Raw genomic sequence first — 72089 nt, forward strand, 5'->3', positions numbered from 1 at the left:
CGGGTACCCTTCAGCTAGCTTCATCAATGATTAACCCATTGTTCTAGTTATACCCTCCCCCCATCCACATTATCTTGAAGCCAGTTCCAGCTGCTAACATTTCTTGTGTAAATATTACAATACGCATCTCTAAAAGATAAAGAATCATAAAAACATAAACACAATACCTACAGTACAACTAGAGCATTAATAATAATTCCTTGTGTGTTTGTGTGAGTGCGTGTCTGTTAGTCGCTCAGTTGTGCTCAACTCTTTGTGGCCCCATGGACTGTAGCCCACCAGGCTCCTCTGTCCATAGAATCCTCCAGACAAGAATACTGGAGTGGATTGTCATTCCCTTCTCCAGGGTTAGTGCATCACGTATCAGTCACTATTCAAATTTCCTACCATCTAATAAAATTATTTTAGTTTCTTAGAATCAGGATGCAACTAAAGGCCTACACATTGAGATTGCTTGGTATATCTTTTCTTTTTTAAAGGTAGCTCTTGTTTAATGGAAGTATATTACAGCACAATGATCCCTTACAAAGAACACAGATTTCTGAAGTCATAAATTTAATTTCAGTTTTCAAATAAAGGAAGCTTTATATAGCTCTAGAATTTTGTCTTCTTCCTTGATACCACAGACATTTTAAATGAAATCTGTTCAAAGCTAAAAATAATTAACGTGTTCCTCTATTGCATTTCGTATTTCTGATAATGACTCCACCCCTCCACCAATTTGTCTGAACGTGAACCCATGTAATAGTTGATGTATCTTTTCATCTCTAGGTTTCTCCTTCAGTTCTTCCATTACTGGAAAATGAGTTATTTATCTTGTAGAACCTTGATTCTCAAAAATATGGTTACAGGTCAAGAGCATCAGAATTACCTAGGACCTTGTTAGAAAAGTAGCCAAACTACTGGCTTAGAATCTGCATTTTAACATGATCTCCTGGTATTTTATGGACACATTTAAGTTTGAGAAACATTGCTGTAGTTCTCTGCAGTCTAGATACTGCTGATTATATCTCTGTAATGTTCCCAGTCCAGGGATTGAATCTTATCTTCTGCCTTGCAGGCAGATTCTTTACCATCTGAGCCACCAGGGAAGCCCAATGTTCATTTGACAAGGTCCTCTATCTTCTGTATTTCCTGTACATTGGTAGCTGGGTCTGTAAGTTTCTACATCAGGTTTAGGTCTGATTTTTTTTTTTTTTTTGGCATGACTGCTTTGTAAGTGATCATGTGCTTGTCCACCAGGAGGCACCTAATGTCTGGTTTTCTCTTGTTTTGTGATGTTGGCTGCTGTATGAATAACGCCTGCACGTATGACTTCATTTTTTGTTGTTTAGTTGCTAAGTTATATCTGACTCTTTTGCAACCCCATGGACTGTAGCCCTTGCCAGGTTCCTTTGTCCATGGCATTTCCCAGGCAAGAACACTGGAGTGGGTTGCCATTTCCTCCTTTAGGGGATCTTCCTGACCCAGGGATTGAACCCACCTCTCCTGTATAGCAGGTGGATTCTTTACTACTTAGCCACCAGGGAAGTCCATGAATTCATTAGGGAGTTACAAAACAGGGAAGGATTTCAACTTAAACAGACTTGGTTTGTTTTGGAAGAGGTTAATTTCTCTCTCTTTCTCTTTTTTGGTGATTTCTATACCACTAATAATATATAACACTGATCGTGTTAGGCACGGTTCTAAGGACTTTATACAAATTAGCTCATTTGTTAATTTTCACAAAACCCTCTGAAGTAGTGTTTAATTTCTTATTGCTGCTGTAACAATCTTCTACAAATTTCATGACTTAAAGCAACACACATGTATGATGGTACAGTTCTGGAGGCCAGAAATCCAAAATATGTCTCACTTGGCTAACATTGAGGTAGTCATGAAGATTTCTCTTTCTGGAGCTTCTAGAAGAGAATCTTGCCTTTTCCAAACTTTAGAGACCATGTGTATTCCTTGACTTGCGGCCTCTTCTTCCATCTTCAAAGTTAGCATCATCACATCTTTAACTTCCTCCCTCTGATGTTCTTCTTCTTCCCTCTTCCACATTTAAATACCTTTATGGTTACATTTGGAGAAGGAAATGACAACCCACTCCAGTGTTCTTGCCTGGAGAATCCCAGGGACGGGGGAGCCTGGTGGGATGCTGTCTATGGGGTCGCACAGAGTCGGACACGACTGAAGCGACTTAGCAGCAACAGCAGCAGCAGCATGGTTACCCTGAGTCCATCCAGGTACTTCAGAACAATCTCCCTATTTTAAGGTCAGCTGACTTGAAGCTTAATTCCGTCTGTCACCTTAATTCTCCTTTGCCATAGACCCTAACATATACACAGGTCCAGGAACTAGGACCTGCGCATCATTAAAGGGCCATTTTCCTGCCAACCACAACCAGGTTTGGTGATTTACAGACGAGGAGACTGAGATACACCCAGGTTAGAAATAACTTACCCAACGTTGCACAGATCCTAACTATTTGAGCTTGGATACAAATACAGGGAGTCCAGCTCTTAAGTCTCCATTTTGAACCCTACAGATATAAGATCTCTTTACTTGTTCTTGTTCAATACCAAATTTCCTAAGAAAGACCTTGATCTTGCCCACCAGCCTACATTTTAAGAACTTTAAATCCAACGGTTATCAGAGGATTCCTGTACACAACTGGTAGCTGGTGAATTCACTGCCCCCTGGGATGATGAGTTGGTGTTCGTCTCCCCAGAGTGGCAAAAATGGTTTTGCTCTTTGTTCAGTCTGTTACTCTTTAGACCCAGTTGGTTGTCAGTTACACTGGGGAAACTGAGTCAATCCAACAGTGGTTGCTAATGTTTCTGTGTGTGTGTCCCACAGACACCTATGGCTTCTGGTGACATCTATGGATTTCTTCCTACAGCAATGCAGAAAGTAATAAATGCAGAAAGTAAGGTGTGTGTGGGTTTCCCGGGTGGCTGTAGAGGTAAAGAATCCACCTGCAATCCAGGAGACATAAGAGATGCAGGTTGGTTCCCTAGGTCAGGAAGGTTCCCTGGAGTGGAGGAAGATTCCCACTCCTGTGTGCTTGCCTGGAGAATCCCCATGGACAGAGGAATCTGGCAGACTACAGCCCACAGGGTTGCAAAGAGTTGGACACAACTAAAATGACTGAGCAGGCATGCACAAGGTGTATAGAATTACAAAGGGAACAAATTATACTAAAATATAATGATCAAAATAGAAAAACCCCACCTTATTTGTGTCATCCTCTATGTGCTTCTTTATTAACAAGATTGAGTGGTGGGTCTGAGACTCCAGTACTTTGGCCACCTCATGCAAAGAGTTGACTCGTTGGAAAATGAATTGACTCTGATGCTGGGAGGGATTGGGGTCAGGAGGAGAAGGGGACGACAGAGGATGAGATGGCTGGATGGCATCACAGACTCGATGGACGTGAGTCTGAGTGAACTCTGGGAGATGGTGATGGACAGGGAGGCCTGGCGTGCTGCGATTCATGGGGTCGCAAAGAGTCGGACACGACTGAGCAAATGAACTGACTGACTGACTGATAACTATATGTAATTTTGATTAGCGATGCATGTCAGTAATACTGAGATGTCTCAGCAAGTGTCATGAGACATGAAAATACCTGTGGTTTATATTGGGGACAAAGTTACAGACACTGTGAGTCCTGTGGTTGTTGGTTCCTCCCATTTATAGTGGAAGCAAATGTTCAAGTTCAGTTAGAAGTTAAGGAAAAATGGGGATGTACTATTTTCTCATTCAAGTTCTCAGACCATCTGAAGTCTGTCCACAAAGTCTATGTTAGGAACCTTGGCCTAGTACCTCATTAACCTGTGCTGGTTGGTTGCTGTTTAATTGGCTGGAATCCATCAAGTATCAGTTGAGACTCCGTGATGGACAAGCACATGCTGGACTCTTGGTGTTGAGCACGGAACAAAACCCACCTAGCCTAGCACTGGACCTATAGATGACTTAAGGCAATGCAGTCTTGACAAAACAGACAGATTTCTTTTCAGCTTTTTGTGAAACCTTCCCGTGATGTGTCAGTTCACTCTGACATAGCAAGCCATTCCTTTTGGTCATCCTCAGATGCTGTGCATGGAGGAAGCAGGACAATCAGTATCTCCCAAAGTGTGGCAAGTGCTTAACTGGTGGGACACAAAATAATTTCCTGTGGTATACGGGGAAAACATTTTCTTATTTCATCAATTGTGAATTTATTTTAATGTGTATAAGGAAAACATTTGTACAACTAGCCACTAGCCACCTCAACACATAATATGGGTTATTATTGCTTGGGATGAGGGGTTTTTTTTCTTCTTAAAAATGTTATGGTAAAAAAGCACACAAAATTGAAATTCACCATCTTCACCATGTTTTTAAAATAAAAAAATTTTTTTGGATGGCTCTGTGTCATGTGAGATCTTAGTTCCTTGACTGGGGATCAAATCTATGCCCCTGCAGTGGAAATGTCAAATCTTAACCACTGGAACTCCAGGGAAGTCCTCATTGTCACTATCTTAACGCCAACTGTTCAATATATTAAGTATATTCACATTGTTGTGCAGCAGATCTCTAGAACTTTTAAATCTTGCAAAACTGAAACACTATGCAAGGAGAAATATCAAAAACCTCAGATTTGCAGATGACACCACACTTAGAGCAGAAAGTGAAGAAGAACTAAAGAGCCTCTTGATGAAAGTGAAAGAGGAGAGTGAGAAAGTTGGCTTAAAACTCAACATTCAAAAAAAGAAGATCATGGCATCTGGTTCCCATCACTCCATGGCAAATAGATGGGGAAACAGTAGAAACACTGAGAGACTTTATTGTGGGGGGCTCCAAAATCACTGCAGATGGTGACTGCAGTCATGAAATGAAAAGCCACTTGCTCCTTGGAAGAAAAGCTATGACCAACCTAGATAGCATATTAAAACACAGAGACATTACTTTGCTGACAAAGGTCTGTCTGGTCAAAGCTATGGCTTTTCCAGTAGTCATGGATGTGAGAGTTGGACTATAAAGAAAGCTGAGTGCTGAAAAATTGATGCTTTTGAACTGTGGTGTTGGAGAAGACTCTTGAGAGTCCCTTGGACTGCAAGGAGATCAGTCCTAAATATTCATTGGAAGGACTGATGCTGAAGCTGAAACTCCAATACTTTGGCCACCCGATGCAAAGAACTGACTCGTTTGAAAAGACCCTGATGATGGGAAAGATTGATGACAGAAAGGGAAAGGGACGACAGAGGATGAGCTGGTTGGATGGCATCACCGACTCAATGGACATGAGTTTGAGTAAACTCCAGGAGTTGGTGGTGGACAGGGAGGCCTTGCGTGCTGCAGTCCATGGGGCTGCAAAGAGTCAGACATGACAGAGCAAATAAACTGAACTGAACTGATACCCATTAGACACCAAGTTCCCCTTTTGCCTTTCCTCGGCCCATGGAAACCACTTTTTTCCCTCCTGTTTCTGTGATTTTGACTATTTCATATAAATGGAATCATAGAATATTTGTCCTTTTGGGACTAACTTGTCATTTGGCATAATGTCTTTGAGGTTAATCTATGTTGTAGCATGTGACAAGATTCATTTCTTTTTTAGGGGCACATGATATTCATTGTATGTATAGACCACATTCTATTTATCTATTCATCTGTTGATGGACATTTGGGTTGTTTCCACCTCTTAGCTATCGTGAATAGCTACCGTGAACATGGGTGTGCAAATATCTCTTTGCGATCCTCTTTCTATTCTTCGGAGTCCATGAGGCTGCAAAAGAGTCAGACATGGCTTAGTGACTAAACAACAACAAGAGTGTATACCCAGAGGTGGGATTGCTGGATCCTTCTGTAATTCTACTTTTAGCTTTTTGAGGAAACTTTATATTGTTTTCCATAATGGTTGCACCATTTTACACTCCCACAAACAGTGCACAGGATTTCCATCTTCTTCCTGCATTTTCACCAATACTTGTTATTTTCTGTTCTTTTAATGGTGGCCCTCCTAATGGGTATGAGGTGACAGAGGGCGAGGATATTTAAAGCTAACATTAAGTGACTTTTAGGAGAAGTGCCACACAGTTATGGCAAAAATAAAGATGCACTAATACATGAAATTTGAGAAATTCTCAATCAGATTATCTCTAAAGCTGTTTAAAGTGTATGATGCAGACAGTGTTGACCTGAGAACCACTTGCTACTTGTCAGTAGCCAGATTGCAGACGTTGAGAGGAAATGTTTACAAAACTTACTAGCAATTTAATGTCGATGCACTATCAAGTGCATGCTCATTATTCTAGTAATTCATCAATATTGTATGATAATGAAACTGCTGGCCCACAGTGGATTGGAAAAAGAAAGAAAATGGCTCAGGTTGAGCAGCTCTAAAAAGTCCCTTTCAGCCTTGACATTTTAAATTTTTGACTTATTTTGGCTCAGATTTTCGACTGTAAAATGGGCGTGGGAAAGGGAGAATGCAGGGGTGACCGCATCAGTTGTAGCTGGCCTGGTGTTAGCAGGTTGGCTGTGGTCTTTCCTACTGAAGTGATTTCACAGGACAGCCACGTGGGAAGACTTCACAATGACTGTGATGAAATGAGACAGAAATAAGGGCACTAGATAAATATGTCTGAGTGCAAAAGTAAGAATGCCATGCAAACCACAGACATGACCAAACATTCTGTCCTTTCAACTAACATGAGCTGCTGCTGCTTTTTTTTTTTTTTTTTTTACCATCAACAGATTTGGTCCCACTCTGTTTCTCCTGCTTCCTGGATTAAAATGGTTAAGACATTCAATCCAGTTGTTTTTATTGTTGTTCAGTCACAAAGTTGTGTCTGACTCTTTGTGACACCATGGACTGCAGCACATCAGGCCTTCCTGTCCCTTACCACCTCCCAGAGTTTGCCCAGGTTTGTGTCCATTGAGTCAGTGATGCTATCTAACCATCTCATTTTCTGCTGCCCCCTTCTCGTTTTGCCTTCAGTCTTTTCCAGCATCAGCACTTTTTCCAATGAGTCAGCTCTTTGCATCAGGTGGCCAAAGTATTGGAGCTTCAGCTTCAGGATCAGTCCTTCCAATGAATATTCAGGACTGATTTCCTTTAGGATTGACTGGTTTGATCTCCTTGCAGTCCAAGGGACTCTCAGGAGTCTTCTCCAACTCCACAATTCGAAAGCATCAATTCTTCAGTGGTCAGGCTTCTTTATGATTCAATTCTCACATTCGTACATGACTATTGGAAAAACCATGGCTTTGACTATATGGACTTTGGTTGGAAAAGTGTTGTCTCTGCTTTTGAAAATGCTCTCTAGGTTTCTCATAGCTTTCCTTCCAAGAAGCAAGCATCTTTTAATTCCATCACTGCAGTCACTGTCCACAGTGATTTTGGAGCCCAAGAAAATAAAATCTGTAACCACGGCCACTTTTTCCTCTTCTATTTACCATGAAGTGATGAGACCAGAAGTTTTTTGAATGTTAAGTTTCAAGCCAGCTTTTTCACTCTCCTCTTTCATGCTCATCAAGAAACCCTTTAGTTCCTCTTCACTTTCTGCCATTAGACTAGTATCATCTATATATCTGAGCTTGTTGATATTTCTGCCAGCTATCTTGATTCCAGCTTGGGATTCATCCAGCCTGGCTCACTTGTACTCAGCATAGAAGTTAAATAAACAGGGTGACAATATACAGCCTTGTCATACTTTTCCCAATTTTGAACCATTTTTGAGTCTGCTGTTCTACATCTGGTTCTAACTGTTACTTCTTGACCCACATACAGGGAAGGTGGTCTGGGATTCTATTTTCTTTAAGAATTTTCCAGTTTGTTGTAATCTGTACAGTCAGAGGCTTTCCCATAGTTAATGAAGCAGAAGTAGATGTTTTCCTGGAGTTTTCTTGCTTTCTCCATGATACAGTGAATGTTGGCAATTTGCTTTGGTTCCTTTGCCTTTTCTAAACCCAGCTTGTACATCTGGAAGTTCTTGCTTTACGTAATTCTGAAGCCTAGCTTGAAGGATTTTGAACATAACCTTACTAGCATGTGAAATGAGCATAACCGTAAGGTAGTCGAAACATCCTTTGGCATTGCTCTTCTCTGGGACTGAAATAAAAACTGACCTTCTCCAGTCCTATGGCCACTGCTGAGTTTTCCAGATTTTCTGACGTATTGAGTACAGGTTATTAACAGCATATCCTTTAGGCTTTTAAATAGCTCAGCTGGAATTCTATCGCTTCCACTAACTTTGTTCATAGTAATGCTTCCTAAGGCCCACTTGACTTCACCCTCCAGGATGTCCGGCTCTAGGTGAATGACACACCATCCTGGTTATCCAGGTCATTAAGGCCTTTCTTGTATAGTTCTTTTGTTTATTCTTGCCAGCTCTTATTAATCTCTTCTACTTCTGTTAGGTCCATACTGTTTCTGTCCTTTATTGTGCCTATCCTTGCATGAAATATTCCCTTGATAGCTCCAATTTTCTTAAAGCGATCTCTAGTCTTTCCCATTCTGTTTTCCCCTCTTTTTCCTTGCATTGTTCATTTAAGAAGGCCTTCTTATCTCTCCCTGTTATTCTCTGGAAGTCTGCATTCAGTTGGCTATACCTTTCCCTTTCTCCCTTGCTTTTCACTTCTCTTCTTTCTTCAGCTATTTGTAAAACCCCCTCAGACAACTGCTTTGCCTTCTTGTATTTCTTTTTCTTTGGGATGTACAATGTTATGAACTTCTGTTCATAGTTCGTCTTGGACTCTGTCTATCAGATCTAGTCCCTTGAATCTGCTTGGTACCTCCACTGTATAATCACAAGGGATATGACTTAGATCATACCTGAAGACTTAGTGATTTTCCCTACTTTCTTCAGTTTGAGCCTGAATTTTGCAATAAGGAGCTCATGATCTCAGCCACAGTCAGCTCCAGGCCTTGTTTTTGCCGACTGTACAGTGCTTCTTCATCTTCGGCTGTGCTGTTGTGCTGTGCTGTGCTTAGTCACTCAATCAAGTCCAACTCTTTGCAACCCCATGGACTGTAGCTCACCAGGCTCCTCTGCCCATGGGGATTCTCCAGGCAAGAATACTGAAGTGGGTTGCCATGACCTCCTCCAGGACATCTTCCCAACCCAGGGATCAAACCCAGGTCTCTTGCATTGCAGGCAGATTCTTTACCATCAGAGCCACCAGGGAAGCCCAATCTGTGGCTACAAAGAACATAATCAATCTGATTTTCATATTGACCATCTGGTGATGTCCATGTGTACTCGTCTCTCAGCTTGTTGGAAGAGGGTGTTTGCTATGACCAGTGTGTTCTCTTGACAAAACTCTGTTAGCCTTTGCCCTGTTTAATTTTGAATTCCAAGTTCAAATTTATCTGTTATTCTGGGTATCTCTTGACTTCTAACTTTTGCATTCCAATCCCCTATGATGAAAGGGACATTTTTTTTTTTTTTGGTCTTAGTTCTAAAAGGTGTTGTAGGTCTTCATAGAGCCGATAAACTTCAGCTTGTATGACATCAGTGGTTGGGGCATACACTTCGATTACTATGATGTTGAATGGTTTGCCTTAGAAAGCAACCAAGATCACCCTGTTGTTTTTGATATCACACCCAAGTACCGGATTTTGAATTCTTTTGCTGACTATGAGGTCTACTCCATTTCTTCTAAGGGATTCTTGTCCACAGTAGTAGATATAATGGTCATCTGAATTAAATTCACCCATTCCATCCATTTTAATTCACTGAATCCTAAAATGTCAATGTCTACTCTTGTCATCTCCTGCTTGACCACGTGCAGTTGCATAGCTCAATGAAGCCTTGGGCTGTGCCATGCAGGGCCACCCTAGGTGGATGTGTCATCGTGGAGAGTTCTGACCAAACTTGGTTCACTGGAGAAGGAAATGGCAACTCACTCCAGTATTCTTGCTTGGAGAATTCCATGGACAGAATGAAAAGGCAAAATTTTTAACACTGGAATATGAGCCCCTCAGGTTGGAAGGTGTCCAGTGTGCTACTAGGGGAGAGCAGAGGTCAATTATGAATAGCTCCAGAAAGAATGAAACAGCTGAGCCAAAGTGGAAAAGATGCTCAGTTGTGGATGTGTCTGGCTGTGAAAATAAAGTCCGATGCTGTGAAGAATAATATTTTGATTGGCACCACATCTTGCCATAGAAGGAACCCAGGCTATCATTTGTACTTTGATTGGAGATGGATGCTGTATTAGTCATCTATTGCTCTGCAACAAATCATCCCAAATTGAGCAGGTTACAGCAACAAATATTGATTATCTTTTAGCTTCTGTGTGTCAGGAATCTGGGAGCAACTTAGCTGGGTGACTCTGCCTCAGAGCTTCTCAGCAGGTGCCAGTCAAGCTGTTGACGAGGCTGAAGCCCTGTCAAGGCTCCACTGGGGCAGAATCTGCTTCCAATTTCATTCCTGTGGCTGCTGGAGGCCTCAGTTCCTCCCCACGTGGACCTCTCCCAATGTGGCAACTGGATGCTCTAGAGTGAGTGATTCAAGAGGGACTGTGGGAATGCACCCATATTCTGTTTATTACACGGACCAACGCTGGGGAGACATTTCACAAAGGTGTGACTACCTGGGGGTGGGAATCCTTGGGGACCATCTTCAAGGCTGGCTACCACTGATGCCTCATTTTTTCTCCAAATGTCCTCCAACTTTTCCCTCATGGCTTCAGCTTAATTCAGTTCAAGAAGATGTCTCCACTCACAGACTTAGAGAATGAGCTTATGGTTGTCGGGGGTCGGGATGGGGGGAAGGGATGGGAAGGGCTTGTACACACTGCTGTGTCTTAAATGGATAACCAACAAGGGCCTACCATATAGCACACGGCACTTGACTCGGTGTTGTGTAGCAGCCTGGTTGGGAGGGGAGTTTGGGGGAGAATGGATATGAATCCCTTCACTGTGCACCTAAACTATCACAATGTTAATCGACTATACTCCAATACAAAATAAAACAGAGATGCTTTCAGAAAGTAGATTTGTAGTTGCTAAGGGATAGAGAAAGGGAGATTGGAGAATGACTGCTTATGGATAGGGCTGTTTTTGTTCTCTTTCGGAGTGATGAAAAAGTTCTGAAATTAGATGGTGCTTGTTGTTCAGTTGCCCAGTCGTGTCCGACTCTTTGCGACCCCATGGACTGCAGCACATCAGGCCTCTCTGTCCCTCACCATCTACCAAAGTTTGCCCAAGTTGATATCTGTTGCATCGCCGATGCCATCCAGCCATCTCTTCCTCTGACACCCTCTTCTCCTTCTGCCCTCAATCTTTTCCAGCATCAGGGACTTTTCCAATGAGTCATCTGTTCACATCAGATGACCAAAATACTAGAGTTGGTGCTTATGATTGCCTAATTTTGAATATAATAAAACCATGAATTTTACACTGTACAAAAAATAAAAAAAAGGAAGACATATCTCCACTTTCTCTGAATGGCGCTTGAGAGAGACAAACAAGAAATGGGTGTGTGTGTGAAGCAGGGCCGGGGCGGGGCCTACAGGTGTTTGAGAAGGAGCAGGTTTCATTCTGTCTGTTGACATTTGTCTAGGCCTCTCTGGGGCTGCTTCTGGGAGATTCGGCCTCAGCTGCACTTCTGTCCCCCACCCCCTCCAAGCAGCAAGAGCCTCAGGTCTCTTTGACTGACAGTGACAGATTATCTTATCAAAACAGGGGCCCAGGACTATACTGTGATTGGCTAGGCAGGAACATCGCAGGGCTGGGGCTGGAGAATTCTTCTCAGAGAGAAACGATTATGAGGCATTTTAAGAAAAGCGAGCTGAATGCTACTCACAGCTGGCAGTTCTTGTTTATGACAAGTAATAATTGCTTCAGGTGCAAAGAAAAGGGGGGCAGGCTCAGCGAGTTTATTTTGCGAGGATGTTCCATGCACAAGGGTTGGGCTCTTGACAGAAAGGGGTGAATGGGAATCACTGGGCTTGGGAGGGCCTCAGACTCACTGGATCTGTGGCTGGGGGAGTTTGTGGGTGGCCCAGAGTGAGAGTCTGCTTCTTTATATGCCCCTCGTAATACCTTTTGCCATCCAGCTGGGCGGAAGTGATGACCTGCAGTTGTGGGCCGGCCCAGATGCTGAACAAATGAACCTAAAGCAGTGGGCATCATGTATTTGGACCCAACCCCTGTGAGGGTGATGGCCAAGGGTCCCTCATATGAGGTGTTTCTTCAGGGGGCACCTTGAGGCTCCCACTGTTTTCACTGTGCTCCCCTAAAGCCTGGTTCTTGGACCAGCAGCATCTGTGCCATAGGGAGCTTGTGAGAAAAGCAGAGTCTCAGATCCTACCCCAGACCTACTGAACTACAATCTGCATTTGACGTGACGATTCACAGAGGCACACTGAAGTTCAAGCGCCTTGCTCTAAAGATGTGGTGAGTATTGGAGGGGTGGCCTTTTGGCTCTCTCCTCCCAGATGGAGGTTCTCAATCCTGGCAGCACCGTCGAATCTCCCAAGGAGCTCCAGTCAGTGAAGTCAGGCTCTGGGGCTGGATTCGGGCACATGGATCTCTGCAGCAGCTCAGGTGACTCCAGCAGGACTGGAGGCCCTGCTGTAACGGTACTTCCTCCAGAGCCCAGAAACATGCCTGGACTGGTATGCACAAGACACGGTCTACCCAAGGTTAGCATGGACCCCAAAGGCTAATGCCCATACTTCAGGCACCGGTCCAGGCTACCCACACTTCTGCTAGAGTGATCACAGATTTGGGGGTTCCCAAGATCCCCCCTTTTGGGTTCAATAGTTTCCTAGAAAGACTCAGCAGAACTCAGGAAAACAGTATCCTGACTCTTACAGTTTATTATAGAGGCTACAGATGAAGTATATAGAGCAAGGTCTGGGGGGAGGGGATGCCCAGGGTCAGGAACTCAGTTTCTGTGGAACAAGTTCACCACCCTCCCCACCTGTGGATGTGTTCACCAACTTGGAAGCCCTTGAACTCCATTATTTAGGGGTTTTAATTAAGATTTTGTTGCAGAGGCATCACTGATAAATCACCAGCCATTGGGGGTTGAGCTCAGCCTCTGGCTCCTCTTCCCTCCCAGGGTCAGAGGGGCTGTGAAAGTTACAACTCTTTATTCAGGTCCTTGGTCTTCCTGGGGACCAGCCCTTATCCTGAAGCTATCAGGGACCCTACCCAGAAGCACTCCATAGCATAAGTTAAGTTGTGGTCAAAGGAGATACTTACAAATAACAGAAAACACTCCTGTCACTCATGGGTTTTAGGAGCTGTGAGCCAGGAAGCAGGGACAAAGATCAAATAGGTGTTTTTTTATGCTACTGTGTGAAGGGTGAACAGGACATAGCAGGGCTGGTCAGGGGTTCTAGGTAGGAGAGCTGAGCACTTTCCTCATCTCAGTGCTGAAAAGAGAGAAGCCCATGGTTTCCAGTTTCCACATCTGCCTGAACTTCAGATCCAGGGGGACACAGGTCCCTCCTTTTGCTTTCCTTTTATTGATGACAGACCCAACAAGTGGGCTCCAACGGGGAGAAGCAGAAATAGGATCTCCAAAAGGGCAGTATGGGGGTGGGGGATAGGTCTGTCTTGATCATGCAGGTGAACACCTGGAGAACTAACTGGCCACTCCCAAGAGTGAATTTTCTGGATGCAAACTAAAACATTTAAAAAAGACCTCAAAAAAGACATGGGTGCTGCTATCAAAAAAAAGATGCTGGAATGGATGCTGTGCAGTGAAAAAACCAACGAGTGCTGGTTATAGAGGGAGCTTCTTTACATGAGTCTGTGTATGTTTGGTGATTTTCAACCAAAATCTGGAAGTTCCTTTCGACTTTGTATTGTCCCTCACTTTTTAAAATTATGGAAGTTGGCTGAATTACAATACTGTGTTAACTGCTGCATAGCAAAGTGACTCAGTTTATATATATATATATCCCTTTGCTATACAGTAGGACCTTGCTGTTTATCCATTTTGCATATACTGTTTGCTAATCCCAAATTCTCAATCCAACCCTCCCCCCCTGCCTTGGCAATCACTAGTCTATTCTCGAATGTCCCTGATTCTGTTTCATTCAGGTTCTGCTTCATTTGTGTCATATTTTAGTTTCTACATATAAGTGATATCATATGATATTTGTTCTCTTTCTGATGTACTTAGTACAGTAATCTCTAGCTGCATCCATATTGCTGCAAATGTATTGCTGCCTTTTAATTCATAGTTCGATGCTTGTTCTGTTAGGGCCTCTTGGCTCATGAAGACAGGGTGTTGTGGATGGTGGTGACCTTCTAGATCACTCCCTTGACTGAAGGGATCATTCTGTCCGAGACCTGGACTGGTCCCATCAGAGTGATGTGATGTGATGGAGAGTCCATTTGAATCCAGGCTCCGAAATAAGAATCAGGCAGGGAGCCTGAATCCCATCCTAATAAGGGTGGTATTAGAAGCCCCAGTTTCATTTAAGAAAACTTGTGACCTAGACCTGAGGAAGCTATGATGTCTTAGTTGCTCAAGAATACCCTCTTGCTCAAGTTCGATGCACGAAGCAGGTCACTCAAAGCTGGTGCTCTGGGACAACCCAGAGGGATGAGGTTTGGAGGAAGGTGGGAGGGGGGTTCAGGATGGGAGGACACAAGTACACCGTGGCTGACCCATGTCGATGTATGGCCCAAACCAGCACAATATTGTGAAATAATTAGCAATAATTAACAATTAAAATAAATAAATTAATTAGAAAAAAAGAAATTCCAGAAATTGGCCCGAAGGACTTCAGAAATTTCTACCCTGCAGTTAAAGATAAACCCTACTTTCTATGCACAAGAAGATAATGCTAACCAGACCAAGGCCCGACCAATTTCAGGATGATTATTGGAGCCAAACGTGCTGTTCTACACAAAGACCCACCTGCATATTCCTGAGACTTCCCAGTTTCCCCTATAAAACCCTTTTCTCTCTAACCAACAACTCAGAGATGATTTTAGGGATGCTAGTCCACCATCTTCTCAGGTTGATGGTTTCCTGAACAAGCATCTTCCTGAAAAAGCATCTTTCTTTTTCCACCAACATTTGCTTCTTGAACATTGACTTTTGAGCAATAAGCAGCAGAAAATGAGTTTGGTTCAGTCTCTGGCCAGTAACACATGGACTTTCGAGGAAGATCAAACCAGGTATAAAATTGGACTCCTGCACTCTGCAGTTGTGAGGCATTGGCAAGAGAATGACAGCTTCTGCCCAGCCTGCCTTGTAGAGTTGTTGCAAAGAAGCAAGAGGATTAAGATGCGTAATGTGCTTAGCATGAGGCTTGGCGCATTACAGTAAGTGCTGAACATGGACTGGGTATCACTGTTACATCGATCAGTCATTTTATTTTATTATTTAAAGGATATGCTTTGAGGTGGTGTCATGAGGAAGGATGGGAAATTTGATGATTTGGGGAGTTCCAAAAGGAATTCCCAGGAGAGGTGGTGATGACAGCCAGATCTGTATATCCTTGACGAGGTTTCCATATGGTTCTTTATTCAGTTCTACTCTTCCCTGGTCTGCAATCAACCTGAAAGACAGCAATCTCTAGAGCTAAGGTGAGGGTAACACAAGATGTGTGCAAAAGGCTTGAATATTTCAGGAGAAAACAGCCAACACCACTTTGAAAAACCGTCCAACCAACCAAACAACCGTGGGACCTCAGATATTGTTTCTTCCTGAGCCTCAGTCTCCCATTCTCCAAAATAAGAAGGTGGATCCCTTTCCCCTCTGAGCCAAGAATGAAATTGAAAAAAGAGACATAGACATTTGCTAGTCATCAAAACAAGAACTTTCTTTTGGTGTCTGCATTTGGAGAATATGAAATTAGAGCAACAAACCATGATGTGCTATGAAGAAGAAGCACTGTGACAGCCTGGAGCAAAATATGGAGGAGACAGGGAAGCCAGGGAAAGAACATTTGTGCTTTGATCTGGATGAGTAGTTAGACATGAAAACATTCCAGCAGTGGGATCTCCATGTGCAAAGGCCCTGTGGCAGGGTGGAGAGCTGTGTGTTTGAGAAACTGAAAGAAAGCCAGTGTTGCTGGAAGATAGTGAGTGGCCACCTCAATAAGCCCTATTAAAGACTGTTCATTTTGTCCTTGGGTTGAAGGGCTTTCGGTTTTACAGAAGCTCGCTCTGGCTGCAGTGAGAGAGAATGGATTGGATCTCTCCTTTCGGAAAGAACTCCATCGTAACCCATCCCCCTGCGATTCTTCCCTCCCACTGAGGGCCATTTTTGTTTGTGGGATGGAGAAGAGAAAGAACAGCCTGGTTGTGGGAGGAGGCAGGGAGCAGCTCTAACTGGAATGGCAGGGCATTTGAGAGCCTAGTGGAAAATGGGTGTAATTAAAAGAAAAAAGGTAGAAAGAGTTGGCTTGGTTCCTCCTACCAGATATGATTATACCACACTTTTCTGCTTTACTACTGACCTGGTATGAAAGGTATATTGGTCCCCAGTTTGAGTTCTCAGGTCAGGAGCAGTAGAGAATGTAAGAAGTAAATACCCTCTTTGGGAAATAAAATTCTAGTTTCTATGGGAGTTTCATAGCACTTTCTGTGTTATGTCTCTGTTCCCTTGACGTGAATTGGCTTTATCCAGCTGTCAAACAAAATCCCAGTGCAACCGTTAATTTGTAGTGGCCTTGGCTGATGGGTGAAGGTCTTATTTCATAGCTTAAAGCCTCAACAGCTATGTTCTTCCTCCTCCAAAATGGCAAGACAACCTGGTCCAATGTGACCTTTGCCAGCTGAGCTGTGCTTGATACTACTGAGTTGTGCTGGGGAAGGTTCTTAAATTAGAGACGATGATTGTGAAATTTTGTACGGCAAAAGTTCTGCCTTATGTATAGAGAAAGCACAGAGAGAGAGTAGAATTGTGTTCTAGTTATGAGTCATTCATCCAATAAATATTTATTGAGCATTTTCCCCAGACACTACTGGCTTTCCACCCAGCTCCCACTAAAGAGGCCAAGTCACTCATCCTCCAGCGGCTGTGAGTGTGCTCAGCTGATGATGCTCAGAAATGCCCAGAACATTATGCCTTGAACCCCTCCCACCCGAGGGTGGCCCACTGCCAAAGGAGAGGGCGTACAAAAGGCTGTCTCCAGAGGCAGGTTGGAAAACCATGACGTCATTCATGCTCTAGAGCTCCCCAAGGGATCAGAATGAGGCTAGGTTTCCAATGAATCCATTTCTTCCTCTTTCGCTCTCCATGCTGTTGCTGCTGCTGCTAAGTCGCTGCAGTCGTGTCCGACTCTGTGCCACCCCATAGATGGCAGCCCACTAGGCTCCCCTGTCCCTGGGATTCTCCAGGCAAGAACACTGGAGTGGGTTGCCATTTCCTTCTCCAATGCATGAAAGTGAAAAGTGAACTCCATACCCACCCTCTTTTGCTCTCTTCTCTCATCTCCCTCACTCCCTTTCCCTTGAGAGCACTCCATTAATAATGCACGGTATGAGAATCTCTGTTTGAGGCTTGGCTTCTTGGGAAACTGATCTAGCTCAAGCGCTGGCTCTATGCCCTAGAGATAGGCATTAAACGAGATGGGCAAAAGTCTCTGCCCTAATGCAGCTCAGTACCTTGTAGTGAGTCTGATTTTCCATATGTAAGTCTTGTAATTTTGAGAAGTCACTTAGGCTCTGCCAACTTCAAATTTCTCTTCTGTCAAATGATGGTAACAGCGCTTGCCTCGTCTGAAAGAACTGAGTAACAGCGGCAGAAGGGTGGCTTTAGACCCCTCCAGAGTCCACCAGCTGCCCCTTCCATAACTGTTTCCAGACAGGAGTCCCACCTTCTTCTTCCAGCTCCACTGCTCACATTCATAGAAATTCTGGATCCTCCACTGCGTCTTTAGAACTGTAGTTGGACGGAATATTGGAGTTGATTTTGCTGTGTTCTACTTAGGTGCTTGTTGAATGAATGAATGCGAATATTAATATGGATGGCACCAGTTCTATCATTCAAGTGCTGCATAGCTAGCCCTGATTATGTACCAGATACTGGGATACACACTTTGTTGCCTCCTTTTTTATAGAGAAGGAAATGGAGGAATTGAAATACCAAGAAATATTGAAGATGAAAGCAACTGGGAAATGATGTAAAACACATAAACAGAAGTAAAATGTTAAAAGAGAAGGCTTTGGGTGGACAGATTAAGTCACAGCACTGACTTTTCCCAAGAAAATTTCTGGAAGGAATTTTTGTTTGAATGTTTTTCTATAATTTGTTCCTTTGTTCATTTCATCTGTGGGCAATTCTTTTAACCCATTGTTCAAAGTCACGGATGTTGTTTTTGAACTTTTAAACCAAACACTAACAGACAATTCCCTTCAGAATGGAAAAAAGAAAACAGGAAAGAAAAAAGAAAATCATGACCACCTACTATTATAAAAGGAGTCTTAACGCTGGTTTCTTTTTATCATAGAAACTAGTGTTCAGGCCTTAGAGAAGGGAAAATACTGCCCCTGGTTGATAATTTGCTTGGTCATTAAACTTTGAAAGAACTTCAGTATAAAGAATGATATAAATTTACATACACCAGAGTGTCTGAGTTACAGGAGAGGAATGTGTTAGTTTGGTTTAGTGATTTTTCATGCTGTTTCTGGAGTCAAAGATCCTTGGTGGGATTCTTGGCTCTACCATTTACTGTGTGAAATTGGACAAGTTACAAACCTTTTCAAGATTAGTTTCTTCATCTCTAAAATGGAAATAATCACTACCATCCACAGTTGCTGTGAAGATTGAGATAATGCACTTAAACACGCCACAACTGCGCCGATGGATTAAGTGCGCAATAAAAGGCATACTCTTAACGTTCACACCATCTTCTCCAGAAAAGGGCTTGATGACTGTCAAAACTGAATATTTTTCCCCGGGATGGGGCTGTATGATGATTCCCCCAACACCTCTGTGTGGCTGGCTATCTGTCTCTTAATTTGCCTTTTCTGTTGCCTAGTCTTTGTATAGTGGTGGAATTTCTCATTGTGAGCCTTAATTCCACCCCACCCCCCTTTGAAAGGGTAAAGAAGAAGGCGGAATTTTTGTAAACATGTGAATGAAATTTCTGAAAGAGGTCCAGTTTAGCTGTATTCCCAGTCTCAGATACCACCAGGCAGAGGCCATTAAGTCTTGTGTAGCTGGAAACCTGGAATGAGATGATGTTGGTTTAAGTTGGGAAAACGAAATAGAATGAGGTCAAACTGAAAGTGATTTCACGTGGTGGGCAGGACTTACCTGGGATTTTTACTCAAACCTGTGGTACACCCTGAATGTGCTCAGTCGCTCAGTCATGTCCAACTCTTTGCAGCCCCATGGACTGTAACCCACCAGGCTCCTCTGTCCATGGACTTTTCCAGGCAAGAACACTGCGATGGGTTGCCATTTCCCATTCCAGGGAATCTTTCCAACCCAGGGATTGAAGCTGTATCTTTTGTGTCTGCTGCATTGACAGGTGGATTCTTTATTACTAATGCCACCTACTCTGCTTTATTAACTATGCTAAAGCCTTTGACTATGTGGATCACAACAAACTGTGGAAAATTCTTAAAGAGAAGGGAATACCAGACCATCTTACCTGCCTCCTGAGAAAACTGTATGCAGGTCAAGAAGCAACAGTTAGAACTGGACACGGAACAGCAGACTGGTTTCAAATTGGGAAAGGAGTACATCAAGGCTGTATATTGTCACCTTGTTTATTTAAATTACATGCAGAGTACATCATGAGAAGTGCTGGGCTGGATGAAGCACAAGCTGGAATCAAGATTGCCGGGAGAAATATGAATAAGCTCAGATATGCAGGTGACATCACCCTTTTGGCAGAAAGCAAAAGGAACTAAAAAGCCTCTTGATGAAAGTGAAAGAGGAAAAACTAAGATCATGGCATCTGGTCCCATCACTTCATGGCAAAAAGATGGGGAAACAAAGGAAACAGTGACAGACTTTCTTTTCTTGGGCTCCAAAATCACTGAAGATGGTGACTGCAGCCATGAAATTAAAAGACACTTGCTCCTTGAAAGAAAGCTATGAACAACCTAAACCACATATTAAAAAGCATAGACATTACTTTACCAACAAAGGTCCATCTAGTTAAAGCTATTGTTTTTCCAGTAGTCATGTATGGATGTGAGAGCTGGACCATAAAGAAAGCTGAGCTCTGAAGAATTGATGCTTTTGAACTCTTAAGAGTCCCTTGTACAGCAAGAAGATCAAACCAGGCAATCTTAAAGGAAATTAGTCCTGAATATTCATTGGAAGGACTGATGCTGAAGCTCCAATACTTTGGCCACTTGATGCGAAGAACTGACTCACTGGAAAAGACCCTGATGCTGGGAAAGACTGAAGGCAGGAGGAGGAGAAGACAAAGGATGAGATGGTTGAGTCCATCACCTTCTTGATGGACATGAGTTTGCACAAGCTCAGAGTTGGGGATTGACAGGGAAGCTTGGTGTGCTGCAGTCCACGGGGTCGCAAAGAGTGGGACGCAACTGAACTGAACTGAGTGTCACCTGGGAAGCCCCGCAGGCTGAATATGTACATATAAATGAAACTAGGTAAGCTAAAAAATGTTAAATTTTTAGAAAGAGTTATGTGCAAATTTGAGATTTGACTGGGGACAAATTCCCAGTCTATTGATGTCATCTTCCGGAATTGCTTTTTGACAATGTGTTCTTAATTCCTGGGTAAGAGTGTTCTGACCCAATAAAAACCATCCTTCCTGTAACAATGGACATGTTCGATTAATATATACTCACTTTCAGATTGGTAACCACACAGACACACGTGACTACTGAGCACTATGAATGTGTCTAGTTCAACTGGCAGTTAAAGTTTTATTTTATTTCAACTTAAATAGCTGCATATGGCCAGTGGCTATTGCACTGAACAGCACAGTTCTGAATCTCTGGTCCACTCTCCTGTAGCTTTTCTGATGTTTGAAGTTTGGACACTACAGCTATTTAGCGAATCTAAAGATATTTTTAAAAGAATAGGAATAGGCATAACAGAAGTAATGACAATAGCTCTTTTTGCACAGTATTTTGTACCGGGGACTTCCAAATAGCTGGTCTTATTTGTGAGGCATTATGGCAATCCTATTCTGCAGGTACAAATATGTAACTATTTTTATTGCTATCTTTTCAAGGCTCTGATAGTGTCAAAGTAGCTTAAGAACCAAGGGAAATTTCTATGAAAACGTGGCCATCTCATGGAACTCACAGGCACTAGAGCTCAGATTGGCAGGCAGGGGCCAAGGCAGATGCTCGTTTCTTTCTCTAGGTGAGGTGTTTGCCATCTCTGATTCTGTTTTGCACACTTACTCCATTCTCTCTTGGCAACTTTTTAGATGCATGTGGTTGAAGATGCTAAACTGAGTGGTGATTCCAGATTGTCTGGTCTACCTGGCTACACAGCATATTAAAGAGCAGAGATATTACTTTACTGACAAAGGTCCATCCAGTCAAAGCTATGGCTTTTTCAGTAGTCATGTGTGGGTGTAAGAGCTGGACCATAAAGAAGGCTGAGTGCCAAAGAATTGATGCTTTTGAACTGTGGCACTGGAGAAAACTCTTGAGAGTCCTTTGAACAGCAAGGAGATCAAACCAGTCAATCTTAAAGGAAATCAGTCCTGAATATTCATTTTAAGGACTGATGGCTAAAGCGGAAGATCTGATACTTTGGCCACCTGATTCGAAAAGCTGACTCATTCGAAAAGGCCCTGATGCTGGGAAAGATTGAAGGCAGGAGGAGAAAGGGACATCAGAGGATGAGATGGTTGGATGGCATCACCAATTCAATGGACATGAATTTGAACAAGCTCTGGGAGATAGTGAAGGACCGGGAAGCCTGGCGTGCTGCAGTCCATGGGGTCACAAAGAGTTGGACATGACTGAGTGACTGAATAGTAACAACCTGGCTAGGGGTTAGGCTCACCTCAGTTCTGGAAAGCGTTCCTGAAAACAGAGGGGATGGGCTATTGGAAGGCCTTTTCTAACTGACAGAAAAGAGAACTGAGGCTTAGTGAACAGAGAGGCACTCCGTTTTCTCTGAACTCTAGGCTTGCATAGCTGACTGCTCTTGTCTTACAGGCAAACTAAGGTGCCGAGAAGAGAATTATTTCATGTTCTATTTTTATTCCTCTCCATCTCAGCAAATGGCACCACCATTTACAGTTTCTGGATAGAATTCTAGTGTTCACACTGATTCCTCCCCATTTAATTCATCTCTAAAATCCATCATTTCAGCCTCCATAGTATACTTGAGACTTACTCATTTGTCTTCAACTTTATCGTCCTTATCCTGGTCTAAGTCACTGTATTAGTTTACTATTACTGCATAGCAAATCACCCCCAAATTTAGCAGCTTCAAATGACATAGCTTCTGTGGGTCAAGTTTCTGGGTGCAACTGAGCCTGTGAGAGATGCCTGGACTGAGTCTCCCACAGGCTGCAGTCAGGAGTCTGCTAGGCTACAGCTGTCACCAGGAAGGACTTGGGGTGGGGCTTCGCGATCCCGTGATTGTTGGCAGGATTCAGCTCCTTGAGAGTTGTTGGGCTGAGGGCTTCAGTGCCTAGTTGGCTGCTGGTCAGAGGCTGCTCTCAGCTCCTTGCTGGGTGGCTGTCCCCACAGAGCAGCAGACAATATGGCAACTGTTTCATTAAACTAACCTCATGAGTAGGGGTGGTGGTGGTGGAGAGACAGAGAGAATAATGTTGAAACTTAGATGGGCACCATCCACAGATTTAAAACCAGTAATTTCCCTGTTTTCTTTCAGCTGACTCGATCGGATTTACGTGTAGCCAAGTACACCCCCCCCAACCCCCTGCAGCGGCTCCCCACTTTTCCTAAAGTCTATTGTCCTCACATTGGTGTATAAGAGCCTACACATCCTAGCCCCTTTATATCAATGACCTCCCCTCCTGTCCTTCCCACCATCACTCACTATGCTCCCACCACCCTCGTCTCCTTGCTTTCCCTCAAACATGCCAGTCCCGGATTAATTAGACCTTTTGATTGGGTCCTGATATTTTTAAAAAGTACTCAGTGACTTTAAGTTTCAGCCAGGGCTGAGAACCACCCCTTCAATTTAATAAAGACCATTGAATATTAAGGTAGCTACCATAAAGAATTTAGTAAATCTATATACAATTTTGTCTCTTGTCAACATAAAGTTAAGTCCCTTTCTGATTTTTAAAAAATTGAAGTTAGTTGACTTACAGTGTTGTGTCAATTTCTGCTGTACAGCAAAGTGACTCAGTTATACACACTGTTACATACATTCATTTTCTTTTTAATCTTATTTATAAAACAGGAAAGTACGTCTCCATAATGAGTAAAAATTTGTTCTAAGAGTTCTTAGGTTTGTTAACTGACAACCTTGAGATTTAAAAAAATGTGTTATAAGAAACTATATCTGCTCATTGTAGAAGAGTCCATTTGTCCTCCAAGGTTATAAACTAAATTTGTCACAGGAGGGTGATTTTGTTGCTCCAAGCTTGTGATCCTTAACTACCTTTCAACTCTTCCAGTTAAGATACTGAGCCCTTTCTTATTTGGTATTCGAATTGTCTCCTTTACAAAAATGTTATTTTGCAATAACTAAGTGACTTTAATGGATTACCTTTAAAATATGATGCAAAATCTCAATTTTCTACAAATCAACAATTTTAATGAAATTCCCCTACTCATTACATATATGCCAGAAAGAATCTCAGTGTTGATGTTTGATAGCTTTAAAATTTCTGGTTCAAGCTTCTTATGAGGCCAAGTTCTCCTTCGTGACCTGGGCTCCTACGAGATGTCCTTGATTCCTTTAATAAAATTCTTAGTTCAGTTGATGCTGCTTGAGCGGGTTTCTGTTTCTGTTAGAGTCTTTGACCAGGCGTTGTTTTAATCTTGACAACAGTCCTGCAAAGTGAGTCTTCTTTTTCCCATTTTACAGATGCATAATCCCAGCCCCTGAAGGATCAAGAAACCTGTCCAAGTTACGCAATTAGAAACTGGAAATCCCTGGGTGGCAACACAGGTTTACTTGACCCCAAGGCTTATAGAATTCCATGGACTATGGGGTTGCAAAGAGTCAGATACGACTGAGTGACTTTCACTCACTCACAAGTCTTATCAGCCCACACTCTTGCAGAGGTCCCTGCTGCTGCTGCTGCTGCTAAGTCACTTCAGTCGTGTCCGACTCTGTGCCACCCTATAGATGGCAGCCCACCAGGCTCCCTCATCCCTGGGATTCTCCAGGCAAGAACACTGGAGTGGGTTGCCACTTCCTTCTCTGATGGATGAAAGTGAAAAGTGAAAGTGAAGTCGCTCAGTCATGTTCGACTCTTGGCGACCCCATGGACTGCAGCCCACCAGGCTCTTTCGTCCCTAGTGCATTGCTTTAAAAAAAAAATTTAATATAATTCATAGCCCATAAAATTCACCATTAAAGAACACGAAATTCAGTGGCTTTAGTGTACTTACAAGATTTTTCTACTCTCACCACTGTCTAATTCTAACATATTTAATCACTCCACAAAGAAGGGCTTTACCCATTAAAGTCACTCCTCATTTGCCCCTCCCCCATCCTCTGGTAACCACTGATCTACTTCCTATCTCTATGGATTTGCCCACTCTGAATGTAAATGGAATTATATAATGTGTGACCTTTTGTGTTTGCTTCTCTCTCTCTTTTTTTGGAAAAAAACAAAACAAAAAAAAATAAACATGTTTATTTGACTGCATTGGGTCTTAGTTGCAACAGGAGGGATCGTCATGGTGACACACAGGATCTATAGTTGCAGCATATGGGATCTAGTTCCTTGACCAGGGCTCGAACTCAAGGCCCCTGCCTTGGGAGCGTGAAGTCTTAGCCGCTGGACCACCAGGAGAGTCCCTAGCTTCTCTCTTTAACATAATGTTTTCCAGGTTCATTCATGTTGTAGCAGGTATCAGAACGTTCTTCCTTTTTATTGCTGAGTGATATTCCATTGTATGGCTCCACCCCATTTTGGTTTTCCACTGTGCGTTGGCTGATGGATATCTGGATTATTTTCACATTTTGGCTATTATGAGGCACATTGTCTTTTATTAAGTTTCATTTTTAACACAATTTTCAAAGGTTACAAAATATTTACAGTTATTACAAAATATTGCCTATACTCCCCCTATTGTACCCACTCCAGTACTCTTGCCTGGAAAATCCCATGGACGGAGGAGCCTGATAGTCTATGGGGTCGCAAAGAGTTGGACAGGACTGAGCGACTTCACTTTCACTTTCACTTTCCCCATATTGTACAATACATCCCTGTAGCATATCTTGCACCCAATAACTTGTACTTCTTACTCCCTGACATCTATATTGCTTCTTCCCCCTCTCCCTACTGGTAATTACTAACTTGTTCTCTATACCTTTGAGTTAGCTTTTTTTTGTTGTTGTTATTGTATTCACTGCTGCTGCTGCTGCTAAGTTGCTTCAGTCGAGTCAGACACTGTGCGACCCCATAGACAGCAGCTCACCAGGCTCCGCCGTCCCTGGGATTCTCCAGGCAAGGACACTGGAGTGGGTTGCCATTTCCTTCTCCAATGCATGAAAGTGAAAAGTGAAAGTGAAGTCGCTCAGTCGTTTGCGACTCTTAGCGACCCCATGGACTGCAGCGTACCAGGCTCCTCCATCCATGGGATTTTCCAGGCAAGAGTCCTGGAGTGGGGTGCCGTTGCCTTCTCTGGTTGTACTCACTCAGTTCAGTTCAGTTGCTCAGTCATGTCCGACTCTTTGCGACCCCATGAATCGCAGCACTCCAGGCCTCCCTGTCCATCACCAGCTCCCAGAGTTCACTCAGACTCACGTTCATCGAGTCCGTGATGCCATCCAGCCATCTCATCCTCTGTCGTGCCCTTCTCCTCCTGCCCCCAATCCCTCCCAGCATCAGACTCTTTTCCAATGAGTCAACTCTTCACATGAGGTGGCCAAAGTACTGGAGTTTCAGCTTTAGCATCATTCCTTCCAAAGAAATCCCAGGGCTGATCTCCTTCAGAATGGACTGGTTGCATCTCCTTGCAGTCCAAGGGGCTCTCAAGAGTCTTCTCCAACACCCCAGTTCAAAAGCATCAATTCTTCGGTGCTCAGCCTTCTTCACAGTCCAACTCTCACATCCATACATGACCACAGGAAAAACCATAGCCTTGACTAGACGGACCTTAGTCGGCAAAGTAATGTCTCTGCTTTTGAATATACTATCTAGGTTGGTCATAACTTTTCTTTCAAGGAGTAAGCGTCTTTTAATTTCATGGCTGCAGTCACCATCTGCAGTGATTTTGGAGCCCCCCCAAATAAAGTCTGACACTATTTTCACTGTCTTTCCCATCTATTTCCCATGAAGTGATGGGACTGGATGCCATGATCTTCGTTTTCTGAATGTTGAGCTTTAAGCCAACGTTTTTGCTCTCCTCTTTCACTTTCATCAAGGAGCTTTTTAGTTCCTCTTCACTTTCTGCCATAAGGGTGGTGTCATCTGCATATCTGAGGTTATTGATATTTCTCCTGGCAATCTTGATTCCAGCTTGTGTTTCTTCCAGCCCAGCGTTTCTCATGATGTACTCTGCATATAAGTTAAATAAGCAGGGTGACAATATACAGCCATGATGTACTCCTTTTCCTATTTGGAACCAGTCTGTTGTTCCATGTCCAGTTCTAACTGTTGCTTCCTGACCTGCATACAGATTTCTCAAGAGCCAGGTTAGGTGGTCTGGTATTCCCATCTTTTTCAGAATTTTCCGCAGCTTATTGTGACCCACACAGTCAAAGGCTTAAGCATAGTCAATAAAGCAGAAATAGATGTTTTTCTGGAACTCTCTTCCTTTTTCCATGATCCAGCGGATGTTGGCAATTTGATCTCTGGTTCCTTTACCTTTTCTAAAACCAGCTTGAACATCAGGGAGTTCACGGTTCACGTATTGCTGAAGGCTGGCTTGGAGAATTTTGAGCATTACTTTACTAGCATGTGAAATGAGTGCAATTGTGCGGTAGTTTGAGCATTCTTTGGCGTTGCCTTTCTTTGGAATTGGAATGAAAACTGACCTTTTCCATCCTGTGGTCACGGCTGAGTTTTCCAAATTTGCTGGCATATTGAGTGCAGCACTTTCACAGCACTAGTTAGTTGTATTTCCTGGATTCCACTTATAAGTGATATCATACAGTGTTTCTGTCTCTGTCTGACTTATCTCACTTAGTGTAAGGGTTCACTGTCTGTTGATTAAACTTGTGTCTTAAGAGTCTTGTTTTTCAAAGTAGACAGAAGGGCAGATGCTGTTTCATACACTTAAAAAATTACTCATGTCGGGGCTCTTCCAGTTACCATTTCTATGTAACAAAGAACACTGAGGTTTAGGGACAATGCCAACAATTTTTATTATTCTCCTGGATCCCCTGGGTCGAGAATTCTACTTCATGATGTCTAGAAACTCGACTGGGAAAGGTCAAAAGATGAGGGTGACTTGATGGCCAGGAGTTGGAGCCATCTGGGGGCACCTTTAGTCACATGTCTGTGTTTCACACTGACTATTAGCTGGGACTTCAGCTAGCCAGTTATTAAAAACATCTACATGTGGCCTCTCCATCTGCTGTTCCCTTGTGGGCTGGCTGACTTCCTTACAACATGGTGACTGGGATCCTAGAGTGAGCATCCTAAGAGAGGAAAGAGGACATGCATAGAGTTTTTATGCTCTATCTCTAGAAGTCAGATAATATCTTTTCTGCTATATCCTATTGACTGAGGTAGTTGAGCTTCAAGGTCCAAGGGAGAGGGATCATGGACTCCATCATTCATTCAGCACAAAGACTATTAAGTTCATCTTCTCAGATCATGTGGCACGGGAACTATTGTCTTGACCATCTTTGGAAAAAACAGTCTACACAGGAGATTTGCACTGTGTTGGATCCATGGTGGATATCCAGAGATCTTTATTAAACTGAATGGAATTCATGTATATCAATGAATCATACCTAGGTCTGTTCCTCTGATGTATTCTTCAATCTGCCTCTTCCCTCAGAAGTAACTCTTTTCTGGGGATTATTCTAAAGCTTTGCTTTCTTAACTCTAATTTAAAACCCCCCTTTGGTAATTTCTGGCTGTGTAATCTTGCACAAGTTACTCTACCTCTCTGAGACTCAATTGTCTTACTTGTAAAACAAGGGAACAATTTATTCCCACTCCACAAAATTATGTTGGGAAATCAGTGGGCTAAGACATCAAAGAGGTCTTAAGAGCCTGGCTGGAACCTATCACTGTGTGATAGCTATTTTTATTGCTGTTGTGATTACCCAAATGTAATCCTCATTTACTTATGCTTTCCAGGATCCAGTCTGAACCTTAAGGATTAGGGAACAAATCCTATTTGAGAAATTGGAACTCCTTTGCTTTTATTTCCCATTTCATTCTGTTTCTTTTATTAATATTTCCTGTCCTGCAAATGATTTCCTGTTGAGTTGCAGAGAACTCATACAAATCATAGTGGATGCTATTGGCTTAATAAAAATAATAAAGCTCCAATTTCAGGGAAGTGTCTATGGTCCTAAAGTCAAAACTTCCAGTCTTGCCCAGCCCTGGAATTATCCTCAATTAGGACTTTCAGTCTCCCTGCTGCTTTGCTTGTTGCTGTAATTATTCTGTCATCCTTAATTCAATGAAGCCTATTAACCCACATCAAATAGTATATTTATCTACAACGTGTGTTACCTTCTCCTCTAGACAAGACAGCAGTCATATTTCAGGCCTGCTGTCTTTTTGCTGAGGTCCAATATTTTCAGTTTGCAGGTGTTTTATAAATAGTATAGAATCTTCATTAACGGTGATCTTGTAACTTCCCAAAGACCAGGCAACTTGCTGGCCCAGCAAGGCCCCATGCTGGAGGGATGGTCAGATGCTCCATGCCACTGCTGTGAGGGAAACTTCTTCCCTCTTCCTTCTCTCACTCTCTCTATCTATCCTTCCCTCCAGGGGTTGAGCTCATGGGCTCTGGAACCAGACTGCCCGTGTTTGAATCTTGGCTCTTCCTGGTGACCGTGGGCAGGTCACTTTGTCTCTCCCCAGCCTCTCTTTCCTCATCCGTAAAATGTTGGTAATAACAGTACCCATTTGTTGTGAGGATTAGATGTGTTAGTATGTGTGAAGCACTTAGACTACTGTCTGCCATGATGTTTTTTGTTTAGTATTTCCTGTCCTGTCTTCCCTCCTGTCTTAGTCAGAATGCTATAAAAAATACTACAGAATAAGTACAGTGAGCAATTCACATTTATTTCTCACAGTTCTGGCGCCTGGAGGTCTGTCCTCAGGGTGCCAGCATGTTTGGGTCCTGTGGGGCCTCCTCCAGGCTGCAGATGGCCATTCTCTCCTGTGTCCTCACATGGTGGAGAGAGAGCAAGCTAGCTCTCTGGGGCCTCATTTACATAAGGGCACTAATCCCATTCATGAGGGCTGCACCCTCATGACCTGCTCATCTTCCAAGGCCCCACCTCTTTGTACCATCACAGGATTTCAACATGCAAATTTTGGGGGGACACAGACATTCCGTTCATAACAATTCCCTACTCAGAGGAAAAAGCCCTCTGATACACTCATATCTCATGTGGCATATGTTTAGCTTGGTGCTGGGGACCCACTAGTAAACCAGCCCCTTGTGGCACCTCTGGTGAGGGAGACAGACATTAAACAGTGACAAAGGGACATTAATTGTGATAAATGCCGCAAGGTACTGGGAATGGGTATAACAAAGAGAGCTCCCATTCTGTGGTGGAGGTGGGGCTGGTCAGGAACAACTTCCTGGAAGAAGTCACATCTGAAACAGAGTTCTTGAAGAAAAACAAGGTATTTCCAGGAGGAAGATTTTGCAGGTATATGTGAATGTGCATATAAGTTAAAGGTAAAGCATCTCTTTCTAAAAACGGAAAGAAGACTATATAGAAAGTTCTGAAGTAGAAAAGAGGCTCCATTAGGTTTTGAGTGGGTTGGTGATGGACAGGGAGGCCTGGCGTGCTGCGATTCATGGGGTCGCAAAGAGTTGGACACGACTGAGCGACTGAACTGAACTGAACTGAACTGAATGTTTTCTCATGGTTAAAACTTCAAAACACACAAAGGGATAAACAGTGAAAAGTCTCCCACTCTTCCATTTACTGTGCCCCCTGCCCTCAGGGCAACAGACGAACCATTCTAGAAACACATATACATTACCAAACTCTGTGTGTGTACATATGTTCTCTCTTTTTTTTTTTTTACTATAAAAGATGCCCACTTTTCTGCTATTTGCTTCCCTCCTACTTTCTCTTAAATATATATCTTAGAGCTGTTTCCATCCTCAGTATATGGAGAATTTTCTGATTTCTTTTCTTGCAACTGCAGAGTACACAGCACAGGAGGCTATAGCTCGGGTTGTCTCCACTCTCTTGCTATTAAAAACAAGCTGCAGTCAATAATCTGATACTTGTGCAATTTGGTCATGGGTGGCTACATTGTGGAATAAATTTATGAAAGTGGAATAGGTGGGCAAATGATGTACTTTTTAAAAATAGGTTTGTCAAATTGTCTTCCACAGAGGCTGTACCAATTTACACCCCATCTCCAGTGATGACTGAGAGTGTCTATTTCCCTACAGTTGCATCAACCAATGTTGATTATCAGGTTCTTTTTAATTTGGGGAATCTGATAGGTGAAAATTGACATCTCAACACAGTTTTAATTTGAGTTTCTTTTATTATGAAAACATAGAGCATTTTTTCATTTGTATGAGAATCATTTGTATTTCTTTTCTTACAAATTATCCTTATCTTTTGCCCATTTTTCTATTGGTCTGCATTTTTTCTTACTGATTTTATACATTATACATACATTTTTCTATGCTAAGCTTCACAAACATTATTTCCTGATTCGTTATGTGTATTTTGATTTTTCATGGTGATCTGCAGCCTGTAGACTTCGTGAAAGTGAAAGTTAATTGCTCTATGGTGTCCGACTCTTTGCAATCCCACAGACAGTACTGGACAGTGCCAGCTCCTCTGTCCATGGAATTCTCCAGGTAAGAATACTGGAGTGGGTTGCCATTTCCTCCTCCAGGAGATCTTCCCTACCCAGGGATTGAACCTGGGTCCCCTGCATTGCAGGCAGATTCTTTACCAACTGAGCCACTGGGGAAGCCGCAGACTGACTTCTCAGAAAAACTTTAAACTGGAAATGTAACTGCCATACTACACAGCAGTCCCCCTGCTGGGCATACACACCAAGGAAACCAGAATTGAGAGAGACACGTGTACCCCAATGTTCATCGCAGCTCTGTTTACAATAGCCAGGACATGGAAGCAACCTAGATGTCCATCAGCAGATGAATGGATAAGAAAGCTGTGGTACACATACGCAATGGAGTATTACTCAGCCATTAAAAAGAATACATTTGAATCAGTTCTAATGAGGTGGATGAAACTGGAGCCTATTATACAGAGTGAAGCAAGCCAGAAAGAAAAACACCAATACAGTATACTAACACATATATATGGAATTTAGAGAGATGGTAATAATAACCCTGTATGCGAGACAGCAAAAGAGACACAGATATATAGAACAGTCTTTTGGACTCTGTGGGAGAGGGTGAGAGTGGGATGATCTGGGAGAATGGCATTGAAACATGCATATTATCATATGTGAAATGAATCACCAGTCCAGGCTTGATGCATGAGACAGGGTGCTTGGGGCTGGTGCACTGGGATGACCCAGAGGGATGATATGGGGAGGGAGGTGGGAGGGGGGTTCAGGATGGGGAACACATGTACACCTGTGGTAGATTCATGTCAATGTATGGCAAAACCAATACAATATTGTGAAGTAGTTATCCTCCTATTAAAATAAATAAATTTATATTTAAAAAAAAGAAAAAAGAAAAACTTTAATGTAATCAAATATATGTATGTATTTTTTTGACAGCTCCTGGATTTGTGACATATTAAAGAAAATCTTGATCATAAGATGACTCCACTCTTAAAAAAAATATCTTCAGGAAAGGTGATTCCAGATGCTCTTCTAATTATACTTGCCTGTGTTTAGTGCCCATTATGGTAGAAACACTTTCCTTATATCCAAATGAAGCCCCTCATGCTGTAGCTTAAACACATACTAGAAATATTTTTTCACCTCCTCAACAAAATATTTTCTAAGCATCTTGTACGCATTAGTGTAGAACTGAGTGGCACTGGAACTACAAAGATTAATAAAGAAGCCAGTTAAAAACAGTTAAAATTCCACTACCCAGAAATAACCACCATAAATACTTGGTATTTATCATTAAAGATTAAAAAAAAGTCTATTGTATTAGTCATGGCTTGCTAGAGAAATAGAACCATTAAGATTATACCAGAGGAAATTTATTATAGTTACTGGCTCATGTGGTTATGGAGTCTGAGAAGTCCCATAATCTGCAGTCAGCCAGGTAGAGAAGCAGAAATTATGACTGAGTAATGAACCAGAAGTTCTGAGAATCAGAGGGCCGATGGTGTAAGTTCAAATGCCCAAGAATCAGGTGTGCCAATGTCCAAAGGCAGGAGAAGATGTTTGATTTAACTCAAGCGGGGAGAATGAATTCTCTCTTCCTCTACCTTTTGGTTCTGTTCAGGCTTTCAAATATTGGATGATGCCCACCTGAGCTGGTGAGAATGTTCTTCTTTATTCATTCAGTCTACTGATTCAAATGCTAATCTCTTCTGGCAACACCTTTACAGACACACACGGAAATAACATTTTATCAGGAATCTGGGAAATTCTTTAGCCCACTCAAGTTGACACAGAAAATTAACCATCCCATTTATGTACATATATTTTTAAAACAAAAATAAGATTGTTATATGCATAATATTTTATGACTTGATTTTCAAATATATCTTAGATTTCTTTCCATGTCATTAGCTATAAATCTACATTGTAACATTTAACGTCTGTGGCAATGATTCATATTTAGTGGGATTTGTTGAACAACTCCTTATTGATACACTATTTTCCCTGTTTCACCATTGTAAACAATGCTGCAAAGAACCCCTTGATATCTTTATCTTTGCCCTCTTGTTCTAAGCCAGAATTGCTGGGTTATATTGCTGACATGATTTCCAGAATGATTATACTGATTTACCCTTTCATCAGCTGTGTAAGGGTAAGAGCGAGTGAGTGAGAGTGTGAGAGAGAGCAGTCACTAAGGGGAAAGATGAAGGCTGCTGCTGCTTAGCTGCTTCAGTCATGTCCAACTCTTTGTGACCCCATTGACTGTAGCCTGCCAGACTCCCCTGTCCAACAGATTCTCTGGGCAGGAACAATGGAGTGGGTTGCCATGTTCTCCTCCAGGGGATCTTCCCAACCCAGGGATTGAAGCTGGGTCTCCTGCATTGCAGGTGGATTCTTTACTGCTAAGCCACCAGTGAAGCCCAAGATGAAGGCTATTGTGGGAATTTTAAAGCTTTATTTCAGGGGGCAGCAAGTTATGGCTCCAGGGGCAACTCTCATCACTGCTTGTTATTGTAAATAAAGTTTTATTGGAACACAGCCACACCCATAAATTATGTATCAGTTGTGGCTGCTTTCACCCTACTAAGGCAGAGTTGAGCAGTTGCAACAGGGACCATATGGCCTGCAAAGCCTGAAATATTTACTGACTGACTCTTTTTGGAAAAAGTTTGCTGACCCCTGCTTTATTTCATTACAGAAGTTATTTAACTTTTTTGGGTGTCCTCATTCACTTCACTAAGGCTGTAAAAGATGCTTTTGATGTGGAATGTGGAAAGAACATCAAACATCTTGTCCCAAAGCCTACAGGCTTTGAAGTGATACAGATCCGAATTTCAATCCATCGTTTAATGACTTTGTAACCCTGGTCAAAATTTTAATTTCCCAGACACTCAGTCTGCTCATGTTAAGATGAGAATGATGACACCAACCTAGCAGGGTTACACATGCAAGGCTCACAGCCCAGTGCTTGGCTTCTGGTGCTTATAAAACTGACATTAGGTCACTTTCTGCTTCCCCAGAATTTCTGCTTCTAGAAAGCACAAACAAGATGTTTTGTGGGGAAGAGGGACTGGGTTTGGTAATATTATAGCTTCCTGTTTTCTGTCCCAAAGTTTGGAGGAGTTCAATTCCTTTGCCATGAGTAACTTCCAAACATTTGAAGTCCCAAACCTCTAAGTTATAGGAATTATGTTAAGGCTAAGGAATAACTATCTTCTTTTGCTTTCTCCAGGCAAGAATACTGGAGTGGGTAGCCTTTCCCTTAACCAGGGGATCTTCCCATCCCAGGGTTTGAACCCAGGTCTCCCATGCAGGTGGATTCTTTGCCATCTGAGCCACCAGGGAAGCCCTTTAAATTTTTTAGGAAAACAAAATTTCCTACTTACTTGGACTGAGCAGTCTTCACAACTATTGCAAAAGTTAGGCAGTGTTATGAGATGATGAGATCAAGGAATAGTCTGTGTGTAATTCATATTAAAAAGTAACACTAAGTTAAGGCATGTGGGAGACTTACCTCCAGCGATATAAGAGCATGCCGGTTTCTTGTGTGCTATTTACGTTTTAAACCAGATGACTGTCGTGGGGGCTGTAGGATGTCTAGCAGGATCCATGGTGTAGGAGATAGAGTAATACCCTCCCCTCCAAAGATATTCATGTCTTATTTCCCAGATTCTGTGTCTATGTTACCTTTACATGGTAAAACAACAACAAACCACACTCTTGCAGATATGATTTAAACTGAGAATCTTGAGGTGGGGGAGATTATCCTAGTTGGTCCAGGTGGGCCTGATATAATCATAAGGGTCCTTGTAAGAGAGGAGGTGATATGATAGGGGAAGCAGAGAAGGAGATGATGTTAAACTGCTGTCCTTGAAGATGGAGGAAGAGGTCATGAACCTAGGAATGGAGGCAATCTCTAGAAGCTGAAACACGCAAGGAAACAAATTCTTCCCTAGAGTCAGAAGCAAAGCAGGCCCCTGGACTCGGGTTAGTCTTCTGACCTCTGGAACTGTAGGATAATAAATTTGTTGTTTTAAACACATAAATGAATCTGTTGCTTTAAGCCACTAATTTTGTTATTGTTGTTTAGTTGCTAAGTTGTATCTGACTCTTTTGCAACCCCATGGACTATAGCTCCCCAGGTTCCTCTGTCCATGAAGTTTCCCAGGCAAGAAAACTGGAGTGGGTTGTCATTTCCTTCTCCAGGGAATCCCCCTGCCAATGCAGGAGATGTGAGTTCAGTCTCTGGGTTGAGAAGATCCCCTGGGGTAGGAAATGGCAATCCACTTCAGTATTCTTGCCTGGGAATTCTCATGGACAACAGAGCCTGGCAGGCTTCAGTCTGTGGGGTCACAAAAAAAATTGAACACAACTTAGTGACTAAACAAACGAGTTTGTAGGAACTTGTTAAAGCAGCGGTAGAGAACAGATAGTTCTGGTATCTCCCCTCTAGATGCCAGAAACACCCCACCCCTTCATTTGTGGTTGTGATAACCAAAAATGTCTGCAGACATGATTGTCATATGTCCCCTGGGGAGCAATCTGCTCCAATTGAGAACCACTGTGTAAAGAAGAGTCCAACAGTGGTTGTGCAAAGTCACAGAGGAAAGAAGTCAGTGCCCTGGGTGTGGCTGGCACACAGCCAGCCAGGTGTGGGGGCCTGGAAGATGTAGACTACACTCATATTCATTGTCACTCCTCCTGCTCCCTCCCCCTGGAGGTTCACGCCTGGGTACTCAGAGAGCCTGGCTGGGCTCACCGAGAATCTTTATTGAATGTGACAGCTTACCCTGCTGGGTCCCTGCCTCTTAGCACAAGGATGACAGCTGCTCTCTGTGGCAGTCTTTCCCTGTGGGTCAGACTCCTTTGCCTGACTGACCAATTCCCTTCATGCTGGGCAGGAAAGGCTTCTTTCCATCTGAGCCACAGTAGTAAAGTCTTAGCTGGTTCTAAGCAACAGAAACAGACTCTAGTTACTACAAGGAAAATCAATCATTGATTGTTAGGATGGTAGGGCTGAAGAATGAAGGAAGGGTTTGTTAGGAAAGGGAAATACCAGCCAAGTTCTGGAGAACTCACTCACATATGAAATTCGTGGTTGACTTGAGTTCTGCCATTAATGTGTCTCAGTTTCCAAGTTTCAAATTCCTGGGGGAAGAAAATCTTAGGGCTTGGATCCAGTAGATCAGCCAGCTGAGACCTGGGGATGGACTCACCCAAGGTCACACAGCCCTAACCGCAGAGCTGGGCCACCCCTCCTGACTTCTGGACCTGTTCATTTTCCGTGGCTCACTGCGAGAGTCTTTGGGAGATGAAATTGTCCAAAGAGAGCTAGACAAGAGCTCTCCACTAAGGAAAGTTCTTTGCAAGGCTGCTGAAATGACATCTAACTGGAAGATGTGGGCAAACACTGGCTGTTGTTCTACTGGGCACCAGTCATCTAGATGTTTTTAGATATCTCTGAGTGACACATGTTTCATTGATGTGTTTGAAATGTGTTATAATAGCATTTTGGGGGGAATTATTATGACTCAGAGTAGACTAGAATTTTAAAAATTCCTCCACCATTTTTTGTTTGTTTGTTTTATTATTTATTTATTTATTTCCTCCACCATTTTTAACAATTCCTGATCCCACCCAAGTTCTCCTGGATCCTTGGGCAGTTGACACAGCCTCGCTGAATATTCAGTTTCAGGTATCTTTTCTGGGGTCTGCTTTGGGTTATGACTGAATTCTTCTCTTTAGGGATCTATTTAAATAAACATGATCAAATCAACAGGTTTAATTTAGTTTTAGCCCCACAATCAGTGCATATTTACTATATAAAAATTAAAAACATATGCCAAATAAATATTAAAAATCACTCACAAGCTCAAGATACATAAAAACTTGTTCACATTTTATTATATGTCCTTCCAGATTCTTTTTCTTAAACTTTATACTTTATAAAAAACAGATTATACTGCATCTGTTTTCTTACTGACTTGGTTCATTTAATTATCAAAACATCTTTCAGGAATCACATAAGATGGCGGAGGAATAGGACGGGAAGACCACTTTCTCCCTCACAAATTCCTCAAAAGAACATTTCAACGCTGAGCAAACTCCACAAAACAACTTCTGTAGGCTGGCAGAGGACATCAGGCAACCAGAAAAGCAGACCATTGTCTTCAAAAACAGATTTTTAACCTTTGCTCTTAGGTTTTTGTTGTCAATTTTGTACATTTAAAAACCCAAACTTCACTACCCGAGTTTACCTGAGAGCGAGATTACTGGCTTGACCACTCTCTTCTCCTTTGGACTCTCCTTTTTCTCCACCAGGTGGCCTCTGTCTCTTTTCTCCCCCATCTCTATCCAACTCTGTGAATCTCTGTGTGTTCCAGACGGTGGAGAACACCTAAGGAACTGGTTACTGGCAAGATTTGTCTCTCTCCTTCTCATTCCTCTCTCTTATCCTCCTGGTCACCTCTGTCTACTTCCTCCCTCTCCTCTTCCCGTATAACTCCATAAATACCTCTGAGCGGTCCTGACTATAGAGCGCACATAAGGAAGTGACTACTGGCTAGCTTGCTCTCTCCTCTTTTGATCTCACCGCATCTCATTCCAGTTACCTCTAACTACCCCCTCCGTCTTCTCTTCTCCTTGTAACTCAGTGAACCTCTCTGAGTGTCCCTCAATGTGGAGAATCTTTTCATCTTTAACCTAGATGTTTTATCATCAGTGCTGTATAGATGGAGAAGTCTAGAGGCTACTGTAAAAATAAAACTGAAGACCAGAAGCAGGAGGCTTAAATCCAAAGCCTGAAAACATTAGAGAACTCTTGAATTCAGGGAACATTAAGCAATAGGAGCTCATCAAATGCCTTCATACCTACACTGAAACCAAGCTCCATCCAAGGGCCAACAAGTTCCAAAACAAGACATACCACTCAAATTCTCCAGCAACACAGGAACACTCCCCTGAGCTTCAATATACAGGCAGCTCAAAATTATTCCAAAACCTTTGATGTCTCATAACCCATCACTGGTCACTCCACTGCACTCCAGAGAGAAGAAACCCAGCTCCACCCACCAGAACTCCAACACAAGCCTCCTGAACCAGGAAACCTTGACAAGCCACTGATAGAACCCCACCCACAGTGAGGAAGCTCCATAATAAAGAGAACTCCACAAATTACCAGAATATAAAAAGACCACCCCAAATGCAGCAATATAACCAAAATGAAGAGACAGAGGAATACTCAGCAGGTAAAGGAACAGGAGAGTTGCCCACCAAACCAAACAAAAGAGGAAGAAGTAGGGAATCTACCTGAGAAGGAATTCCGAATATTGATAGTGAAAATGATCCAAAATCTTGAAATCAAAATGGAATCACAGATAAATAGCCTAGAGACAAGGATTGAGAAGATGCAAGAAAGGTTTAACAAGGACGTAGAAGAAATAAAAAAGAGTCAAAATATAATGAATAACGCAATAAATGAGATCAGAAACACTCTGGAGGCAACAAATAGTAGAATAACGGAGGCAGAAGATAGGATTAGTGAAATAGAAGATAGAATGGTAGAAATAAATGAATCAGAGAGGAAACAAGAAAAACGAATTAAAAGAAACGAGGACAATCTCAGAGACCTCCAGGACAATATGAAACACTCCAACATTCGAATTATAGGAGTCCCAGAAGAAGAAGACAGAAGGAAAGATCATGAGAAAATCCTTGAGGAGATAATAGTTGAAAACTTCCCTAAAATGGGGAAAGAAATAATCACCCAAGTCCAAGAAACACAGAGAGTTCCAAATAGGATAAACCCAAGGTGAAACACCCCAAGACACATATTAATTAAATTAACAAAGGTCAAACACAAAGAACAAATATTAAAAGCAGCAAGGGAAAAACAACAAATAACACACAAGGGGATTCCCATAAGGATAACAGCTGATCTTTCAATAGAAACTCTTCAGGCCAGGAGGGAATGGCAAGACATACTTAAAGTGATGAAAGACAATAACCTACAGCCAAGATTACTGTACCCAGCAAGGATCTCATTCAAATACGAAGGAGAAATCAAAAGCTTTACAGACAAGCAAAAGCTGAGAGAATTCAGCATCACCAAACCAGCTCTCCAACAAATTCTAAAGGATATTCTCTAGACAGGAAACACGAAAAGGGTGTATAAACCTGAACCCAAAACAATAAAGTAAATGGTAACTGGATCATACTTATCAATAATTACCTTAAACGTAAATGGGTTGAACGCCCCAACCAAAAGGCAAAGACTGGCCGAATGGATACAAAAACAAGACCCCTCTATATGCTGCTTACAAGAGACCCACCTCAAAACAAGGGACACATACAGACTGAAAGTGAAGGGCTGGAAAAAGATATACCACGCAAACAGAGACCAAAAGAAAGCAGGAGTGGCAATACTCATATCCAATAAAATAGACTTTAAAACAAAGGCTGTGAAAAGAGACAAAGAAGGCCATTACATAATGATCAAAGGATCAATCCAAGAAGAAGATATAACAATTATAAATATATATGCACCCAATATAGGAGCACCGCAATATGTAAGACAAATGCTAACAAGTATGAAAGGGGAAATCAAAAATAACACAATAATAGTGGGAGACTTTAATACCCCACTCACACCTATGGACAGATCAACTAAACAGAAAATTAACAAAGAAACGCAAACTTTAAATGATACATTAGATCAATTAGACCTAATTGATATCTATAGGACATTTCACCCCAAAACAATGAATTTCACCTTTTTTTCAAGTGCTCATGGAACCTTCTCCAGGATAGATCACATCCTGGGCCATAAATCTAAACTTGATAAATTCAAAAAAATCGAAATCATCCCAAGCATCTTTTCTGACCATAATGCATTAAGATTAGATCTCAATTACAGGAGAAAAACTACTAAAAATTCCAACATATGGAGGTTGAACAACACACTTCTGAATAACCAACAAATCACAGAAGAAATCAAAAAAGAAATCAAAATATGCATAGAAATTAATGAAAATGAAAACACAACAACCCAAAACCTGTGGGACACTATAAAAGCAGTGCTAAGAGGAAAGTTCATAGCAATACAGGCATACCTCAAGAAACAAGAAAAAAGTCAAATAAATAACCTAACTCTACAACTAAAGCAACTAGAAAAGGAAGAATTGGAGAACCCCAGAGTTAGTAGAAGGAAAGAAATCTTAAAAATTAGGGCAGAAATAAATGCTAAAGAAACAAAAGAGACCATAGCAAAAATCAACAAGGCCAAAAGCTGGTTCTTTGAAAGGATAAATAAAATTGACAAACCACTAGCCAGACTCATCAAGAAGCAAAGAGAGAAAAATCAAATCAATAAAATTAGAAATGAAAATGGAGAGATCACAACAGACAACACAGAAATACAAAGGATCATAAGAGACTACTATCAGCAGTTGTATGCCAATAAAATGGACAACATGGAAGAAATGGACAAATTCTTAGAAAAGTACAATTTTCCAAAACTGAACCAGGAAGAAATAGAAAATCTTAACAGACCCATCACAAGCACGGAAATTGAAACTGTAATCAGAAATCTTCCAGCAAACAAAAGCCCAGGTCCAGACGGCTTCACAGCTGAATTCTACCAAAAATTTCGAGAAGAGCTAACACCTATCCTACTCAAACTCTTCCAGAAAATAGCAGAGGAAGGTAAACTTCCAAACTCATTCTATGAGGCCACCATCACCCTAATACCAAAACCTGACAAAGATGTCACAAAAAAAGAAAACTACAGGCCAATATCACTGATGAACATAGATGCAAAAATCCTCAACAAAATTCTAGCAATCAGAAGCCAACAACACATTAAAAAGATCATACACCATGACCAAGTGGGCTTTATCCCAGGGATGCAAGGATTCTTCAATATCCGCAAATCAATCAATGTAATTCACCACATTAACAAATTGAAAAATAAAAACCATATGATTATCTCAATAGATGCAGAGAAGGCCTTTGACAAAATTCAACATCCATTTATGATAAAAACGCTCCAGAAAGCAGGAATAGAAGGAACATACCTCAACATAATAAAAGCTATATATGACAAACCCACAGCAAACATTATCCTCAATGGTGAAAAATTGAAAGCATTTCCCTTAAAGTCAGGAACAAGACAAGGGTGTCCACTTTTACCGCTACTATTCAACATAGTTCTGGAAGTTTTGGCCACAGCAATCAGAGCAGAAAAAGAAATAAAAGGAATCCAAATTGGAAAAGAAGAAGTAAAACTCTCACTGTTTGCAGATGACATGATCCTCTACATGGAAAACCCTAAAGACTCCACCAGAAAATTACTAGAGCTCGTCAATGAATATAGTAAAGTTGCAGGATATAAAATCAACACACAGAAATCCCTTGCATTCCTATACACTAATAATGAGAAAGTAGAAAAAGAAATTAAGGAAACAATTCCATTCACTATTGCAATGAAAATAATAAAATACTTAGGAATATATCTACCTAAAGAAACTAAAGACCTATATATAGAAAACTATAAAACACTGATGAAAGAAATCAAAGAGGACACTAATAGATGGAGAAATATACCATGTTCATGGATCAGAAGAATCAATATAGTGAAAATGAGTATACTACCCAAAGCAATTTACAAATTCAATGCAATCCCTATCAAGCTTTCACAGAACTAGAACAAATAATTTCAAGATTTGTATGGAAATACAAAAAACCTCGAATTGCCAAAGCAATCGTGAGAAAGAAGAATGGAACTGGAGGAATCAACTTGCCTGACTTCAGGCTCTACTACAAAGCCACAGTCATCAAAACAGTATGGTACTGGCACAAAGACAGACATATAGATCAATGGAACAAAATAGAAAGCCCAGAGATAAATCCACACACATATGGACACCTTATCTTTGACAAAGGAGGCAAGAATATACAATGGAGTAAAGACAATCTCTTTAACAAGTGGTGCTGGGAAAACTGGTCAACCACTTGTAAAAGAATGAAACTAGATCACTTTCTAACACCGCACACAAAAATAAACTCAAAATGGATTAAAGATCTAAATGTAAGACCAGAAACTATAAAACTCCTAGAGGAGAACATAGGCAAAACACTCTCAGACATAAATCACAGCAGGATCCTCTATGATCCACCTCCCAGAATTCTGGAAATAAAAGCAAAAATAAACAAATGGGATCTAATTAAAATTAAAAGCTTCTGCACAACAAAGGAAAATATAAGCAAGGTGAAAAGACAGCCTTCTGAATGGGAGAAAATAAGAGCAAATAAAGCAACTGACAAACAACTAATCTCAAAAATATACAAGCAACTTATGCAGCTCAATTCCAGAAAAATAAACGACCCAATCAAAAAATGGGCCAAAGAACTAAATAGACATTTCTCCAAAGAAGACATACGGATGGCTAATAAACACATGGAAAGATGCTCAACATCACTCATTATCAGAGAAATGCAAATCAAAACCACAATGAGGTACCACTTCACACCAGTCAGAATGGCTGCGATCCAAAAATCTGCAAGCAATAAATGCTGGAGAGGGTGTGGAGAAAAGGGAACCCTCCTACACTGTTGGTGGGAATGCAAACTAGTACAGCCACTATGGAGAACAGTATGGAGATTCCTTAAAAAATTGCTAATAGAACTACCTTATGACCCAGCAAGCCCACTGCTGGGCATACACACCAAGGAAACCAGAATTGAAAGAGACACATGTACCCCAATGTTCATCGCAGCACTGTTTATAATAGCCAGGACATGGAAACAACCTAGATGTCCATCAGCAGATGAATGGATAAGAAAGCTGTGGTACATGTACACAATGGAGTATTACTCAGCCGTTAAAAAGAATTCATTTGAATCAGTTCTGATGAGATGGATGAAACTGGAGCCGATTATACAGAGTGAAGTAAGGCAGAAAGAAAAACACCAATACAGTATACTAACACATATATATGGAATTTAGAAAGATAGCAATGACGACCCTGTATGCAAGACAGGAAAAAAGACACAGCGGTGTATAACGGACTTTTGGACTCAGAGGGAGAGGGAGAGGGTGGGATGATTTGGGAGAATGGCATTCTATCATGTATACTATCATGTAAGAATTGAATCGCCAGTCTATGTCTGATGCAGGATACAGCATGCTTGGGGCTGGTGCATGGGGATGACCCACAGAGATGTTATGGGGAGGGAGGTGGGAGGGGGGTTCATGTTTGGCAACACATGTAAGAATTAAAGATTTTAAAATTAAATAAAAAAAAATTAAAAAAACTCTTTCAATGACTTTAAATATATGTTGATTATACTTTTTGATAGCTTCAGAATATTTGAAAAGTAGAATTGTATTACATAATCTGTTTGATCCCTGGATTTATTAATTTAATTATCAAAATATTTTTCAGTGACTTTAAATACATGTTGATTACACTATTTAATAGTTTCAAAGTATTCCATCTCATGGTTAGGCCAGGGTTGACTTAAGTGATCTGTTATCCATCCCGGGGAGAGTATTTGTGTTTCTATCTTGCTGAAGTTTGCAGTGTTGGCATGGCTGCAGAGTAGATCAAACCATGACTTAGGTCTCATAATTTCATGAATTGTCATGTTTCTGTTTATTTCATTTTGGAATTTTTTTCTGATATGTTCTGTCTAGAAGATTTGTTATGATATCCCTCTGTTGTGTTGGGGAAGGAATATGCTTTCTTTTGGCAGGGTCATTTAAAAAAAAATAAAACTGAAGTGTGGTTTATTTACAATGCTGTGTTAGTTTCAGATGCCCAGCAAAGTGATTCAGTTATACACACATACATATCTATTAAAGATAATTCATTGATATTTGGTTGCACTGGGTCTTCGTTGCTGTGCATGGGCTTCCTCTAGTTGAGGTGAGCAGGGCTGCTCTTCATTGCGGTGCTTGGAGTTCTCATTACAGTGGCTTCCCTGTTGCTCTAGGCACATGGGCTAAGTCACCCCCCGCCCCGCATGTGGGATCTTCCTGGACCAGGGATGGAACCTGTCTTCCCTGCACTGACAGGTGGATGCTTAACCACTGGGCCACTAGGGAAGTCCCTACATCTATTTTTTTTTTTCAGATTCTTTTCCCTGGAACATGTTCTTTCCTAAGGTCTTCTCTATGCATTTAAGCCCACATTCAACCTTCTCTGAAAGGCTTGGCCTGTGAAGAAAGGCCAGTCTGCTCACCCACACATCTTGATGCTGACTCATCCCATCCACCCACCTGCAGAGTGGAAAGTGAGGCAGCTTACTCCAACCAAATCACAATGCTTTGTCCATAGGTCATTTTCTGTAACTCTCAAAACAATCCATAAAGGACTCGTTTTTCTTCATTTAAGGGAAAAATTTTATTGAGCACATACTATCTGCTAAGCACTGTGCTAGACTGTGGAAACATATATAAACAAGCTAGGGGCATGTCAATGGTGAAGTCCTTTAGAAAAATCTCCTGGTGATCAGGTCCAATTCATCTCACCCTAAAACTGAGGCTTTGGAGTAGGTGGATCTTGGGCAGTCCTGCTGGATGCATGATATTGGACAACTACACATTTTTTTGTGCCTATTTCTATATTATGCTAATAAAATTCAATAGGATCATCTGTGTAAAATACATGGTCTATAGGAAGTGGTTCACTACGCAGTGGTCATTGCTATTATCAGCACCGTTTTCATCATATTCGACAGAAAGTCTTACCCATCAAGTAAAGGAGATGCATCACCTGGTCATTTATTTTCCTAAGCAGTTGATGAAGAAAGAAGAACTAATTAGCCCAAGGAATTAGCAGGGTTATAAGAGGAGGCCATTTGCCAACTCTCTAGGTTTAATTTAGCCATAATTTTGAAATAGAGCTAGCTCGTTTTGAGTGTGAAAGGAACCTGCTGCTTGTTGATAATCAGTCTGGTTTTAATGAGTTATCAGGTGTTAATAACAGCTCAAGTGCAATGTCTTTTCACAGTCTTCAGAGGATGCTCAAGCTGTTCACTGGGTTCTCACTTTGTAGAGTTTGATGTGGGTGTTAGAAGTTCATCTGAGGAGGACCAGATAGGATGCTGCCGTCTCCATGAATCCCAGGGAAAGAAGCTTTCATGGTGCCTACAGGATGACCACGCCCAGAATGAGTAATACCGATATGATGTTGATTGCGACAGAGGTTCAGTTCAGTTCAGTTCAGTTCAGTTCATTTCAGTCGCTCAGTCGTGTCCGACTCTTTGTGACCCCATGAATCGCAGCACGCCAGGGCTCCCTGTTCATCACCATCTCCCGGAGTTCACTCAGACTCACATCCATCGAGTCTGTGATGCCATCCAGCCATCTCATCCTCGGTCGTTCCCTTCTCCTCCTGCCCCCAATCCCTCCCAGCATCAGACTCTTTTGCCAATGAGTCAACTCTTCACATGAGGTGGCCAAAGTACTGGAGTTTCAGCTTTAGCATCATTCCTTCCAAGGAAATCCCAGGGCTGATCTCCTTCAGAATGGACTGGTTGGATCTCCTTGCAATCCAAGGGACTGTCAAGAGTCTTCTCCAAAACCACACTTCAAAAGCATCAATTCTTCAGAGCTAAGTCTTCTTCACAGTCCAACTCTCACATCCATACATAACCACTGGAAAAACCACAACCTTGACTAGATGGACCTTAGTCGGCAAAGTAATGTCTCTGCTTTTGAATATACTATCTAGGTTGGTCATAACCTTTCTTCCAAGGAGTAAGTGTCTTTTAATTTCATGGCTGCCATCACCATCTGCAGTGATTTTGGAGCCCCCCAAAATAAAGTCTGACACTGTTTCCACTGTTTCCCCATCTATTTCCCATGAAGTGATGGGACCGGATGCCATGATCTTCGTTTTCTGAATGTTTCCTAATGGGAAGTGGCATCTCTTTAGTGGGAAACATTTCTTCTTGTCTGAAATAATCCTGACAATTAAACAGTTTAGAAGAAGAAAAAAAAAAAAACCCAAGGTGAAAACAATGTACATTTTTACCACTAGAGCACTTGCTAAATGCTCATTAGGATATTCATACAACCGAATACAATGTAGCCATTAAAAAGTGTTCAGTTCAGTTCAGTTCAGTTCAGTCACTCAGTCGTATCGGACTCCTTGCGACCTCATGGATTGCAGCACACCAGGCCTCCCTGTCCATCACCAACTCCTGGAGTTCACTCAGACTCACGTCCATCAAGTCCGTGATGCCATCCAGCCATCTCATCCTCTGTCATCCCTTTCTCCTCCTGCCCCCAATCCCTCCCAGCATCAGAGTCTTTTCCAATGAGTCAACTCTTCGCATGAGGTGGCCAAAGTACTGGAGTTTCAGCTTTAGCATCATTCCTTCCAAAGAAAGCCCAGGGCTGATCTCCTTTAGAATGGATTGATTGGATCTCCTTGCAGTCCAAGGGACTCTCAAGAGTCTTCTCCAACACCACAGTTCAGCCTTCTTCACAGTCCAACTCTCACATCCATACATGACCACAGGAAAAACCATAGCCTTGACTAGACAGACCTTTGTTGGCAAAGTAATGTCTCTGCTTTCCAATATGCTATCTAGGTTGGTCATAACTTTTCTTCCAAAGAGTAAGTGTCTTTTAATTTCATGGCTGCAGTCACCATCTGCAGTGATTTTGGAGCCCCCCAAAATAAAGTCTGACACTGTTTCCACTGTTTCTCCATCTATTTCCCATGGAGTGATGGGACCAGATGCCATGATCTTTGTTTTCTGAATGTTGAGCTTTAAGCCAACTTTTTCACTCTCCTCTTTCACTTTCATCAAGAGGCTTTTGAGTTCCTCTTCACTTTCTGCCATAAGGGTGGTGTCATCTGCATGTCTGAGGTTATTGATATTTTTCCCAGCAATCTTGATTCCAGCTTGTGCTTCTTCTAGCCCAGCGTTTCTCATGATGTACTCTGCATAGAAGTTAAAGAAGCAGGGTGACAAAAAAAAGTGTTAGGCAGACCTACATAAACTGTTGTCCAAGAGTCATAAAGTTATAAAGTGGGAGAAAAGCTATAGAATAGTAACTGGGATCTGATCTGATGTGTGGAATAGATAGGAAGGAAAGGAAGGGGGTGGGGAGAGCTGAATAAAGAGGTAAAGGAAGTGAGAAGGAAGATGGAGGGAGGGAAGGAGAGGGAGAGGGAAAGAGAAAGGGAAAGAAGAAAAGTATTTCTTTCCTTTGCAAGGCACAGTTTACTTCAGACACCGTGAGAACTAAGGTAGGCTTTTATTGAAGGTGTAAAGGGGGTGTGTGTACAGTGATTTTACACAGAAACAAGTGGAAGGACTACTCTCCATTGCTCCCTGTGCTTTATTTGGAGAGCTGGCACCCAGCCTTGGATTATGCTCTGTGCTTCGATGTACACCATCAGCCCTGAACTATCCACAGCTCTCTTATTTGTTGACTTATGATAGGATAGGCACACATCCTTATTGTGCTCAGAACAGTTTGGTATTTTTCAGTTTTACAATCACTAAAATGTACCTTTTTTTTTTGTGGCTGCACAATGTGGCATTCAGGATCTTGGTTCCCTGACCATGGATCAAATCCATGCTCCCTGCATTGGGAACATGGAGTCTTAACCACTGGACCATCAGGGAAGTCCCTAAAATGTACCATTTAAAGTGTATAGTTTAATGAGATTCAACAGTGAGGATATAGAACATTTTTATCATCCCAAAGATTCCCTTGTACTTCTTTCCAGCTAATCCTTAAACCACCACTCTTTTAAAAAAATTTTAATTTATTTATTTTACTTGGAGGCTAACTACCTTACTATATTGTAGTGTTTTTGGCCATACACTGACATGAATCAGCCATGGGTGTACACGTGTCCCCCATCCTGAACCCCCCTCCCACCTTCCTCCCCATCCCATCCCTCAGGGTCACCCCAGTGCACCGGCCCTGAGCACCCTGTCTCATGCATTGAACCTGGACTGACGATCTATTTCACGTATAAACCCCACTCTTTGTCTCAGGCAACCACTGATGGATTTCTGTCGTGATACATTACATTTTCTTGCCTGGGGTCTCCTGTAAATGTGACCATACAGGATGTACACTTGTGTTAGGAGTCTTTCATTCAAAATGATGCTCTGGCTTTTCATCTGGGTAGTCAGGTGTATCTGTACTTCTTTTCTGGTTTTAAACTTTGGCTGAGTAGTATTTGATTTTATAAGTATAAAACAGTATGTTTATCCATTCTTCCACTGAAGAAGATTTTAACCGGGGATATGTTTATGTCACCAAAAGTTTGAAAACTACATTTTCACCTTGATTCTATATTCTTGAGAATGATTGAGAACTCAATTTTCAACATCATTTTCAGTGAGAAAGCAGGTCATATGTTAAGAGATTAGGTGACAGGATGACTGAAGCTTTCATGATCTTACTGAATACACCACATGACAGGCACCTAGCTATCCTTATATTATGGTATCCATGTCCTTGTATAATATCCTCCACTTTAGGATGGGCTGGACTTACTTTCTGCTAATGAATTGAATATGGCCAAAGTGATGGGCTGTCACTTCTGAGTGTGCGTGCTTAGTCACTTCAGTCATGTCGACTCTTTGTGACCCTGTGGACCATGTCTGCCAGGCTCCTCTCTCCATGGTGTTTTCCAGGAAAGAATACTACAGTGAGTTGCCATGCCCTCCTCCAGGGGATCTTCCCAACCCAGGGTTTGAACCACTGTCTCCTGTATCTGCTGCATTGCAGGCAGATTTTTTTACCACTGCACCACCGGGGAAGACAGTCACTTCTGAGATTAGGTTATAAGAAAAACGATTACGTCTGTCTTGGGTGCTCTTTCTTGGGTTGCTGGTCTCATAGGAAGTCAGCTATTATATCATGAATCAATCCTGTGGAGAGATCCATGCGGCGAGGGGTCAGTGCCCACCAACTACCACATAAATGTGCTTGGAATGAGATCCTCAGGTGAACCTTCAAATGGAATCACAGTATCTGATGACTAATTGTAATTTCATGAGAGATCTTGTGCCAGGAGCATCCAGATAAACTAAACCCAGATTCCTGATCCACGTAAGCTGTGAGATAATAACTGTTTATTGTTTTAAGTTGGTAAATTTTGGGGTCATTTGTTATGCAGCAACAGATACCTGGGGCTTCCTTGGTGGCTCAGATGGAAAAGAATCTGCCTGCAATGCAGAAGCTGCTGCTGCTGCTAAGTCGCTTCAGTCGTGTCTGACTCTGTGTGACCCCATAAATGGCAGCCCACCAGGCTCCCCCGTCCCTGGGATTCTCCAGGCAAAAACACTAGAGTGGGTTGCCATTTCCTTCTCCAGTGCATGAAAGCGAAAAGTGAAAGTGAAGTCACTCAGTCGTGTCCGGCTCTTCAAGACCCCACAGACTGCAGCCTACCAGGCTCCTCCATCCATGGGATTTTCCAGGCAAGAGTATTGGAGTGGGGTGCCATCGCCTTCTCCAGCAATGCAGAAGACCTGGGTTCAACCCCTGGGTCAGGAAGATCTCTTGGAGAAGAGAATGGCTACTCACTGCAATATTCTTGCTTGAAGAATTCCATGGACAGAGGAGCCTGGTGGGCTACAGTCCATGGGGGTCACAAAGAGTTGGACACAACTGAGTGACTAACACTTTCACTCCAATAGATAACTAATACATACTATAATAAGTTATTATTGTTATTATTATTACTATTACTACCATGGTCCTTACTCTTCCTGTTTCTATTCCAGATTTATCAGAGCCCAGATTATGATATAGGAATAATCTCTGTGTAGCTGAGCAGGGAGTCAGTCACTGTGCCAAGCACTTACTTTCATTTTCTCATCTGATCCTCACAACAACTCTGAGAGGGGAGGGTACTTGTCCCTCCTTTCCTGACCAGGAAAGTAAACCTCAGAGAGGAAAAGGGCTTGAGACAGAGTCATATGGAAGGGGCTGGGGTTTGCATCAGGCACTCTGAGCAGGTCTTACCATCGTGATACCTCAGAGACCTGTCCCTGCCCACCCCCAGTCCTCAGCCACGGTCACGGCACCACCCTTCTCCTTGGTTCCATTCCTGCCTCTTCTTTGCTGTATCCCCACTTCTGACCCTGTGTCGCATCCAGCCTGTGCCCAGTTCAGCCATGCCCCAGTTGACTTCCTATCAAAGGTGGGTCCACTGCCTAGGCTGAGATGCTATATACTTCTCACCTTGTCTCACTGATCCCCTCTCTTCCTGATTTCCTCTCTATCCCAGCAACTATTATTCTCCTTTAGTCACACGGAAATAGAAAGATTTTCTTTCTAAAAAACCCCAAATACAGTGAATGTGAATTTGTATTTGAAGAGTAAATAAAATAGTGACTGACTGAATCACTCACTTGTAAAGAGAGGCCCCCAGGGGCCAGAAATGAGCTTGTTCTTTGGCTTCAAACCCGCATTAGAATTTTAGCACTGCTGCTCCTTGACTGTGATATCCTGGCCACGTGACTTCACTTCTCTCTACCACTGGTTTCTCATCTTTAAAGCGGGGATGATAATTCTTTTGTCAGAAGATTGAAAAAGAAAGGGAAGAAAGCGAAGCTGCTCAGTCATGTCTGACTCTTCGTGACCCCATGGACTGTAGCCTACCAGGCTCCTCCATCCATGGAATTTTCCAGGCAAGGGTACTGGAGTGGATTTTCATTTCGTTCTCCAGGGGATCTTCCTGACCCAGGGATCGAACCCAGGTCTCCTGCATTGTAGGCAGACACTTAACCATCTGAGCCACCAGGGAAGTCAGAGGATTAGCTGAGATAATACATGTAACAGCCCAGTGCCTGGCACAGTGTAATTACTCCATTTATTATTGTTGTTGTTGCTTAATTCTTATTTGCAGATTCTCTAATGTCTTTCCCCAAAATTCAGGAGCTCTTCAGTGAAAACGATGGTCTCCACCAGCAGTCTCCTCCTCTGGGTACTCTTGAAGATAAAAGATTCTCTGATAAGATCTGGTATACTCTTTCTTTGGGATGGTACACAGGTCTAAGAGTATGGCCTATGCAGTGAGAAAAACTTGTTTTCCAACTCTAGTTCTTCTGCTTGTTCACCTAATGACCTTGGGCAAGTTAGGAGCATCACCAGGCCCATTGGTAACATTGGTAAAATGGGGATAATATTAGCTCCAGCCTGATGGCACTCTGGTGAAAGGGGTTCAGTCACGTTATTGCTGTTCAGTTGTTAAGTCATGTCTGACTCTTTGCGGAAGTTGTTCAGTTGTGTCTGACTTTGCAATCCCATGGACTGTAGCCTGCCAGGCTCCTCTTTTCATGGAATTCTCCAGGCAAGAATATTGGAGTGGGTAGCTGTTCCCTTCTCCAGGGAATCTTCCCAACCCAAGGATTGAACCTAGGTTTCCGGCATTGCAGGTGGATTCTTTACCATCTGAGACACCAGGGAAGCCCAAGAATACTGGAGTGGGTAGCCTATTCCTTTTCTAGGGGGTCTTCCTGACCCAGGAATCAAACCAGGGTCTCCTGCATTACAGGGAGATTTTTACCAACTGAGATATAGGGAAGACCCAGGGAAGGTTAGTAGAGATAATTAATGCATGTAAGGTGCTTAACGTGGTGCTGCTGGAACACAGTGATAACCCAGCAAATGCAAGCTCTTCTTCTTCTTCTAGGCATTGATGGAGCATGCTGAGGCAAGAGGTCAGCCCTCCTCCAGATTTCAAAGTCCGGGTATTTAGTCTTAAACATTTTGGAAGCACCTGTCCGGATTTCTATCTCATGCTATACCGTGGACAGCTGTGGCCCATTTGAATCAGTGGAAGGCTCCCTTCCCCTCGTTCTTCCTACCCTGGGGGTTTTCTTTTCCACTCGTTGGACTTCTATTCATGGATCATCTGCCAGAGACACGGGCCAAGAATTCTTACTCTTAACAGATTTTCTTCCCTTAATGGTCCTGTTCTGTGCTGTCATCCAGACACCCTCCCTCCCCTTCAGCCCTCAGCAGCTGGCAGGAAATGTTTATAGAAGGAGCTTTTCTTTCTCTTTTTAATAGCCTCCTAGGCTGCAACTCCCCAAATGAGAACCTTGTTAACCAGAAGGACTCTAGGCTACTGATTTATATTCCAGTCATATTGAGAGGAAAAAACATTACAAAGGGAGAAAGAAAATGCCAGCGGATCCATGGACTAGTTCCAACACCCTCTCTGATGAGGAGTGTATATTTCTATTTATGCCCTGGGTGTGCAAGGATTCCTTCCCGATTTTAGTATTTGACCTGTTATCCTTGGATCATGTAGATTCTTGTGGGTTTGCTGGAAACTAGAGAAAAAGTTCCATTCTCCTGCTGTTTAAACCCGAGATTTGTTACTTTCAAATAGCAAAGTCACTCGTTTCAACAGAAATGTCAGTATCTTAGTAAAGATGGACTCAAGGCTCATGGAGGCTTCAGAGGATGGCTAAGGGCTCGCTTTCTATCATCCTGTACAGAGAGGGATGGACCAGCATCCCTCTAGGTAGTTAAAAGCCTAAAACATACAAGGAAAAGCCTTTTGTGGTCAGAATGCTAGTTTGATGATTCAAGGAAGGGCTTCTAGGAGGAGAAAGTACGTTTGGAACTGAACTCGAAACATTGGTGTCATAGAAAATTCAGGCTGCCTCCCAGTATTTATTCCCATCTACCTCTATAGTAATAGAATCCCTTAGTTTTTAGCTGGGTCCTCACCCCTTGCCACACACACAGAATAGACTACAGTTCTTTGGAAAATTGCTTGCAGCAATGGTCACAACTATCCCTCTTCTATAGGCAGATCCTTTTGCATGTAACTAAGTTTCATCGAATGACATATACATAAATTAAATGGTGTGTGTGTGTGTGTGTAATTTTCGGAGAGTCCCCTTACAAGGAGAGTCCCTTTACAAGGAGGAGACATGCTCTTCTTCCAGGTTCCTTCCTTCCTAATGACTAGAATGAGAACGTAATACCTGGAGCCTCAGCAGCCATCCTGGACGATGAAGTAAAGTTGGGAATAGAAGAAACCCAAGGCAGAACAATAAACTAGGAAGGTCTCATTTCTATGAAGCCATAGATTACCTTTGCAATCTTATTCTGACTACCTCTAAATGTATTAAATGAAAGAGCTAATAATTTTTTATCTTGTTCAGGCCCCTGTTGTTTTGAGTTTTACATAGCTGAACCTAATTAAAAGTAATACAGATGGTCAGAATTTAGCTGAGCAGAGATGGCAGAGAAGAACACTTATGCCAGAGGGAACATTATGGATAATGTCACAGAAGAGCTAAAAGAATGGGTTGGGGGTGGGTAACGAATTCCATGGTATTGCTGAAGCGGAGCAATGACTGACGGGACTAAGAATGGTCTAGGGCCAGCTTTTGAAAGACCTTGAAGGGCAAGCTAATAGAATCTGGAGAGTGTGGTAAAACAGATATCTGAATGTCGTGCAAATCAGAGTAAGAAAGTCATATATTCTTTCTCTCCTTTTTTAATCCCTTGAGTAATTTCCTCTGGGAAGTTTATAGTCTGATGAGAGAGACAAGATAACAACCTCATGGAACAACTACAGGTTGTGACTAATGGTCTGAAGTAAACAAACTACGACGTGGTAGAGATTAACTGTTGGGTAAAAGTGGCTGCTTCAGAAAAGGAGTAGCTCTTGAATTCTGTTCCAGGCATTTGAAGTCTAAGGACACAGGAATGGAGAACACACAGTTCCTGCCATTGAAGAGATCACAGTCTACAGTGGGGTGAAGTTAATCAGGAGCAATTTCCTAGAAGAGGTGAGAGAGCCAAAGGAAGTAATTTAGTTTTCCCATATGTATCAGGCAGATACAGCTGCAGTAAAACTGTGTAACATGCATCCCTCCAAATCTTTTTCAGGCAAGAATGGTTTTTCTCACCTCTCACTCACCAATTGGCTTGTAGGATCTGGTTCAGCTGGGCTCTGTTAGATTAGCTGGGCTTGATTCCAGGCGATGGGTTGGTTCAGGTATGTTTTATACACTTCCTTGTTTTAGGGCCAGTGGCTAGTCAGGATTTAATCTTTTCTTGGTGGATGGTGGTTGTGCAGGAGATCAAGCTAAATCCTAGAGGCACAGTTAAAGCCTTTGCTATGTCACATCCACTAGTGCTGCTAGTCAGAGTAAGTCACATGGCCAAGACCAATATCAGTGCCTCAGGAAGAACACTCCACCCACAGCGGGAAGATTGTACAGACACAAGGATGTTTCATTCTATTAACAGAGGGAGCGAAGAGTTGGGGACGATAATTCAACCTATCACACTGCCCAAAGAAGCAGTGTACGTCTTCGTAAATGTCTGATAGTTTTACTATTTTTTTTCCAAGAAATCTTTTATATTTCTTATTAGATTTCTTGCAAGTCACCATACTTCTTTTTGTTTAAAATTTGACTTAAAAAAAAAAAATCACGGGACTTCCCTGGTGGCTCAGTGGTAAAGAATCCACCTGCCAATGCAGGAGACATGGGTTTGATCCTTGATGTGGGGCGATCCCCTGTGCTGCAAAGAAACGAAGCCCCATGCATGCACCACAACTAACTGAGCCTGGGCTTTAGAGCCCAGGGACTGCAACTACTGAGCCCACACGCTGCACCTACTGAAGCCCACATGCCCTACAGACTGTGCTCCGCAAGAGAAGCCAATGCAAAGAGAAGCGTGCACACTGCAATGAAGAGTAGCCCTTGCTCTCTGCAAACAGAGAAAAAAGAACTCAGAATGTAAAAGAAAGAGTAGTGCTAAAGAGTAGTGCCAGAAGATATAAAGTGAAAACAAGGCTGGTTCCCTATTTCCCTCTATAGGGGCAAATACTACCCACTCCCCACGCCAGAGGTATTCTTTCTGTGTGTATAACCAAATATTTGCATACATTAAAAAAAATACAAAATAGCATTCTACTATACATGTTCTTCTGTGCTTTCCTTTTTTCTTCCTGTTTAACAGCGTATCTTAGAGGTAGTTCCATTTCAGTTTAACTAAACCCATCTCATTCTGTTAAATGGTTGCATTGTTTTCTACTGTGAGGCTGTGACATAATTTATTTAATCAGAGCCACATTGAAAGACATTTGGATTGTTTCCAATCTTTTGCTACTAAAATCAAGGCTGCATTAAATATCTTGGAACATCTAGCTTTATGCACATGTGTGAGTGTATCAGTAGGTTAAATCTCTAAACAGAATATTTGCTAGATCAAGGGATATTCATCTAAAAGTTTGGTGGATATAGACCCTTTGTTTCTAAAAAGAAAGGATTCCTTCCAGCATGGCTACATATCTTTGCTTCTCCCTTCTTCTTCTGGTTCTTGTCCCATGGTATTATTTGGGGCTGGAGCAATGGAATAAAGTAACTCAAAACATTCCTACAGGCTCTCTGGGAAAACTTTGAGGAGTATGCTTTGAATTTCGGCACGTGGTCCCTAATTTGAAGATGAGAAGAACTCAGCACTACTCTTGTAGCCCAAACCATCACATTAATGAGGGCGTTGGAGGAACATCAGATGATGGTTTCACAAATATGTTTACTGAAGAGCTCTGTGGTGCAAGTGGAGTGATTAACGCCCCTGGGAGATCTTGGTAAAAAATGTGCACAATGCTCTTTAATTTGGTCTGCTTTCCCTGTAGCACCCAAATATTTAGGGCAAACAGAAAATAGTTCTGATTTACAATCTCTATAAAAAATTTAAACAACATAATAGGACATTTGATCATGAAATTGCCTGAAATAATGTTGGCACTAGTCAGCTATATTTCTTCGAAATGGCCTGTAACGTCAGAGCAAACCCCCAAACATGGATTTTTTCCCCTGCTAATAACAGTCTTATTAATAAAAGAATGATTTTCTTTACTGATCCTTGGCAGCTGTGTTCCAGTGCCTTTGTTCAATAAAGGTAGAGATAATAACTGTCAGTGGAAGGAAGATGTGCAGAGGTTCCCATGAGAAGTGGTAGGAACAGATCTTTTATTAAATCATATCAAATTGTGTTTCTTGTTTCCTTTTTTTAATTTTGTAAGTCACAGTCATATCTGCTGGTCTTTATAAACCTTGCCTCCCATTTGTCAAAAAAGACTTGGAGTCTTGGTGTTCTTGAGGTTACATGCTGCATGATCAATCAGGGTGATACATTTCGTATAATTAACTCCATAATGGCATTCCTGAGTCTGTCTTGCATTTTACCCCTGCTGCCATCATCTGAGATTGGTTAACTTCTGAATGCATTCTCAGATGTTTTATGAATGCCTAGAGAAAGAGCAGTGGAAAGGTGTAGTGGATATCTGGGCTCTTTTACCTGTCCACAGATTCATGCCCCTCTTTGAGCAATGCCACCTCTATTTTCCTTTGAGGGTAGGTGGCTCAGATGGGCCTATCTATTTCTAGTGCTATAGGTGGACATATGACCCAGGCCTGGCCAATCAAAACATCATCACTCAAGTTGGCCTAATAAGAGCCAGAGCAAATCCTGGGACTTTTACTGCAACTATTGGGAAAGGGAACTTTTTTGATCAGAATTCTTTAAAGAACAAGACACAAACCAAGCCTATTTTTGGTTATCTTTCCTTTCCATGGGAAGAACACTCTTGGAAAAAGGACAAAAGAGAAAAACAGCCAAGAAATGAAGGAAGACAGATTCTTGATGCAGAAGATAGTTGACGCTCTCACTCTAATGCTTGAGTCTAACTATGCCTAAAGTCTCATCCATCAATTAGGCAAGTGAATGTGTTTTATTTATTTATTTTTTGCTTTAATCAGTTTGAGTTGGGTTTCTGCCTTTTGCCTCCAACAGAGTACTAAACACTTGTGTCTTCCAACTTTCAGTAGAGTCTCATGCACAGGAGAGTGTGTTCAGCACCAGCATCGCTCATGTCCATAATAGTAATATGATATCAGCTCTCATTTCTTCTGTTGTCTGTGGTTACCCCTGGATGATGGGCTGTCTTCAGGCTGGAGCAACTGTTCTTAGTCTTGGCTTAGTCTATCTCCCGTCTTCCCAAGAATTCTCATTGCTTGAATGAGTGACGGTTGTCCTACATCCATGCTCTGAGATATGGTCTCAATCTGTGCTATGCCCTGTCTTTCCCTACCTTGGCCCAGCAGTTCAGTGGCTCCTTCTGAATACAGTTGTGCTGCTTTCTGCCCCAGGGAGCATTCAACCTGAGAATCCCAGGCAGCCAGCTATTGGGATCTTCTCCAAGCTTGGCACCTCTAAGATCTTCAGTCCATTTCTAGTTCTTCCCTTGCCTTGCTCAAACTAGGCAATGACCTTATTTGTGGGAGAAGAGGTGAGATAGACAGGAGTATGGATGAACATTTATAGTGAGCCTTCTGCATATCAAATGCTTCACTTATGTGTACTCACATCACTTTGTGTTTCCAGTTGTACTTAATGAATTTGTATACTTAATACTTTTTATAGTCTGGACACTGATCCAAGTGTCATCAAGTAGTACGAATTTAATCCTTAGAAAATCAGGAGAGAGGCATTGTTATCTCCGTGGATAAGCTGGGGCTCAGGAAGGTTAAGTAGTTTTCCCAGTGTTCTACAATGAGAACTAGGTGGAAGCAAGATTTCAGCTCAGCCTGAATGACTCTGAATTTCATTTTCTTCCTTCCTACACTGACACTTGTATTATTAGTATGAGTCTGTGCATCCCTCTCACCTGTGAACTTCCTGACCTCATCACTCTGTGTTTTCTTTCATCTCCAGTACCCACTCCAGAGCCTTTCGTGGAGTAGGTTCTCAAAAACTGTTTCCTGAATCTTTACCACATGTAAGAAAACTATTTTATTTCCATTTACAAAGGGGCAAATTTAAGCTGAGGGTGGTTAAGGAAATTTTCTGAAGCCAGGAACAAGCATTCATAAAATATAATCCTATAATTCTGAAATTTCCTCCTTCAATTGAGAATTGAAAAAGATATATATGTTAAAGAGAGGAGTCTATAGTCTTTCTGTCCTTGTCAATATAGGTAAATGAAGGCTCTATTCAGCTAAGTTAACATGAAAAAAAAACAGCATAGCCATTTTTGTAGAAGAAAGCTGCATCTGTGTTGCTGAATCTGTACTTGAACCTCTTATAACTTGTGAGCAGGCAAAACATTGTTTAATGGTGCTGGATAAAGCTCAAGTGAAAAATGACTCCGGTGGGGAAATCTTTTATAGAAATGGAAGTGATTGTTTCAGGAATCTGAATTGTAATTTTTTACTTCTAAGTCTATTGTCTCTTAAACCCTGATCTACAACCTGGACACATCTGACCTGGAATTCTGGTGACTTTAGCTGTGTAAGGAGCACTGTAAAGAAAAGCGCTCAAGCTCAGAGTGTGGAGCGAACCATGAGTTTGGTATATATCAGCAGAAGCTGGGACTCTTTTTACATGGAACCAACAGCTCTGAAGGACAGCTCAAGGAAAAGACATCTCCCAGGGCGTTTAAGAACACAAGACCTGAGCCCAGGATCTGATGCAGCTCTCTCTGTTTGAAAGCTCTGCCGTTCTGTTAAGCTAATGATGAGTTTCCTCTTCATCTTTTCCCCCTACACTAAGACTAGGCAGTGCAAGGGAAGAAAAAACAAGAAGCAATTTCCAAAGTCTTCAGGGTCCCTAGGATGGTTTTTGAACCAAGTCACACTGCTGTCATCCTCCAGGCTGCTTGTACTTTTGGAGTAGTCACTGGCAGATTAATGAGTTTTCTGAAAGTTAAGAGAAAATACCAGCTTAAAATAGCACTAAGATTTTCAAGGACATTTTTTTTTTTTAAATTTCAGAAGAGAGTGAAATACTGTAATCACTGTGATGTACTCAAGAATGCATCTAGGTTCTGTCATTAGTTAAAATTTCCAGCCATGGAGTCAAGATGCATATAATTTACTCACTCACTCACTCACCCTCCATCCATTCATCATCCACCCAACCATCCATCCATCCAGCCAGCCAGCCATCTTCCACCCGTCTAGCCACTCGTTTTACCCACTACTCAACATTCATCAAGCATAGACAATGTGACACGTATCATCTAAGGCTATTAATACTTGGTTCTCAGGGAGTTTCAAGATTTCCTTTTTCTGCTATCCTATAATTTTGCAAGGTAAATTTGCTCTTGGAGTTTCCGTTAAAGTGAAGCAAAATGTTGTGTTGAGTTCATGCAGGTTTTGACTCTTATATAACTGTACACGTGGTATTGAAAATCTTATGCAACTTATTTGGGAAATGATGGTCTATGGTACAAGTTTCTGCATCATGCAAAAAGATGGGCCACAAGAACCAGTTTTTCCTTAGGCTTTCTCCTTAGAAGCTGTGAAGTTGTTGAGCTCAAGTTGTTGTCTGTCTTGGTCGGGTGTTGCTAGTCCACTAAAAATAAGCCTGTGTCAGGAAATGTCTTAGATTCAGATGTAAGTGAAATAATTCAGCACACTTGCATTTTATTATGTTCTACTATGTTGAACTCTAGCAGAGGGCGTTTCTGAACACAGGTGGTAGAATGTGATGCTAAGAGTGCGGGATCTGGAGGCTCGTGGCCCTATTTCAGACCCATTTCCTACCATTTACTTGCTCCCTGGCTTTGGGCAAACTCCTTAATCTCATTGAGACTTATTTTTCTTTCTTTCTTTTTTTTTTTTTTTTGATGCTTATTTTTCAAAACAAAAATGGGACAAACAGTGATACTTACCTCCTAGCATTTTTGGTGAGGGTTAAATGAAGTAATGCACACCAAGCAGTTTCCCCACCACCTGGTGCTGCAGAGGCATGGAGTAGATTTATTCACATTTACTGGTTCAGAGCAAGTCCCTCAAGTTCTTATTTCCTTCTATTACATGTTCTCCTCAACCTCCAAGTCTCCTTAAACTCCCCTCCCAAGCCACAGGCACTCATTCTGGTATCCAGAATACCTACTTTCTCAGTTCCCCATTTATATGTTACTGTATAATAGATATATGTACATGACTGATAAAATATATAGAGTTGTCTTTGTATGTTTTGGTTAGTTTACATAAATGGTTTGGGGTTCTAAACTTCACTCTCCTCCACTCAACTCTATATTTTTGACATCTCTTCATTTGTTCTATGTAAAGCTATTTCATTAAATTCTGAGTGTTGCCTGGGAGTCAACTTATGCACAGACCACAGTGCATACATCTAGAGAAGAAGATAAGGGACATCAAAGTCTTTGCTGTCACAAAGAAATCTGCAGTGAACAGCCTTATGCCTGCATCTTTATAGTTTTGTGGGCATTTCTCTGGGGCACTTGCCCAGGCAGGGGATTGCTGGGCAGATGAATAGTTAATTGCATTGAGTACTGAGAGATTGCTCTTTGGAATAGTTGCTTAGTTTATACTTCTCCCTGGCACTTGATGTTCTCCAACTTTGTAATTTTTGCTGATCTGATTGGGTGTAAAGTGGTATATCATTGTTGGTTTAATATGCTTCTCTCTGATTACTAACAAGGTTGAGTATCTCTTCATATACTTATTACCCATTAGTGTTTCCTCTTCTGTTAATATTCTTTTCATAGACATTGCCCATTTTTCTATTGAGTTTCCTAAAATTTTCTTGCCTTTTTTTTTTTTTTGGAATAAGAGTTTCTCTAGATATCAATGTCAGCCCAGTTTTAAATATCCTTTCACAGTCTACAAGCTGTGAAATCTGTGGGTGATGTCCTTTTCTGAGCAGAAACCTTAATTTTGATGTAGGCAAACACTTTATGTTTTCCCCTTATGGATGACCCTTTTTAGAAATTGCTTAGCAACCTCCCACTTCTAAAGTCACAAAGATATTTCCTCCATTTTCTTTGATAACTTTTATAATTTGTCTTTCACTTTCAGATGTGAAGTTCCAATTTTATTTTTTTCATACAGTGAACCAATTTTCCCATGAAAATCTACCAAATCATTCATTCTTTCCTAATTGGGCTATGAGACCAAATCTCTTACATATGCAGGAATGTTTCTGGAATCTCTACCACACTTAAAAAATTACTGTGATTTACTAATATGCCTTAATATTTAGTAAAATAAATCTTTACTCTCATTTTCTAAAATTACCTTAGATATTCATGCCTTTTAAATTTCCACATATACTTTAGAATCAGCTTTTCAGATTCCTCAAAAACTTCTGCTGGAATTTTCATTAGAACAGCGTTAAATCCAGGATTAGTGTTGGGGGAAAATTAATATCCTTACAATATTAAATTATTATTTGATATCATATTCACAAACATGGTATTCATCCTACATCATTCAGGTTTCTTTTTAGTGGTCTTTATAAGCATTTTACTTTTTTCTATGAAGGCTTAGAATGCAAAATGAAGTGCATTCATTTTGGGGGGCTGGAGGGATTAAATACACGTGTTGACCTAAAACAATAATATAGCCAGCTGTTTTATGAGGAAAATTGGTTTATTGAAGAATAGCAAAAAACTGTAATTTAATGCATGCAAAGTATGACTATTACAGGCAAGCCCTGAGAACAAAGGAGAGACCATTCTCTCATACAGTAGAAGGGGTAGCTGGGAGGGCCTGTCAGAAACAGAGTCCATTGAAAGAAACTGGGAGTTTGAGTTATGGGGGCTTTTCTTTCTTTTTTAATGTAATTTTGTTTATTTATTTTTGGCTGTGCTGGATCTTTGTGGCTGTACAGGTTTTTCTCTCGTTGCAGCGCACGGGCTTCTCATCGTGTGGCTCCTCTTGTTGCGGAGCATGGGCTCTAGGGCTCGTGGGCTTCAGCAGCCGTAGCGCACAGGCTTCGTTTCCCCGATGGCATGTGGGATCTTCCCGTAGCGCACAGGCTTCGTTTCCCCGATGGCATGTGGGATCTTCCCGCATCAGGGGCTGGATCCTTGTCTCCTGTACTGGCAGGCAGATTCTTTATCACTGAGCCACCAGGGAAGCCCCATTAAGGGGCTTTTCATTAGCTGCATTGTGGCAGTCTCTCATTGGCTGGACTGTTACTGGGCAAGGAGAAAGTCTTCCTTCCATCTGCCTGGTAGTAAAGTGGAAAACTTTTTGTATTGGAGATGTCAGGTTTGTCTCTTCCTATTGGGTCCCAATTGAGGTTGAGTTGCAGGGTGTGAGAGCTCTCCCCTCAGGTCCCCTGACACCATTTTAAAACGAGGTTTCTGTTTACTAATATTCACAAATTATATTTTTGGTTGCTATCATGTTTCAAATATTCTGTACATTACCTGAAACATGGCGATTGCTCAGCAAATTGTATTTATTGCTGTAGCTATTATAAAACGGGGCTGGGGGGCAGGGGGGGAGTTGAGAAGGGAAGGTCTCCAACTGTCTCTAGGAATCATCAAGATGTGATGGAAATAACAAGAATGTGGAGTCAGACGTATTGGGGCTGTGTGACCTTGCACACACTTCTTGACCCTCTGGGCCTCTGTTTCTTCTACGGTGGGAATAATGTGCACCTTACCAATATCCTCAGTAGAGTGTGAGGATAAAATGAAATTGCAAACTACAGACACAGCTACTGGAACATGAAAGCCCAGAAAAGGGTTCTTTTTCTTCTCTAGGGAAGTGATAAAAACTTTGTCACAGCTGTACCATTTTCCCATCAAAAAATATCTTTTCTTCATCTGAAGTCAACTTCCAGACTTTGTCTTTTCTAACCTACAAGATGAAGCACGGCAAAAGCTAACAGAGTTTTGCCAAGGGAACATACTGGTCACAGAAAACACCCTCTTCTAAGAACACAAGAGAAGACTCTACACATGGACATCACCAGATGGTCAATACTAAAATCAGATTAATTATATTCTTTGCAGCCAAAGATGGAGAAGCTCTATACAGTCAGCAAAAACAAGACCAGGAGCTGACTGTGGCTCAGATCATGAACTCCTTATTGCCAAATTCAGACTTAAATTGAAGAAAGTAGGGAAAACCACTAGACCATTCAGGTATGACCTAAATAAAATCCCTGGCGATTATACAGTGAAAGTGAGAAATAGATTCAAGGGATTAGATCTGATAGATAAAGTGCCTGATGAACTGTGGACGGAGGTTCGTGACATTGTACAGGAGGCAGTGATCAAAACCATCCCCAAGAAAAAGAAATGCAAAAAGGCAAAACAGTTGCCCAAGGAGGCCTTACAAATAGCTGAGAAAAGAAGAGAAGCTAAAGGCAAAGCAGAAAAGGAAAGACATATCCATCTGAATGCAGAGTTCCAAAGAATAGCAAGGAGAGATAAGAAAGCCTTCCTCAATGATCAATGCAAAGAAATAGAAGAAAACAGTAGAATGGGAAAGACTAAAGATCACTTCAAGAAAATTAAAGATACCAAGGGAATATTTTATGCAAAGATGGGGACAATAAAGGACAGAAATGGTATGGACCTAACAGAAGCAGAAGATATTAAGAAGAGGTGGCAAGAATACACAGAAGAACTATATGAAAAAGATCTTCATGACCCAGATAATCACGATGGTGTGATCACTCACCTAGAGCTAGACATCCTGGAATGTGACGTCAAGTGGGCCTTAGGAAGCATTACTATGAACAAAGCTAGTAGAGGTGATGGAATTCCAGTTGAGCTATTTCAAATCCTAAAAGATGATCCTGTTAAAGTGCTGCACTCAATGTGTCAGCAAATTTGGAATACTCAGCAGTGGCCACAGGACTGGAAAAGGTCAGTTTTAATTCCAATCCCAAAGAAAGGCAATGCCAAAGAATGTTCAAACCACTGCACAATTGCACTCATCTCACACACTGTCCAAGTAATTCTCGAAGTTCTCCAAGCCAGTCTTCAACAGTAAATGAACTGTGAGCTTCCAGACATTCAAGCTGGATTTAGGAAAGCCAGAGGAACCAGAAATCAAATTGCCAACGTCCATTGGATCATCAAAAAAGGCAAAAGAGTTCCAGAAAAATGTCTACTTTTGCTTTATTGACTATGCCAAAGCCTTTGACTGTGTGGATCACAACAAACTGTGGAAAATTCTTCAAGAATGGGAATACCAGACCACCTGACCTGCTTCCTGAGAAATCTGTATGCAGGTTAAGAAGCAACAGTTAGAACTGGACATGGAACAACAGACTGGTTCCAAATCGGGAAAGAAGTATGCCAAGGCTGTATATTGTCACCCTGCTTATTTAACTTATATGCAGAGTACATCATGAAAAATGCCTTGATGAAGCACAAGCTGGAATCAAAATTGCTGTGAGAATTATCAATAACCTCAGATACACAGATGACACCACTCTTATGGCAGAGAGAAAAGAACTAAAGAGCCTCTTGATGAAAGTGAAAAAGTTGGCTTAAAAATCAACATTCAGAAAATGAAGATCATGTATCCAGCCCCATCACTTCTTGGCAAATAAATGGGGAAACAATGGAAACAGTGACAGACTTCATTCTGGGGGCTCTAAATCAGTGCAGACGGTGACTGCAGCCATGAAATTAGAAGATGCTTGCTCCTTGGAAGAAAAGTTATGACCAACCTAGACAGCATATTAAAAACCAGATACATTACTTTGCCAACAAAAGTCTGTCTAGTCAATGCTACGGTTTTTCTAGTAAAGTCATGTATGGATGTGAGAGTTGGACTATAAAGAAGGCTGAGCTCCAAAGAATTGATGCTTTTGAGCTGTGGTGTTGGAGAAGACTCTTGAGAGTCACTTGGATTGCAAGTAGATCAAACTAGTCCCTTCTAAAGGAAATCAGTCTTGAATATTCATTGGAAGGATTGATGCTGAAGCTGAAACTCCAATCTTTTGGCCACCTGATGCGAAGAGCTTACTCATTGGAAAAGACCCTGATGCTGGAAAAGATTGAGGGCAGGAAGAGTAGGAGACAACAGAGGATGAGGTGGTTGGATGGCCTCACCAACTCGATGGACATGAGTTTGAGCTAGCTCTGGGAGTTGTTGATGGACAGGGACGCCTGGTGCCCTGCAGTCCATGGGGTTACAAAGAGTCAGACATGACTGAGTGACTGAACTGAACTGAACTGAACCAGATGGCTACAAAGAGTATATATACATGAGGAAAAGGGGAAAAAGAAAAAGAAAAACCTACCCTCCCAGCATCCCCTTTTCAAAGGTATCTTTGTTTTTTCATCTTTAGAATACATACTCCTTAAAGACAAGAAATACAGCGAGCACTGCAGTGGACCCCACATTTGGTGGTTTATCCAACCACCGTGAGTCTATTTCTCTTCCCAGGGTTTGACTGGAGGATGGGCGGGTCCATGCCAATCTGGGCCAATGAGATGCTAGGGGGGGCTTTCTGAGGGCTTCTGGGAAAGGAAAGCCCGTTTTCCTCCTCCAGCTTACTTGGATTAAAGAAGCCCAGCGCCCAATTTCCGCAGGCAACCCGCTCAGTGAGGGAAGCCACGCTGCGGATGAGCTCACGTGGTGGAATGAGAAGGTCTGGGTTCCTAATGTCAGAGTTGACCTCCTGCACCAGTGAACCTTGACGGTCCCGTCTCTTGTCCATTTCCTCTTACGTCATGAAAAGTAACATCCTAATTGATTTAGTCAGTTTGAAGAGTGCTATGCACTGAATTGTGTTCCCTCTCTGTTTTTGGAGATGGGGCCTTGGAAGAGGCAATTAAAGTTGAAAGATCATAAGGTGGTGGCGGTGAGGAGGCTCGTCTAATGGACTGTTGTTCTTGTAATGAGGAAGAGACACCAAGCTTGCTTACCCACAGAGAAAAGGCCATGGAAGGACGCAGCAAGGAGACGTCATTTACAAGCCAAGCAGAGCGGTCTCACTGCAAACCAACCTGGATCTTGAACTTCCAGGCTCCAGAATGGTGAGAACATAAATTTCGGTTGTTCAAGCCACCTAGCCTGTGGTATTTTGTTATATGGCCTTGGCAGAGCAAAAAAAAAAAAAAAGGGAATCTCTTTATTTGAAGTTGAAAACACTATAGTAAATTCAAATCTGAAGTCTTCAGCATGAGCCTGTGAATAATCGATGTTCGCGAAATGTATGGTAATCATCATGAATGTGAGAATCATACTAAATTTATGGATTACTGTGAAATACATAATTCTACGTGCTTTAGGTAGTTTGAATTTCCTAACGGCCATTGGTATAGGTGTAGATTTACTATTATCTGCATCTTTTATTTATTTATTTTATTTTTAAATATTTATTTATTTATTTTAATTGGAGGTTAATTACTTTACAATATTGTACTGGTTTTGCCATACATCAGTATGAATCCGCCACAGGTATACACGTGTTCCCCATCCTGAACCCCCCTCCCACCTCCCTCCCCGTACCATCCCTCTGGGTTGTCCCAGTGCACCAGCCCCAAGCATCCAGTATCATGCATCGAACCTGGACTGGCGATTCGTTTCATATATGAAAACTGGGAAGCAAAGAGGGTGAGTGATATGCTTGTGTTTGAATAGATAAGTGGTCCAGATAGGTAAGAACCTTAGGTCTTTTCATTCCTATTTTAGTACATTTTCTAACATGCTCAATTTCCACTTGTCTGTGAGAAACATTGAAGGTAGGAGTTACAGCTTTTATGTTTTTGTTACCAAACACAGAAATGAATGGCTTTGTTATATCTTGAAACCAACTCGTAGGGAAAGATGGAGGAAGTGATAGCTCTTTCTGAAGTATTTTAACCATGTCCAGCACTGGCTGTGTTCACTTCATGAGTGTGCTTCCACCTCTGGTATAACTTTACGTCCAGCTGTCAGCACAGATGTAACAAGCAATGATGACATTGCAAAGGTTGCACTGCCTAGAGAATTGTTTCACACACAAACGAAGGAGTCAAGAAGCAAAGACATAAGACGTAGTTTAGACCTGTCATTGCTCCACTGGGAGCAATTTGCACTCAACATATAAATTAGGTTCAGGGTCTCTCTAGTTAATACAAAGCCTTTAGTGCCATTAGATTCTTCAGAGTATTAAATTATGACACATGGACATTGGGTTTATCAATAATGTGCCCCATAAATCCAGTTAGCATTTTCTTCCAGGTGTTGCACCTTGGGAAGCTGCTTAAGTATCTTGAAGGTCCTACCCAGCTCTGGCCTTGAAACTCAAGGAGGGTCTGACATGTGTCAGACTCTTAACTGGTGTAACATTATCTGTGCTATTTTTATTATAGCCCTTTGTGCCTGTCTGGAAGCTCTTCTAATGCTAGATCTTAAAGATTAGATGAGGACCTCCCCTCAGACGAGGTTCTGTCACGTTTAGAAGGATCTCTGGTGCTATGGGAGTGGCTCTGGATGTCACTGTCTTTGTTTCTGTTTGCTCAATGTCCCTTTCCTTGGGGAACTCCTCTGTGTGTGTTGCAGGGCTCTGAAATGACTGTCAATCATGGAACTCGCCCATCCTTCCGCTGCTTGGCTAGAGGGCTGGGTCTGTGACCCTTACTGGTCCATCCAAGCTCTCTTTTCTGGGAACCTGAGTCTTGAGTCAAGACACACAGGGGTGGGAGATAATAGAAACAAAATTATTTAATTTTGAGGTTGTTGATGAGTTTCTGTTCCCTCTCACTTCTTTAAAAAAAATTTCAGCTTTATTGAGATGTAATTAACAAGTAAAATTGTAAGATATTTAAAGCGTACACTGTGATGATTTGATCCACATATACAATGTAAAAGGAGTCCTTTATCTGGTTAACACATCCATCAGCATCTCTGTCTCTATACCTGTATCTGTCTTAGCTATGTGCTCAGTTGCTTAGTCGTGTCTGAGTCTTTGCAACCCCACAGACTGTAGCTGATCAGGCTCCTCTGTCCATGGGATTTTCCAGGCAAGAATACTGGAGTGGTTGCCACTTCCTACTCCAGGGGATCTTCCTGACCCAGGCATCGAACCTGAGTCTCCTGAATTGGCAGGCAGATTATTTACCACCAATCCACCTGGGAAGCCCAAGTGTCTGTCTTACTGACTAAATTATTATTGTTTTGTCCTGTTGTTCTTTGTTTCTACATTTTCTCACTTGTTTTAGGCTAAATTTTTTCCGTAGACAAAAGACAGACTGAGGACATGGTTGGTGGGGGGGCGGGGGGAAGACCATGGGGTCCTGCTCCGTTTCAAATCTGTGTATTTATATTTTCCCTTCATTTCTGTGGTCTTCCAAATATCTTTTCAATAAATATTAATTCTTTTTTGAGTGGGTTTGGGTAAGTGTCTATTGCTTGCTTTTAAATACCTGTAGGTGATATAGACGTAAATAACACAAGATAGTTCATTTTGTTATTTTTATTTTCCAAAATGAAAATGTCTTTGTTGAATCTTCTAATAATGATAATGATGATAAAAATATGCAGGTGGTGCTAGTGGTAAAAAACCCACCTGCCAATGCAGGAGATACAGGAGACGCAGCCTGGATCCCTGAGTTGGGAAGATCCCCTGGAAGAGGGCATGGCAACCCACTCCAGTATTCTTGCCTGGAGAATCCCATGGACAGAGGAGCCTGGTGGGCTACAGTCCGTGAGGTCGCAAAGAGTCAGACACGACTGTGTGACTTAGCATGGGTACACTATTAATATCTTCATCTTAATACAGAGAAATAGCAATAATAGCTGATGTGTTTCAAGGCTTCCTGCTTGCTGAATTCAGAGTTAGGAGGCAATGTAGGGGCCAAGAGCATGGACTTTGCTTGGGTTCAAATTTAGGCTCTGTCAGTTCCTGTCTGTGTGACCTTGTTTTTGTCATTGTTCATTCACTAAGTCGTGTCTGACTTTTTGTGACCCCCATGGACTGCAGCATGACAAGCTTTCCTGTCCTTCACCATCTCCCAGAGTTTGCTCAAACTCATCGCCATTGCATTGGTGATGCCATTCAACCATCTCATCCTCTGTTGTCCCCTTCTCCTCATGCCCTCAATCTTTGCCAGCATGAGGGTCTTTTCCAGTGAGTCAGCTCTTCTTATCAGGTGGCCAAAGTATTGGAGCTTCAGCTTCAGCATCAGTCCTTCCAATGAATATTCAGGGTTGATTTCCTTTAGGATGGACTGGTTTTATCTCCTTGCTGTCCACTTGGTGGCAAATAGGGAAAAAGTGGAAACAGTGTGACCTTGGGCAAGTTAGTTAACCTTTCTGAATCTTAGTAATCTCATTCACAAAATAGAAATAATAATTGTACTTCATACAGATATTATGAAGCTTAAATGAGTTAATACATGTTTAAAAATGCTTGGTGTATGGTAAACAATTCATGTTATCTCCTTAATGTTAGATGTTTTGGCTGAGAAAGAGGGGGTCTCATCGAGCTGCTGTAACATGCCCAAGGCCACACAGGAAGGCACAGTGTGATCTGGGATTAAATAAAGTCTTGCTCCTGAGTGCCTAGCATGGAGAGAGGGAATGCTCTCTAAACTGTAGCTGCTTATTCTTTTAAATGGTTCATCAGCCTAGATTTGAAAGAGAAGTGTGTGAAAACCGTGCCCCAGGAAAAACTGAAAGCAGAAATTAGGCACCTTCTCCTCTTTCTGCTGTCACCTGATATGCCTTTATTTCCTTTCTCCCTCCAGAGTCCCTATCAAGCCCCATTTCTGATAATCCCTGCTGCTGGGCTAAGTGACAGCTCAGTACCTATTAGCTGGTGTTTAAGATGAAGCCCTTCCTATTCCATCTGCATTTCAGAGGGGAATTCCTGAGACCTTGGTGGCTTCCACATCCAAAGCATTTAGGGGGCATTGGTCTCTTCCTCTGGGACGAATCTGGAGATGTCTATTTGGAAGAGTTACTCATCTTTGCTAGGGTCTCATTAATTAACATCTTGCTTCAGGAGGGTCGGTATGCCTGAAGAATGCTACTGATCATTTCTAGTGTGGTTTATAGGAGATGTATGATTTCCACAGAAGGCGAAAGCAAGGGCAGGGCCTTATGAAATTAGAATATGGGAATATAGATATGTGTGTGTGTATGTGCATGTGCGTGTGTGTATGTGTACTGTAAATATGTAGTAGCACTTATGCTGTTCATTTCAGTTCAGTCACTCAGTCGTATCTGACTCTTTGCGACCCCATGAACTGCAGCATGCCAGGCCTCCCTGTCCATCACCAACTCCCGGAGATCACTCAGATTCACGTCCATCGAGTCGGTGATGCCACCCAGCCATCTCATCCTCTGTCGTCCCCTTCTCCTCCTGCCCCCAATCCCTCCCAGCATCACAGTCTTTTCCAATGAGTCAGCTCTTCGCATGAGGTGGCCAAAGTACTGGAGTTTCAGCTTTAGCATCATTCCTTCCAAAGAACACCCAGGGCTGATCTCCTTCAGAATGGACTGGTTGGCTCTCCTTGCAGTCCAAGGGACTCTCAAGAGTCTTCTCCAACACCACAGTTCAAAAGCATCAATTCTTCGGTGCTCAGCCTTCTTCACAGTCCAACTCTCACATCCATACATGACCACAGGAAAAACCATAGCCTTGACTAGATGGACCTTAGTTGGCAAAGTAATGTCTCTGCTTTTGAATATGCTATCTAGGTTGGTCATAACTTTTCTTCCAAGGAGTAAGCGTCTTTTAATTTCATGGTCACAATCACCATCTGCAGTGATTTTGGAGCCCAAAAAAACAGTCTGACACTGTTTCCACTGTTTCCCCATCTATTTCCTATGAAGTGATGGGACTGGATGCCATGATCTTCATTTTCTGAATGTTGAGCTTTAAGCCAATTTTTTCACTCTCCACTTTCACTTTCATCAAAAGGCTTTTTAGTTCCTCTTCACTTTCTGCCATAAGGGTGTTGTCATCTGCATATCTGAGGTTACTGATATTTCTCCCGGCAATCTTGATTCCAGTTTGTGTTTCTTCCAGTCCAGCGTTTCTCATGATGTACTCTGCATAGAAGTTAAATAAGCAGGGTAACAATATACAGCCTTGATGTACTCCTTTTCCTATTTGGAACCAGTCTGTTGTTCCATGTCCAGTTCTAACTGCTGCTTCCTGAGCTGCATACAGATTTCTCAAGAGGCAGGTCAGTGCTATGCAATATTACAGTAACACATATTTAATTCTGTTCTCAGAAATCCTGAGAGTTTGGTACATTCTTCCCACTGTGTAGACTAGGAGATTGGGGCTGTGCAGTGGTCATCTGCTGTCTCTTCTTATCCAGCCTTTACCCCCTCTTTTGCTCTTAGTCCTCAGCTCAAGTAGAACTGACCCTCTCTTGACTCCTTGTGCCTGAGAACTGGCCAATCTGAATGTCCTACCCCTCTGGCCCCTGTGATTGGTTCAGGGGTGGATGTATGAGACCAGTGGGAGCTGATGTGGGACTTTAGTTGGAGGCCTAGGGAACTTGCTGTTATGTTTCTCAGCTTGAGTGGCTCGGGTTGTAGAATGTGAGCACAGAGGAGATGGGGCATCTTGGTCTACCGGAGGATAAGGCCAACATAAAAGAATTGAGAGGATGGTCCTGGTTGTTATCATCTGGGTCCTGACATGCCTCAAGCCAGAATGTCTCAGGACTTATCCATTTGTGAAGCAACCAAATCACTTCTGTGCCTAATCTAGCTTTGCTCTGGGTTTCCTGTCACTTGCAATGGAGAAAATTCTGACGAAGACAGGCTCAGAGATATGCACTGAATGTTCATGTCCCCATGTTCATATGTTGAAGCCTCAACCCCCATGGTGTTTGGAGGTAGAGCCGTTGAGAGGTGATCTGGTTTAAGTGAGATCATGAGGGTGGGCCCCCCCCCCCGATGGAATTAGTAAGAGGAGGAAGAGGCCAGAGCTCTCTCTCTCTGTTTACCATCTGAGGACACAGAGAGAAGGCTGCTGCTGCTGCTAAGTCGCTTCAGTCGTGTCTGACTCTGTGTGACCCCCATGGACAGCAGCCCACCAGGCTCCTCTGTCCATGGAATTCTCTAGGCAAGAGTACCAGAGTGGGTTGCCATTTCCTTCTCCAAGAGAGAAGGCAGCTGTCTGAAAACTAGGAGAGAGTCTCCCCAGGAACTAAGTGGGCTGTTATCTTGATCTTGGACTTCCCAACCTCCAGAACCATGAGAAACAGATGTCTCTCGGTCTGTGGTATTTTGTTATGGCAACCTGAGCCTTGCGTCATGCCACAAAGCTAATGAGTGGCAGAGTTTGCATTTGAACTCAGGTTTCACTGACTCCAAAGGCCCTGATACCCACTGAA

This window comes from Capricornis sumatraensis, chromosome 3 (genome assembly GCF_032405125.1).
Source record: "Capricornis sumatraensis isolate serow.1 chromosome 3, serow.2, whole genome shotgun sequence".
NCBI lineage: Eukaryota > Metazoa > Chordata > Mammalia > Artiodactyla > Bovidae > Capricornis > Capricornis sumatraensis.